Here is a 72089-nt window from a genome sequence, read left to right as displayed (position 1 = left end):
GTTCAAAAACTGAACCTACAGACATCCCAAGTTGGCCAAGAGGACACAGCAAACTGTATCCAGAATAGACGACATTCCCACATGTATGTGAAACATATAAGCATGTAATTGAATGTAGTACTTGGTCCATAATAATGGGATAGATAATATGGAATGATTTATTTGTGCCATCGAGTGTTGTTGTAATGATGTCTAGCTAAACAACTGCTATGGACAATAGTGTCTGTCCCTGTGGGCAGTGGGCCATACCTGTCAACTGTGCAGATCAGCACTGAATGGCAAGATGTAAGCCATCATAGTGTGTATTGCAAGACATATCTATTAGTGTGGCCAACAGCTGGTGGTGGAAGTAATGCCGTTATGATAGACACATGAGTTTCAGAGCCCACCACTTGTAAGGACAGTCATGTTAATGTGTAATGTAGCATGCACAAATGCCATAGGTGTATAATAGGCTTACCTGCAATCTGTCCCTATATATACCCACCTACTGTTAGGCTGTGTCCACATGTGATACCTGTCTGTGTTGTAACAAGGAAGAACAGTGCAGCTGTGCAAGAAAGAGAGTTAGAGAGAGTGGACCTGATGTTTGAATGCACCCCATATATCTATATCTATCTATCTATCTATCTATATATATATATATATATATATATATATATATATATATGTGTGTGTGTGTGTGTGTGTGTGTGTGTGTGTGTGTGTGTGTGTGTGTGTGTGTGTGTGTGTGTGTATATGTATATATATATATATATAAATATATATATATATATATATATATATATATATATATACACACACACATACAACTCATAATATATATCTACAAACACACACACACACACACACACACACACACACACACACATTTATATATATATATATATATATATATATATAGGTTCCTTATTAGAAGGCCGAAGACACATTCTTTTGAATGAGTCTTGGTTGAACTCAAAAGCCTGAAATGGCAAAATATCGAGGCAGCTTTTAAGTGAATCCTTTCCCTGGGAAAGAATTCTTTTGAATGAGTCTTGGTTGAACTCAAAAGCCTGAAATGGCAAAATATTGAGGCAGCTTTTAAGTGAATCCTTTCCCTGGAAAAGAATTTGCTTGGCCGTTTTGTTACTTTGCCATTTTCGGCACTGTAGTGTGTTCTCGGAGTTGATATATTTAAATAGGGGGGGTAATGTAATGTTTAAAGTATTTTTTCTTTTGTTGGAACAGTGATTTTTTTCCCTAGGAAAAAAATTGCTGTTCTGACAGTTCGAAATTGTAAGATTTCGCTTACATAGGGTTGATTAATCACCATTCGCTTTTTTAAGCATTCGGTGATTTAATATAGACCATATATATGTGTATGTTTACATATATACAAACACACATATTTATATAAATACATGTTTACAACTGTTGAATGATGAATGACAGTGCTGCACGATATGTGTGAGGGAACATCACACATATCAATACAAACACATATATATACATATACATACATATATATATATATATATATATATATATATATATATATATAGGGTCTATATTAGAACACTGAACCTTCTTGGTGTAAAGACAGTATTACCCAGTACCCACACCCCACAGTGGATATTGTACGCACTGAAACCCAATGATAACACTCTGACATACCCACCATCGCACATTGACCAGGACAACAATACAACCCCTTGTTTATCCCAAGAGTGCTACTACAGGGATATGCATCTAGTGCACATGCCACAGGCATAGTAGGGTGATGCATTGTCTCCTACAGTCAGCAACATCACTATCCCTAATACTGTGTGGCAAGACATATTGTATTAGGAGAATGTGACCTCAGAATACTGTGCCCTAAAAATATACACACATGCACACATACACACACTGCAAGAACTCAGTGGGTATCCCATGCCTATCAACCCATTTGTACAACAGTATTGTGCTGGTACTGCAAGCCCCAGGTAGCCCTTAGGGAGAAGAGTGTAACAAGTTACATGTAATGTCCAGTACAGCAGCAGCCACATTTAACTATGGCAATGGGGGGTGTGGTAGGTGTGAAGGGCCTCAGGGTATTTTCAACTACAGGCCTACAAACAGAAAGACACTGGTATTCTCAGTAATGCACACATACACATTTGTCAGTACTGGGGTCCATCAGTGCAGGTATTCACGGGAGTGCATCAGGCTATTGTCCATGGAGAGATGGGAAGTGCAGGGGATGTGTGTACAGTGGTATCATGCCACCTGCCATGTGCCAGCAGGCCATCTATCAACAGATACCACAGGGGTGATCCTCAGGGTAAGAGTTACATGCATCAGTCAATCATCTGGTTGCCTCATGCAGAGGGCCAGTGAGGTACTCCAGTTGACATGTATGTAACATATATTACATAACATGATCAGTGTCTTTCTTGGAGATCTGTACCCAAGCATGTTCTGTTGACTGTGGTAGTGTAGTTGAGGTATCCATGGCATCTGGTGCATACAGAGTGTGGATTCCTAGTGTAGCATTCATAACACAGCTGGGCAGACATGTCAGTGTCAGTCAAGCATAGATTGCCTGTAAGTAGCCAAGATGGATACCTGACATCTGTACAGAGGACAGACAGACATCAGCTAGCCAACTAGCTATGCATTAGGATGAATGTGTTGACAGATAGATGTCTGACATCGATAGTTATGCCATTACTACATGACAGCAGCCCTCACTGACATGTGCTATACACACAGTAGTCTACAGTTATTTTCCACATGTCAGATCAATATCCAGTAGGAAATATTTAATGAGACACAGCTCACACACTATATATATACATATATATATATATATATATATATATATATATATATATATATATGTGTATATATATAGATATATATGTATATATCTATCTATATATATATATATATATATATATATATCTATATATATATATATATATATATATATATATATATTTTTTTTTTTAATTTATTTTACATTTGTTGACCGGGATGGTCCGACTGGATACATGTCCATTTTCAGCAGAGGCCCGGGGAGAAAAGCTCCACATTGACAGTAAGTTACATACATGTTACATAGATACATGTGTAGATTCCCAGTGTAGCATTCATAACACAGCTGGGCAGACATGTCAGTGTCAGTCAAGCATAGATTGCCTGTAAGTAGCCAAGATGGATACCTGACATCTGTACAGAGGACAATCTATATATATATATATATGTATATATATATATATATATATATATATATATATATATATATATATATATATATATATATATATATATATATATATATATATATATATGTATATATATATATATATATATATATATATATATATATATATGTATATGTGTTTATATATATATATATATATATATATATATATATATATATATATATATATATATATATATATGTACACACATATATACATATATGTTTAACATATGTCCAGAACATGTAGTGGAATCATACCTCAGCAACAATGGCTGCAACCTCTTAGTGCAAGGGGATGTCATGTAAGTATTGCAGGTATAAATGTATACTGTTGCTACTGTAACAGGGGTTGTCTTAACAGAAATGTTGTGTGTGGGAAGTCACATCTGATATTGACATGTATGCCATCAGTTACTGACAGACATCCTGAGATCATCATAGTAGAGCACCACAGGTATAACAGTAATGGTCCTTTGGAATATAGCAGAGATATGACCAATAAATGTGGACAGTCTGACGCACTCTGGTCAGTCCAGAGGTATACACAGAACCTCTTAGTGCAAGATGTTTGAACCAAGCCTGACAAAGTGGATGTTAGCCATGTAAACGGGTATATCACATAAATATTGGAATACATATGCTCACACAATGTATGCATTCACACACTCCTGTCTGTCCTGACATATAATAACTGGAGGAACAGAGGTCACAAGCCCACATACTACCCACTAGTTAGTGACATACATCTGGACAGCATCCCACTGCTTTGTCAGAAATACACAACAGTTATGGTGGCCCGGCAGCAGTACATCTGACAAATATCTGGACATAACATCACACTGGGTAAGTACACTGAGCTGCTAGGGATGTCACAACACTGGCCTATATTTCATATGGGGGAATACACATGTACCTGCAAATATAGCAGGCTCTACAGGCATGTAACAGCAAGGAGTAGCAGACACCTGTGTGAAAGCGCATACCCACAACCAATCTGAACACAGCCACAGCTAGTAAGCATGCTTAATATTACAGTATATGGACTGTCTGTTCAACACCATCTTCATATGTGCCACTCACACACTAACCCTACATATACTGGGCCAATACACAGTTTATTCTGATGCCTGACTGTGGTATGGAACATGTGTCGGTTGGCCCTACAAACATGTAAGCTGATAGGGTACCATACACTGGAGCAGCATGCAACATCAGATAGAACAGCACCAAGAACAATGACATCTACCACAGTCTGTACACAGGCCAAGGTACATATTCGCAATGCACACTCTGTCGACAATCACCATAAGTACACAGACCTCACTACTGTACACACTACAACAGAATGTCCAGGTTTTGTCTTCAAATATAACCCCTACTATACATAACATGTCTAGCCTTCTGATATCTCACTGGCTTGTTATCAGGTATGATGTTAATAAATAATGGTGTACTGAACATATGCACCTCTTACTGCATGACATATGTATAAAGGTTGATGGAGTTGTGGCTGGAGGCACAAACACAGGGACAATATTGACATGTTGCTGTGATAACCTTATACATTTACTGGTGTAACAAGGTTTGTTGTGAAATGTGTCTACTGAGGGATATGAAGTCAGTAACTCTCATGGCTATCACCATGTACTGACTACAATCCTCAGACTATGCTACTGCATTTCAAAGATAGGTCATCTGTGAATAACACAACACATGTAAGACTCCAAACACTGGCCAGTTTGCAGATAGCCCTACAGTTAGGAGTTTCCTCAACCACATAACACTGCCATGACAGGTATTAAATCATGTAGACTAGCCATATCCACACAAACCCTATTAAACCAACATTACTTTGAATGTAGATGAGCAATATTTACATTCTGTACTCATGTCTGGAACACCCCCCTCCTATCTGTTGGCCTGTCTCTACAGTATATGTTGTAAGAGGTATATCCCACTACCCTCTGTGATGCTGTTTGCCAAATACCGACATGAAGTCCTGCTCACAGTGAATGAAAAGGGCCAACACTCACATGATGTTCCTTGTTATAGGAGTGTGTTTCCATACAATTGGCTATGGGAATGCTACCACAGCTGTTCCACATGCAGTCAGCTAGTGGGGGGGCTGCAATTTGTGCACAGGCCATCAGCTGATCATGGGCATCACTTACAAAACACAAACTGCAAAGCAGGTGTACTTCTCCACATCCACCAGAGAGGGAGTGAAAGAGACAGACAGAGACAAAGTAAGAAAGGAAGGAGGTAGGAGAGTAAAAGCTAAGCATGTTTGTGTCACACACTTACCAGTACAGGCTTTCAACCCCCTGCCTGATTATGTATTGCTATTACATTTCTATGCAGTTATTGCATGCACCACAGAGCTTACATGATGGAGAGCTGTCCAAAGGTATATTTGACTGTGAGTGACATCAGCAACGGTGATAAAGGAGGGATAAGGTAGGTATAGTACATGTGCCTGTCCACAAAAGCAGGTGTGAAGGATGACACAGCCACCCTCAGGGACTCAGACACATCATCACAGTTGGCAGGGTCAAGATTAAAATTCCTAACTAACTAGTTTGCTACACTACAGCATTACTCAGGAATCACATGCACCACAGAGGTTATCAGGCTGATATATGGGCAAAGGGTATGTCAAGGTGACTGACATCAGAAGGCATTCTTCAGTAGGGCAATGGGAGGTGTAATGAGTGTGAATGACTTCCAAATAATCTACACACACACACACACACACACACACACACACACACACACACACACACACACACACACACACACACAGGTTTGCCAGTACTGACATGCATGGGTTCATTGCGTCAGAGGTGTGTAGTGGTTGACTTTGGCAGAAGGCTGTACAAGGCTAGGCAAAGGGTATACCTTCGCATCAGGCCACACAACAAGTCTGAAGTGTGGCTCAGGGGACTAGTCTCTGGACTGGCCCACACAGGTGGGTATTGTATTCACCATCCACTCATCTGGGTTACTATTGTGGGTGGCCAGTGCTGTGCAATCAATGCTTGCCATGTATGTGTTCTATATTCCATAAGATGGACAGTGTCTGGGATGTGCACATATCCCACATGCATGTTCTGTGACATGTGGAAGTGTACCTGGGGTGTCTGAGGCATGTTGTGTGGACAGATTGTTATCATCTCATGTGGCATTCCTGACCTCATGTGGTGAGAACTAGCAATGGAACTCAGGTTGATCCTGCACCTAAATTGACAGCATGATACAGGTATTCACTGGTGTCAGTGGCATCTGTCCATACAGGGCATGTGTATAAGGCATGGTATTTCCTTTGTGGGTTACATTTGTTGACTCTACAGTTGTTGCAGGCATCCAGTGGGAAACATAGCAAAGGACCACTGTATGCAATTATTTGCCTATTGTAGGGATGGAACAGGGTACCATGTCCTCTGTAGTCCACTGCACTCACACCATGGTTACTATCTGTGGGCAATATGCAGGGAACTACCAACATAGTGGTTGCTGCCTAGCCAAGTGTGTTTGTGTATGAGACATGGGTGGAGACTGTTATCTGGGTAATACAAGGGTTGTCTATATTGTTCCCCAATCTGTAAAGTCACATATAGGTATATGGATTGTCTACACCAGCCTCACTGCTGTTTGACATCTATTGTCCTTGTAAGGTGGACATTGTGACATATAATTGGTCCTCCATATAAGAAATTTGCAAAACCCGCCCAATAATGAGTCCTGTTATTTTACAATTACAGCTAGCTCCACACAGGATACTGATGACAAACACACACACAGAGTCTCACAGTTGCCATGTCTGGGATTAGAACTCCTACCTAACTAGTACATCACACTATGGCATTACACAGTTATAGCACGTGCCACAGAGCTTACAGGACTACTTCATCACCAAAGGTGTATTTCAAGGTGAATGACATCAGCAGGCTTGCCAAAGTAGGGCAATGGAAATTGTAGTGACTGTGAATGGCTTCAAAAGCAATGATCCCTACACAGGCAAACAAACAAACACACACAGAATTTCACAGTTGCCATGGCTGGGATTAATACTCCTACCTAACTAGTACAATTATTCACACACCACAGAGCTTACAGGGCTCCTCCTTCCCCAAAGGTGTATTTCAAAGTGAATGACAACAGCAGGCTTGCCAAAGTAGGGCAATGGAAAGTGTAGTGACAGTAAATGGCCTCAAAAGCATTGATCCCTACACAGACAAATAAACGCACACAGAGTTTCACAGTTGCCATGTCTGGGATTAGAACTCCTACCTAACTAATACATCACACTACAGTATTATGTAGTTATAGCATGCACCAAGGAGCTTACAGGGCTTGCCAAAGTAGGGCAATGGAAAGTGTAGTGACTGTGAATGGCCTCAAAAGCATTCATCACTACACAGACAAACACACAGAGTTTCACAGTAGCCATTTTGGGGATTAGTACATCACACTACAGCATTACGCAGTTATAGCACATGCCACAGAGCTTATAGGGCTACTCCTTCTCCAAAGGTGTATTTCAAAGTGAATGACATCAGCAGGCTCGCCAAAGTGGGGCAATGGAAAGTGTAGTGACCTCGAATGGCCACAAAAGCATTGATCCTTACACAGGCAGACACACACACACACACACACACACACACACACACACACACACACACACACACACACACACACAGAGTCTCACAATTGCCAGGTCAGGGATTAGAACTCCTACCTAACTAGTACATCATACTATAGCTTATACAGTTATAGCATGTGCCATGGAGCTTATAGGGCTACTCTCTTCCCAAAGATGTATTTCAAGGTGAATGACATCAGCAGGCTTGCCAAAGTAGGGCAATAGAAAGTGTAGTGACTGTGAATGGCCTCAAAAGCATTGATCTCCACACAGACAAACACACACACAGTTTCACAGTTGCCATGTCTGGGATTAGAACTCTTACCTATCTAGTACATCACACTACAGCATTACGCAGTTATAGCACGCACCATGGAGCTTACAAGGCTACTCTGTCCCCAAAGGTGTATTTCAAAGTGAATGACAAAAGCAGGCTTGCCAAAGTAGGGCAATGGGGAGTGCAATGTGTGTGAAAGGGCCATAAACCATTCATCTGGAAGCACACACACAACACTCAAGTCATACACAGGTTTACATTTAACAGGAATGTGTATACAATTGCTAGATGAATAATGACGTGTACAGTCATGTTACACAGTTATCACAATCACCACAGACACTATAGTGCTGAGGGATACCAGAAGCAAATGTCTACAGTGATTGACATTTACACATCATGTGGTTTTAGCCAATTGGATGTGTGCTGGGTGGGACAGGCCTCATGATGGGAAGCTCTTTGTCACTGTCTGTCACTCTCTACCACACATTATGTATGTGTAAGTTTGGCCTATTACAGTGTGTTGCCCTTTGATATATGTGTGTATTCCTATCCGATGTGTGTGCAAAGCATAACTGGTGTGCAATGTGGAGTGTCTGCACAAACATCTGCGACTGTCATATGTATAGTCCACTGTTGCTGCCAGATGCAAGCTTCATTTCTGTAAGTGTGGGAGCATGCCCAGTATGACCTTTCAGTATTTTGTTGTCAGACATGGGCTTCATTTCTCTAAGTGTTTCTCTAAGTGTTGGAGCCCCATATGACCTTCTGTAATGAATGTGTGAATCCATTCCAGGTAGGTTGTATTCCAGTGCAGGCTTCTGTGTTCTACACCTACACCTAGCAACCTGTTTCTGCAGGATATCTATAGATTGGTTGGCAATATGGGGTCACAATGGGCAAAGGATAGTAGGTTACATTAAGCAATTGTGTCTGCGCTGCTTCTGCTCCATGGTTTTGGTGTTAGCAGAGATATTCAGACATATGTACTGTTTTACACTGTGATGTTTTATGTCATCAACTACTGACAGGTATACATATTTGCTTGCAGTAATTTCCTAGGAAACACAGGATGAATGAAGCCGTGTCCAGTATTGTGGTCTGCAGCCTACATATTCTTGCACAATCATGCCATTCTGGAGGGGGAGCTGCAGACACTTGCTGACAGGTCTGTGTAAATGGTTCAGCACCCTGGTACTGTAGTGGCTGAGGATCCCATGCTTGTACATCCATCGACATGACAGTATGGCCACATCCTGCTGTGGCCATATCTCAAAGCTGTACAGATTCACACAGGTTACCCAGAGGCAGGGCTCATATTTCTGGTCATTACTCCTTCATATTGTGGTTTACGAGCAGGTTTGTAGACACCCGTTCCTGTGTTTGCAGGCAGGGATAGTATGCACACACAGCTGAGTTTCAGACTTCACACACTCCATGGCATCCATGCTTCTACCCCCTCTCTGTTATTCTTTCCTCTTCTGAACATTATGCAAACGTTATCTGATAAGTATCCCTATATTTATCACTTCATCCCAGCAGTATTTAGAGGTTGGTCACAGTTTATGCACTAGGACATGGTGGACATGCTACTGGGATTTGTCAGCATGGCCTTGCATTTGGGTTCTATGGACTATTATGTTATTTGGGAATCCATGAGCTAACATACATTGGCAGTACGGGTGAGACACAGGCCTTTGACAGAGGACTTTAGGGCATTTGGTAGTGATGCAGACCATCTGTAGCAGGCCGGTGCATTGTGTCACTCCTGCAGTCCCAGGTTGCCAGCCACTATATTCCCCTGGGGTGACAGAGTAGGTGTGCAAGGTGTTAATGTCAATAGTTTATGTCCTTATTGATCCATTGGTGTGGATGCTGGGAGGGTGCTACTTACAGCTAGGGACACACCTGCATGGGACACCTGTTCAGCATGCTGCATTCTGTGGTTATTCCCATACAGAGGTGGGGGTCATATTTTACTCATTCCCAGCAGCAGGGATAAGACCTGTGAGGTACCTGTGGCTGATGGTGGGGTGAGCTGGATGCATGTGTGCTATGGAAGCGACTTGCAGCTGACTCACAGATATATGTGGAGCATTCCACTTATACTGGTGTGTGCAGGGGCATCAGCAGTTTCTCAGGACTTCATACCTGTGCCTTTTGTGGTCTGCCAGTGCTTGGCCAGACAGCATCAGTATTCCATACTACACAGCCAAATAATGTGCTGCTAACCTGTATGTACAATTCCAAAGGTGTGTCCATTTGACAGTAACATTTTATACACTCTCTGTCTAGGGTACTTCCACCTGTGTACTGTTTGTATATCTGGGCCCACATTCATGCCATGTCCATCTTTCAGATGGTGACATATATTACATCCAAACAATTAGTATGAATTACCGCTGGAATGTGTCTTGCTGGATGCATTGTGTTTGGCACTGCAGTTGTGTGAACTTGGCCCTGTCATCAACAGTACTGGCCTTTGGCCACCAGGGCACAACCCACCATGCCTACATGCTGACCACTTTAACACAATATACAACACACAACAACCTAACACACATATCCCTGCATATTGTACATGTGACACAATTTATCCTGCTACTTTTGCCAGCTCAGGTAATCTGTGCTCCACTGTTATTATACCTACACATGCATGTTACTACGTTTCTACATAGGATTGTGGGGGGGGGCATGCCTGACAACTGTACACATTTGCTATGACTGTACTGGTCTTTCACATACTCCATTTCATTCTGTATTCTGACCTATCATGCAGACTAGAGGCATATCAGTGTACTACAGTTCCTAGGTTTTATTGACCTACATTTCAGTTTCAGACGTTTTACCCTTCAGAACCAACTACTGACCTGTAGTAGTCTGTCTGTGTAGGTCTGGAGGGAGGCTGTTCTCCATAGCCATCAATCAGAGGCCTTCACACAGCCTTTCTTTGTGTTTGTCTACACCTGTCCTGCTGGCTGTGACTGTTGTTGGGTATGTGAACCTCACTGACATGCATGTGTTTGTCCTATGGACACATATTTGGCCCACCACATGTCCTACAGTGGGTTTTATCACCGTGTCTAGTACTGCCTATTATGATGACACCAGTATTTGTTAAGGATTTCATGCTGCCGATATAGGTGTCTACTATCTGCTGGCATCCCATTCAGCTATCCAGTTCTCTAACATGCTCACATCCGTACCATAGATACCAGTAGCAGAACATTCTACTCCATTCAGCAATTGATAGTGAGTGTGACTTACCTTGTGGCTGTGCCGGTACTGAGGATGGTGCTGGAAGGCTATGTCAGATGCACATAGTAAACTACTATACATGGTTAAGCACAGGTAGTGTCATGTTTGGCATCCCTTTTACTGTATGTGAGAGTCAGAGTGAGGTGTCATTACCTGGGTTCCTACCGTGTCAGTGTATGTGCTATGCATTGCCTCTTTGCCAAGGCCTGGTCATATTGGGCATGCCTCCTTCTGCCTACTGGGGCAGGCTCAAGTTGTTCCTCATCCGAGTCACTTTGTGCCTGTGCTGGCCTTGGCAATGGTGGGTGGCTGTGTGGCCCTGCCCCATGCTGTTTCTGCTGCAGCTGTTTCCGCAGGATCATATTGTGTAGCATGGCAGATACAATGACAATTTGGGTACATGTAGCTGGTGAGTACTGTAAGGCTCTACCGGTTATGTCTAGGCACTGGAACCATGACTTGAGCATCCCAAACACATGCTCTATTATGATTCTATTCTCTGCATGTGCTTCATTATGGAGTTCGGGTTCAGGTGTGTGTGCATTTCTGATGGGTGTCATCAGCCATGGCTCCAGTGCATAACCAGCAACGCCCACTAGGTGGACATATGGGATGTCCCCACTGGCAAATCTCTGGTACAGCTACATCATATGCCAGATGTGGGAGTTGTGATAGCTTCCAGGGCTGCCAGCACACACATTCATTATAATGCTCTGGGCATTGCACATGACCTGGCAGTTGATGGAGAGGAAGCCCTTGTGGTTTATGTAGACTCTACCCCACTCACCAGGTGGTGCTTTGATGTGTATGTTTGTGTAGTCAATAGCACCCACTACCTCAGGGTATTCTACTATTTGGTGGAAGAGACACATATTGCTGGTCAACACCTCACAGGTGTTGAGGAAATATATGTGCTCACTGTCATATGCTGACATGGCATCCAGGAACTGGTGGAGTACCTTGGATGCTGATGCCTGTAAAATCCCCATGATATCCCCAGTTGGCCTTTGGAAGGTACCTGTGGCTAGTATTCTTAAGCCTACACATACCTTGGTATCCACTGGGATGGATTCCCCTCTCTTGGTTCTGTGTGTGAGGCATGGCTGCCACAGCTCAACAATTTGCTGTAGGAGGTCCCTGTCCACCCTATAGTGCTCCACTATCTCCAGCTCATGTAGCCCCTGGTAGGTTACGCTGGGTCGGTACACTCTTCTCCTCACTGTAGGTTGGTCATCAGCATTCTCATCCTCACCACCCTCAGCCTCTTCCACATGTTGATTTATGAGAGCAAATGTGGTGTGGAGTTTGTGGGAAAAAACAGAGGGAAAGGTGTTTGCACAGTTTATAGTAATGTGCTGGGATGGGCTGGGTTGCTGCCCTTATAATTGGCTGATTCTGATACATTTCACCTGCCAGCTATGCTAGTTCTCCTTGATTACCTTCCTACTGCTGTTTTCCCTTCCCATTGGCTTCCTGTTTAAGCCCCGAGGTGCTCCGCACAAACACAGTGCTCAGATGTGAATGGAGCTGCTATTTCCTGGTTTACTTTTTTGTTGTTGTTTAAAATCCAGTGAGCGGCACACACACATGTTTAGGCATTGTAAAGTGTGCTTGGCAGCTTTAGACACACACTGTTCCTTAGCTCTGCTAAGCTAAGGGCAAAACCGAGCCACAGAGCTTCAATAAGCTTACAGTATGCCTGGCACACCCCTCTATGATGTCGGCTAACTCTTAGGCTTGCACCATGGTTTTCTTGCACCTACACGGCTGGGTGCAGGCTAGCCATGAGGGGAAATCTGTGATTCAGTATCATTCCCCTCATTTGCATAGAATTTTATTTATTTAGTAAGTTATTTATTTGCATTTGTTGACCAGGAGAGCCCAACTGGATGCAGGTCCATTTTCAGCTGAGGCCCAGGGAGAAAAGCTTCACATTAAATGTTGCAGACATTATACAGTTTGAGAAAAATAGCATTTAAAAAATTATAGCCATTGTACCAGCTGTAGAACATAATACAAGATTAAAACAGTTGTAAAACAGCTGTAGAATATAATACAAGTTTAAAACATAGTGACAGATGTTGAACATAGTTACAGACATAGAACATAAATCGTCAGTGGACAACTGAATCAATGTTGTTTGTGAGGTACATAGACATTAACACTTGTTGCAACAAGAAGTTCTTACTATATAGTAAGTAGCTAGGTTCATGAGTAACCAAGCTTACTATAATTGAGGTAGTTAGTGGGGTGCAGAGAGAGATAGTGGGTGATATTAGAGGGGGGGTTGCAGGGGCATATCCTGCACATTTTTAGGTGTGCTTTTAGTAAAGATTTGAAGTGGGTGCAAGATGTTACAGAGTATTTGAGGGTGTGAGGGAATTGCCTGCTAATGCCTAGTTACAAGTCTGACACTGAGCCTTCCCCCTTAGCAACCATTATTCATTGGCCTTGTTGTCTTCTGCCTGCCATTGACTATAACGGCAAAATTGTGATTTTGCAGAAAAAGCTTTTTTCAAGGTTTTACTTTTATTTTCCAACCAATCCCGTTTGTGCGCCGCTGCCCTATGCTTAAATGGCTGAAATTGGCCAAAAAAAATAAAAGTTTTTTTTTTTTCTTTTGCAACTATTGTCCATGCCAATGGCCATATATTTGGCCATTGGCATGCTTTTTACATTATATACACCCTTTATTTGGAGCTGTCATGGCTCCATTTTGAAGTATGCAGAAATGTACTCGATTACTAACCGAATACATTTCTGCAGGTTACACTAATCCTACATGGATGGCTAGCAGCTTCCTGGATCACTAATTCACATAATTTGCATGTTTTTCACCTGCAAATGGGGTAATTAGCATACAGGTGCTGTGTCCATGCAGGAATAGTGCAGGAGCACTCATGCACATCCCGGGAGCTTGTTCCTGGATCTATCGGTGGCCATATTACCTCCAGTACCTCCTGCACTATTCCTGCATGCTGTGCAGAGCTTGCTGAATCCTGAGAAAAGTGTTATGGCACACACATTAAATTCACATCCCTTGCCCAATCAGTGTGACATTCGAGCTGGTCCTGCCCTACTGAGTAGCTGTCATAATAATACAGCCCTTATGAACTTTAAATAAAATTTATAATGATGTGGTACCTCTTATTTAACCAGATTATTAAGTAGATTATTAAGTCTGTTATTTTATCCAAGACAATATACTACATGGCTGGAAATATATCAACCTTAGTCCATTTGACAATCAAAAAATATATATAAATATATACATATACACTTTGCACATAAAAAATCAATTGTAAAAATCATATTCTATTTTCATAACCTATTGTTAACAAATATTGTTTTTGTCCTTCTAGACTTCTTCAGGTCTGTGTACAAGAACCCTAAAAACTATCTATAAAAATATTATTGTATAGTTAATAAGTATTGTTATTACACATAATTTTGAATAAAGTGGAAATAAGAGAAAAATAAAACAATAATAAGAAAAATGTATTATGATGGAAATAAAATATACACTTAAATTAAAACTGATTTAAAATGATATTTAAAATCAACTGGTAGAATAAAATAAATTAAAATTAGTCATGTAAACAATGTGGCAATTTTCTAAGTTCCAGTACACTTTTAATTAAAGAGTACTAGTTTAGTCCATACATCCTAAAAGAGTTCAGCTTTAATTTTCAAATGAGTTCATGTTTCTCCAGAATATTTGGGATGTCTCCTTCAAGATCACCTATGTCTATGTGATCCAGGATCTGGAACTTAAAACCTGTGTGTCTTTTATGAAGAGAAAGGTGTTTGGCTAGTGCATTATTTTTACATCCAGAGCGGATCATTATTATTAATAACTATTATTAGTAACTATTAATTATTAAATAAGTATTATGATTATTAATAAATACTAATCATGAAATATAATGTATTTAAAGTTATATGTTTTACTTTTATGTTTCTTTATGATTTCATTTTTTACCCCTGTTATATTAGCTTAATTTTGGAGCTTATCTCCCTGGGCCTCTACTGAAAATGGACATGTATCCAGTTAGACTAGCCCGTTCAACAAATGTAAAATAAATAAATGTCTGACAGATGACATGAAATCTTATGCTTAAGTTTATTTACAGTCTTGCCCACATAGAATGCATCACATTCATTGCACTGTGCCCTGTAAATTACTTTTGTAGTATTACAGTCACCCCCTGCACTGGTCTTAATGATTTTCTCACCTTGTTGTATAAATATACAAAATGTAAAATTAGTTTCACATATTTTAGTGTTTCTCTCATATGGTCTTCTTCTTTCAGCTGCTCCCGTTAGGGGTCGCCACAGCAGATCAACTGTTTCCATTTCTTCCTGCCCTCTGCATCTTGCTCTGTCACACCAACCACCTGCATGTCCTCTCGCACCACATCCATAAACCTTATCTTAGGCCATCCTCCTTTCTGTTACCTGGCAGCTTCATCCTTAGCATCTTTTTCCCAATATACTCTGCATCCCTCCTCAGCACATGTCCAAACCAACGTAATCTTGCCTCTCTGGCTTTGTCTCCAAACCTTCCAACCTGGGCTGACCCTCTAATATACTTATTCCTAATCCTGTCCATCCTCGTCACACCCAGTGCAAATCTTAACATCTTCAACTCTGCCACGTCAAGCTCTGACTCCTGCCTTTTTGTCAATGCCACTGTCTCCAACCCATATAACATAGCTGGTCTCACTACCCTCTTGTAGACCTTCCCTTTCACTCTTACTGGTACTCGTCTGTCACAAATCACTCCTGACACTCTTCTCCACCCACTCCATCCTGCCTGTACTCTCTTCTTCACCTCTCTTCCACACTCACCATTACACTGAACTATTGATCCCAAGTACTTAAACTCATCCACCTTTGCCACCTCTCCTCCCTGCATCCTAACCATTTTTCTATCCTCCCTCTCATTCACGCACATATATTCTGTCTTAGTCCTGCTGACCTTCATTCCTCTTCTCTCTAGAGCATATCTCCACCTCTCCAGGGCCTCCTCCACCTGTTCCCTACTCTCACTACAGATCACAATGTCATCTGCAAACATCATAGTCTACGGGGACTCCTGCCTGATCTCGTCTGTCAACCTGTCCATCACCATTGCAAATAAAAAAGGGCTCAGAGATGATCCTTGATGTAATCCCACCTCGACCTTAAATGCATCTGTCACTCCCACCGCAGACCTCACCGCTGTCACACTACCCTCATTCATACCCTGTACGACTCTTACATACTTCTCTGACACTCCTGACTTCCTCATACAATACCATAACTCCGCTCTAGGCACCCTGTCATATGCTTTCTCTAAATCCACAGAGACACAATGCAACTCCTTCTGACCTTCTCTGTACTTCTCCATCAACACTCTCAGTGCAAACAATGCATCTGTAGTGCTCTTTCCTGGCATGAAACCATACTGCTGATCACTAATCATCACCTTGCTTCTTAACCTAGCTTCCTCTACTCTTTCCCATAATGTCATGCTGTAACTGATCAGTTTAATCCCTCTGTAGTTACTACAGCTCTGCACATCACCATTATTCTTAAAACTTGGTACCAAAACACTTTTTCTCCATTCCTCAGGCATCTTCTCACGTTCCAAGATTTCATTAAACAATCTAGTTAAAAACTCCACTGCCATTTCACCTAAACACCTCCATGCTTCCACAGGTATGTCATCTGGACCAACAGCCTTTCCGTTCTTCATCCTCGTCATAGCTATCCTTATTTCCTCCTTGCTAATCCACTGCACTTCATGATTTATTATCTGCACATCATCCAACCTTCTCTCCCTCTCATTCTCTTCATTCATCAACCCCTCAAAGTACTCTTTCCATCTGCTCAACACACTCTCCTCGCTTGTGAGTATGTTTCCCTCATTATCCTTTATCATCCTTACCTGCTGTACATCTTTACTAGCTCGGTCCCTCTGTCTAGCCAATCGGTACAGTATCAGTGTTTCTCTCATATGGTCTAGGTTTAAATTCAACAAAACTTCTAATGTTCCTGGCCTTCCTGTAAACAAAGGATGGGGCTTCACCTAAGATGTTAATGAGAAATGAGTTTCCTGTGACAATGGCCCAGTTTCTTCAAAAGCATTTTTGATACTGTGATAATCCAAAGTATATGTGAGGATGTAGCTATTTTTGCATTTACTATTCTCTGTGGAATTTCTTAACATTCTCCTACTGGGGAGATTGAGTGAAGGTGCTTCAGTCCTTTTCAGTTATATAATGGGTTCCAGGATGTTTTTTGACATCTGACTTTCATAGCCTCTCACTAGAAAATCATTCTCTTATTTATTCAGGTTTCTCAAAAATGGTTCCATCTCTGTGGTAATTCTAGCTAATCTATAGCCCTGGGACTTCACTACATTATACTTGTTTTTTGTAGGATGTAGACTTTTACTGTGGAGTAATAAGTTAACCCTCATTGGTTTTCTGAATAGATCAGTGCTGAGTCTGTTATTGTTGGTGTCCTTGGAAATCTGCGCATCTAAGAAAGTTGTTGAAGTATAGCTATGGGAAGAGGTAAACTTCAGTTAAGGGGTTGTTTGATTGAGGTAAATGATAAAATCTCCAAGCTGCAAGGTGTCGCCTTCCCACACAATAAAGATGTTATCCGTAAAATGTAAATAACATGTGATATGCTACATGTAGTCTGTGTTGTTTAACACAAAGTCCTCCTCCCACTTGCCCACGGCTATGTTAGCTATGCTGGGAGCTATGGCAGTCCACATTGCTATACCAGTTTTTTGTTTGCCATTGAAAGTAAAAAACAACAAGTCCAGTACAAGGTTAATGAGCTTGCTTAACGTTTGCAGTTGTGTCTGTGTACCTTGATTATGCTTCTTAAAAGACTTCATAGCTGCTGTTATACAGTAATTGTGAGGGAGCACTGTGTACAAGGATTCCACATCAATAGTTAAAAAAATACTGTCAGCTTCTACTGTCATTTTTTTATTTTCCTCAAAAAAATCCATTGAATCTCTTATGTATGACTTATTCTTTTCTGCTAAAGGTTTCTGCAAGTAATTTATCAAGGTAAATGGCTGTGGCTTAAGTAAAGGAACCTCCACTTGCTACCACCGGTATATAAGGTGGGTCTTCTCTGTTCTTGTGTGGCTTTGGTGTTCCAAAAAAGTAGGGTAAATGTGGACATGGGCTCCATAAATAACTATAAAGATTTTCAGTAATAAGTTTTTCTTCCCATAATGTGGTGAGATTAGTGTTCCATAAATCATATGCTCTTCTTATGTTATCCATTGTAAATAACTCAAAATCTGTTATCCTCCAGCATGTTCTCTATCTTTTGGTTGTAGCTAGTGATATCAGTCACAAGTATATCTCCTCCCTTGTCTGCCTTCATTACACGCCTGGATTTATCATTGCCTAGCTCAAGCAATGCTTTTCTTTCTCCCTGTGTTAAGTTATAAAGTTTTTTCTTAGGAGGTTTATTAATGAGTTTCCTAATATCCATCTCACATTTCACTTCGAAAGCAGCTAATGTTTGATGTAGTGGTGGACAATAGTTGCTAGGCCTTTTTATAGTTTCATCAATAAGCTTATTTTCAATGTCATTAATTTTGCAATGAAAGTGATAGGGGAAAGGATGTGAATTTAACATGTGTACCAGTAACACTTTGTTTTACAGCACAATAAACCACTCCCTTGCCTGATAAAAAGTATATATAAATATTTAGAAAGCTTGTGAGGAAACTATTACTCTATTTTTGTTTTACTTGGATCTCTTGTCTGTGTACTTAATAAAGGATTTTCAACTGGAAACAGACTGCCTGCATTGCTTGAATTACTTTAGAATATTTATTTTATTTTATTTATTTTACATTAGTTTACTGAGAAAGTCCGACTGGAACAAGGTCCATTTACAGTGGAGGCCTGGGTAGAAAAGCTCCATAACCTAACAATACAAATACAACAAATGACAAAAAAAAAAAAATTGTACAGAGGCATATACACAATCAGAGCTCCATGTTTTTATATCGCAACACATAATCCATGAATGACAGAAAATTTCTATACAGTGGCTTATATACAATCAAGGAGATTTTTCGTACCTTAGTTTGATTTGAGCAAGCTTGGTATATAGATAGCAAAACTTTGATTTCCCTATTGGTAGTACAAAGCATAAAAATGAAGGAATGGAATCTGGAAAATAATGCCATTCAGGAGATGTGTCATAGCGTGAGAAATAGTTTGTAGGATAGTAGTTCCTGATAGGGAGTATTTGAGTAGTACAGAATAGCTGAGGTAAGCAGTGAGGAGATGAGGTGTGGCAAGTTTGGAGGAGAGCAGAAAAGATTTTGTGTGATACAGGGACAGAGCCATGATTGCGAGAGGTGTGACTTTAGTGATGTCTTGAAAAGTGAGATGGATGGTGCAGAGGAGATACTTTTGGGGAGGTTATTCCATTCCCTAGCAATGATGTGGGAGAACAGACTTTTTCCTGCAGTGTTATTGGCTTTGGTTATGCAGAGCAAGGTTTTGTTGGATGAGCGTAGAGAGCGATTTGCAGAATATTGGTTTAGAAGTTGGTTTGGGGCTGGGGTTTTCTGAGGGTTCCTTATTATGTTGAAGGTGAGGACTAATTGGTGATAGCTAATTAGCTGAGGGAGTTCTAACCACTGTAGATGCTTCAGGGCAAGACAGTGATGACTTCTAAAAGTGGAGTTGTTAGCGAATTTTGCTATTTTATTGTAACATGACTCTAGTTTGTTTAGGTCTGTTTTCCTGATATGAATTCGGATTGGTGATGCATACATTAGGGTAGACAAGAGGTGGGTTTGGGCTAAGGAGATTCTAGCTTGGTCCGATAGGAACTGTTTGTGCTTGTATAGGGTTCCTAGTTTCTTATGTGCCTTTGTGATGGTTTGTGAGATATGGACATTAAAATTTACATTGTTATCTATTTCAACCCTGAGCAGCTTAGTGTGAGGGGAGGGGGAGATTGTGGCCCCATTTTTGGAGGTGATAGTAAAGGTAGGAGGTATGGATTTGGATTTATTGGGGGTAAAAAGGAGTAATTTGGTCTCGTTGGGGTTTAGAATGAGTTATATATCGGTAATCCATTGTTCCATGGAGCAGAAGGATTCTTGGGTAAGCTTTTGAAGAGTGGTTATGGATGAGGCTGAGCAGATTAGGGTGGAGTCATCTGTGTACTGTACAAGTGATGCATGGAGGGTTGAAGTATGTAGTTTTGTTAGTGACAATGGTGAATAATAGAAGACCCAGTACTGATCCTTGTGGAACACCTATAGTAGTTGGTAATAGAGGTGATATAAAATTTTGCCATTTAACTGATTGTTTTCTGTCAGAGAGAGAGCTTCTAAACCATAAAGAGTAGAGGGGGTGAAGGATAAGGTTGACAGAGTGTATAAGAGTAGGTTATGGGAGACCATATCAAACGCTTTTGATAGATCTAGGAATATGGCTGAGACAAATTTGTTGTTGTTTCTTAGATGGTTAATCTGATTGATAAAGGAGAGTAGAGCAGTGGTTGTGCTATGGTCTGGGCAGAAACCACTCTGTGTGGGGGAGAGGAGGTTATGTGAGGCTAAGAAGTGCCTTACCTGGGTGTGAATACATTTCTCCAGAAGCTTGGAAAGGAGAGACAAGATAGCAAATGGCCAGTAGTTTAGTAGTTCATAGGAGTTTCTTGTATAGAGCAGTTTATAAGAATTGAGACAGGGTAGGCTAGTGATTCTGCAGCTAATTTTAGAAAATTTGTGGGTAAACCATCTGCTGTGAGTGTGGTGTGTTTTAGTTTAGAGAGAAGCTTTTTAACTGTAGAGCAAGAGAACCTAAAGCTGCAGAAACCTATCAGTAACAGCAAGAGATTGACTGAGCAAGAAGGTAGCTTAGTGTAAAGATAAGGTAAGGTTCAATAATAATTAATCTGTGGTTAGCTTCCCTAGGAGGGAGTGGGAAGTTGGAACTATAGAATGGGGAGTAACTTTTAACTAAAAATTCCACCCAGCTATGGTAAGAAGGGTGGATTAGTAGAGTTTGTTCCTACCGAGTGGCCAACTTCATTAAAGCTCTCCAAGTTAGAAGCTGAATGGAGCTCAATGCAGCTGTGCTCAACTCACAAAGATGGTCACAAAGTAAGAGAAAATTGTTAAAAACAAATTCAATGGCATTCAACTAATAATTAATTTGACTGGAAGGCTTGTGTTTACATGTTGAGATTTCCCAGGGCTGATTTGAGCTTTAGCTGAAAATTGCTTCAGAACTGAAGGCGGTGGGGGGGGGGGGATCCTGAGGCTTGTGGATGGCCGAACACACTGCAAAAAGAGAAAAAAAAGAGAGTGTGATCAGAAAGTGAGCAGTACAGTTCTAGGAGAAATGCAGACAATTAGGAGACTAGAGGATATTAGTCAGAGAGTGATGGAAGGATTATCAGAAGACAGAGAGTTGGTACAAGAAATGGTACAGTAAGTAGGTACATAGGTAAATGTCTGGGAAGAGTAAAGAATCATAAAGAATAGGAAACAGTGTCTAGGCAGATCATTACAGACACATTTAACAATGTACTAAGTCTAATAGGTTAAAGTAGCACATTAGTTGGGTAAGATACTGGCTAGAATGTGTAACAAATGCTGTGTTTCTGCTTTTCAAATACCATATAAACAACTGTATGCTTCTGCTTACAAACCCAGTTAGAACTTTAGTTAGGTGAGATGCAGATTAGAGTTTGCAACCAACACTGTTTCTGCTTTTCAGATGTCAAATAAACTGTATGTTTCTCCTTACTATATGTTTCTGCTAACTAATACAATGGAACTGTAGTCAGGTAACAAATACTGTTTCAGTTTTTCAAATATTAGCTACTAAATAAACAAACTGTATGCTTCTCCTTACTGATAGCAGGTATGTTTCTGCTAACCAATACCAATTAGAACTGTAGTTAGGTAAGATATTGGCTAGAATTTGTAACAAATGCTGTGTTTCTGCTGTTTGTCTACAAAATAAACAGCAAATGTATGTTTCTGCTTATTAATACTAAATGCAACTACAGTGAAGCAGCTATAAAAAAGAATAGTCTATGAAGCCAGTCTAGCTTCCTGGCTAAGTTTAGATATGTAAGCAAGCATATACACACACTGGATTAATCACCAAGCTCTACATTTACAATGAGCAGTAAAAAAAAGCATCACAGTTTTGTCAGACTATACACTCTAAATAGCAAAAATAAATGTAGCACTAATGCAAACCAGCATAACAATCCCTGTAAATTATGACAGCAAACAGACAATGCTAAAAAGGTATATGCATATAAAAAAAAACTTACAGTGAGCACAGACAGCAGACTAAGGGAAGCTCCTTTAGGTTGGGACTATACTACATTTTAAAGATGGCTCCCAAAGGAGTGGGTATTGATATAGCCTACTATGAGAATGGCTGTGGGGAGGGAGGGTAGCAATTATCACTGAGATTGGATGGTTAGAACTGGTTGCAGAGCAACCCCAGCAGGAGGGATTCCAAATAGAAAAGAAAAAAAAAAACAATCAGGAGCCAGGAAATGTAAGTAAGACAATACACTATGTTATAGCTTTTCAGCTTACAGAAACCAAAAGTTGCTAGCAAGCTCTTTAAGGGTGAGTAAAGCTAAGGGAATTGGGGCTGAACTAAAGGTTTGTTTTGGAATAGTTTTAACCTTAGACTCTGGAGCTCACCTGTTTGTATATAGAGGGAATAAGGAACTTGTACAATTAGTAGAGTATGTTCCTATAGAAACCTATCAGTAACAGCAAGAGATTGACTGAGCAATAAGGTAGCTTAGCCTAAAGATAAGATAAGGTAAGGTAAGATTCAATAATACTTAATCTGTGGTTAGCTTCCCTAGGAGGGAGTGGGAAGTTGGAACTATAGAATGGGGAGTATGCTTTAACTAAAAAATCCTTTAACTAAAAACTAAGAATACTTAGTAATTCTGTACAATATTTCAAATTATATATTTTTTATTATTTTTCTGACTTAAGACAAGTTTAAGTTCGCTACTTCTACTACTATTGTCTGATCTGATTAATATACAGTGATTAACTAGAGATGTATGGACTGAAAATCTTCCACACAGAGAAGTTTCTTACACTGTTTTATTTATATAAATTAAAGAGCCTACAATGGCAGACACTGCACATGGAGGCTTGTTTGTTTCATCATAATCTATCATGCGTCTATATTACCTTGTTGAAAGATGACAATATCGAACGGCATAAACATTGAAAATGCCATACATCGAAACTGTTCTTGTGGGGGGTCTGTGCTCCCCACACCCCCCCCACTAATTATATATACCAACTCCGAGATCGCACTACAGTGAGGAAAGAGCAAATGTTCTCATCCCCACTGTACCATGATCCCGCAACAACACTTTCAATGTACGGCATTTATGACATTATTGCCGTTCGATATTTTCAACATGCGATAAGGTGAAGTAGACCCATCTATCATTACTTTTGTGCCAGCAGAGAAGTCAGACTTCCCTGAAGTGTTGACTAGTTTAAGACTCTTTATCAAAAATGCAGCTTTAAAGTTGCATTTTAACAAAACTGACTATTCTTTAAATGGAAATGTTTTTAAAAAAGCAAGCTTGTTTCAACCACCTACAGACACCACTTTAGAGGTGTTCTGTAGGAAATGTGAACATGATTTATTTCATTTATTTTTGGGAACATCTACACCTCACTCTGAAAAGCCTAAGGGATGTAAGTTCTATAATTTAAATAAGGAAGAGAAATCATCCCTAATGGCTTTAGAGAACAATGATAGTTTTATTATAAAGAGAGCAGATAAAGGTGGAGCTACTCTTTTGCTTGATAGTGATTATTATGTAAACTGTATTTATGAGATGTTAAATGATGTTTCTGTCTATGAGAAAATTGAGTTTGATTATATATGGGATATACAATGCACAATTTTCTTCACTATTTGTGATTGTTTAGAAAATTATTTGATTACTGAACAATTTTCACAATATTTGAATGTTGAATATCCTGTGATACCAGTCTTTCAGGGCCTTCCCAAAGTCCATAAAAATTTAGTCTCACCTCCATTCAGGCCAATACTTTCAAGGAGGAAATGGATAACAGAACTTTTTTCTGTATTTATAGATAAGCAATTACGTCCAGTACTTAACAATGTAGTCACCATGCTTAATGATACACAGCAATTTTTAAATGACCTATATGCATTTGTTCAAGACAATGATGCTGACCTGAATGACTGTTTGTTAGTTACCCTAGATGTGGAGTCATTGTTCACCTGCATTCCCAGTCTAGAAGGCATTAGTATAGTTAAGTCCTTTTTAACTTTACATAGTGATTGAGATATCAAACAGATAGATTTGATACACCTTTTTCTTGAGGTTGTACTAGAAAATAATATTTTTATGTTTCAGTAAAATTACTACTTACAAAAAGTTGACATATCTATGGGCACTTCCTGTGCCAATAGCTGCACCAACATGGTACTAGCTAGATGGGAAGAAGAGTATGTGTTTAATAGCCCATACAAAGGTTCTCTCCTGTGCTATAGGAGGTTTGTTGATGATGTGGCTCTGGTTTGGCTAGGTAACGAGTCACAGCTAGCTGACTTCATTGATTATTTAAATAATACTACTTCTTTCCTGCGTTTTACTTCACATGCATCCAGGAAAGAGGTTATATTTGTAGATGTTATTATTCATAAAGACATTATGGGGAATTTTGTTACTAGACTCGAAATTCATGCAGGAAAAACACGTTGCTTCAGCGTAGTAGTATACATCCTCCCCATGTTTACAGGAATGTCCTGAAAAGTCAAAAGGATGAGAGGCTCATGACTCAACAACACTGAAGATGGTTTTCGAACTGACCTTTCTTCTGACTTTATGGCCAGAGGGGTATAGTAATAGAGAAATAAGTGGAATGGTAGAAGAAATAAGTAAACTAAGGATTAATACAGCTTCCCCCTATTTCTCTGGAAAAATTGTAACAAGGTTTTCATCACTAGAAGAGAAAAGGAACAATTATATACCATTAGTATTGATTTATGCTAGTGATTTTAGACAGGTTAGACATGTAATAGATTCTAACTGGAACATCCTCACTACGGATGACAGGATTAAGAATATAGTAGGGGTTTCCCCTTTTTATACATATAAGAACAAGAAGTCTTTAAAAAGGCAGCTCTACCATAGGGAGTCCAAATTGTGTCAGGAAAACACCAGTTAGGCATTTACCTTTTGATACCTTTCCATGTGGTGGATGTAAATGTTTTCTTTTGGCTTTTCCAGTTAGGGGTCACCACAGAGGAACTCCGGTCCGCTAATTATTAGCAGTAGATTTGTGCAGTGCCGAGGTGCCAGCTCGACGCCCAACCTTCAATGAACGCACACCCATTTACACGTCTTTCGAATGCCACTCGACTGTGGGGAGGACATGCAGACTCCACACAGAAGGCACTCCAGCCAAGAATTGAACGGGAGAACCTCTTGCTGTGAGGCAACAATGCTAACGCTGCACCACCGCGGCTTATGGGGTGGATGTAAATATTGTTCTTTTATAAAAACGTCAAATCTATTTATACGTCCTGCTTCTAAACAAAGATTTGTTTTTAAGGTACATGCACATTGTAAAACTAGAAACATTGTCTATTTACCAACATGCATAGCATGTGAAGTTTTTATTCAGGAAAAACTAATAGAATGTTTTATGAAAGAATACGTCAGCATAAATATACTATTAGGAGAAGTCATTTAACCAATGCTGTAACTAAACATGTGCATGAGTCAGGACCTTCACATAGTTTTATGTTTAAAGTTATAGAAACTGTGTTTAAAGGACAATGTGGAGATGATTTAAAAAATTATACTGAAGAAAGGAAATTGTATTTGATTTTTTTCTGTGCTGATAGAAAACCAGGTATTAATGACAAGGTCTCTTTAAGACTGGTTTTAAAGTCAAAGGATTTGCATAAGTGATTGCTAGAAGCAAAATGATTGGTTTGTTTTTAATTGCTGTGTGTTTAAAAGTTGGTTTTGGTACATTTTTTAACTTGCCTGAAGATCTCTGTTTGAAAGCACTTACATATTTTATTAGATGTCAGTGTTTGCTAAGCCTTGGCTCTAGGATTCCTTTGTTTTTTGGCTGACTTTTTCTATTCTACATTTTGAGGAGTTCCCAGCTTTTAGCCTGTTGGAGGTATTTCTCTTCTTAAGGTTCAAATTCTGCCACTTTTTCAAATTGCTCAATGATGCTATGCATTTGATTTGTAGGTATAGATGGAATGAACTGGAACACTCACTGAGTCACTTTTTAAATCTGGTGCACTGGAGGGGAAACAATTTTGGCTGTGCATCTAAGAGATGTCCAGTTTAGCCTCATGTACTTTGATATCTATCTCCTGTATACTCCTAGTTCTAGACTGTTACACTGAAATACACACCTTATACTGGTGCTTATCAATATGATTCAGAAATATTTTCTGTCAATGAATCTCATTAATTATATTGGGTATAAAATATACTTAAGAATACTGTTCAGTCATCTGCAGTTTTCAGAAGCAGTACTTTCTAGAGGTATGTCTGTTGACAATTCTTATATAATTGATGTTGTAGTGTATATATTCACAATGCTAATGAATTGATGTGGAATGCTTATCAAATTAAAAGAAAAATCATAGGTATTGTACTAGTAACTTACTAGTACAATACCTATGATTTTTTTTTCTGTGCTGATAGAAACATTTCTACATGTTTCTTAGAAAAGGATAATTCATGACATACATGTGTGTATCAATGAAAATAGTTATGGCTTTGTACTGAACTACAATACTATTTGTCTGCTTTATAGCTGGATCATGGTCAAATGGGGCCCTAGGCAGGGTAATGGATCAGGCCCCCTCACAGCAGGATCACCCTAGCCATTCCAGTGTCCCATTACTTGGCGATTTCTCCCCAGTTGTCATAAACACTGTTAAAACCCGTTAGTGTACACACTATTTTCTTCTATACTTTTACAATGACTACAGATGTTTGGATTTAATTTAAAACTTTTATTTCAAATTTTATAGCACAAACACGGATAGTCGTTTGCTAAATAAACAATACAGTCTTACAATGAAAGCAGTCTTAGCATTAACTGTAAACGTCTCTGCCCCTGAAACTCACATTCATTGGAATGGCATTGAAAACCACATTCAAAGAAAATGCATTTGGCCAGTGGATTAAGTTTATGTCTCAGCTGTTTTCAAACCATAGGCTACTGTCATACATTTTCAGGACCAAGCATACATATGTACTTTGAGTCACCTTCCTGATTTATTAAATTATATTCCTTGTTAATGAAACACAATGTATCAACCAGTAATGACAAAATTATGCATTTCAAAATGTTTCAACCATAAAAGGCCACTCAAACATCTGTCATTACAGTCCCACCAATACCAATCATTATGGACAGTCACTCCAGAAGTAAAAGCCATCTGAATAATTCTACATTAAAGAGATCTGTAACTAATGAGGAGGCTGGTACTGGCAAACAACTTTACATTTCAATGTTTCATGTATAAATTAAGGGTGCTGCTGCCCTTGAAGAATTAACTGCATTATATCAAAAAAGTTGGTAAGCTAGTAGAATTGCAATAATGAACAGTGGGCAAAGAGAAACAAGTTCATAGTCATCTTATCCAAAGGAGTGCACCCTCCCACAACCCCCCTTAAAGTTCCCACCATATCAGCAATCCTTCCAGTTGGTATGATAGCAAAATACCAACAGCCTTCTGCACCAAAGTCAAGCATGTCACCTGCTATGCTACTAAACAAAAATGGTTACACATTTAAAATATACTTAGCATGAGCAGCAGTAAAGTTCTCTTCCACTGAAACTCACAATTCCTTGAAAATGCACTGAATCTCATAATTGCTTTAGCAGTGGATGGGAGAAAGGAAATTCACCCCAGGGATCACGTCAGTCGCCCTGCTAGACAGGGGTCCAGGAAAGTAAATAATGTGGGAAGAAATAGCCAGGGAATTGTTATGGCTAGGCTTGTATAGGCCCTAGGGCTGATAGCCTAGTACCAACCTATGAACCTATGAACCTATGAACCAGTCTGGTAGTTGGTATAGAGGATTCAGGCGCTTGTCTCCTGCAACTAAAGTACAGGGTTTGAGAACTTCACAGCTTAGGACAGTACATGGAATGAGAAGTTCACAGCTTGGGAGAATTAAATAATAATCAATGTCCTGTGGGAGTGTGACAGGAGTCTCCTGGGCAGGCTTGGAGATACAGAGTGGAGACATAGTAATTGGGAAGATAGATATAGTTAGCTGGATCTATTGGTGGCCATGAGGGGACAGCCAGAGCCTGTCATCATTGTGATATTATTCTTCATGCTGGATCACATGATAGATCTTTCAGATATCTATAGGATGCCACTGTGGATGGACCAACAATTCCTGCACTTACAGAGACTCAGGAGTTTCTGATGTCAGACCATTATCTCTATCATAATTGTCATATACCAGGTGGTGGCACTGAAGATGACTGACCTATATACAGAGGGATGCCATTTATCTACTTACCTCTCTTTTAATGTATTAGTACATACATGTCACAGATGAACATAACTTGCATGTCATGTATTCCACAACTATAAACACCAGTAAAACATATATTGCTTCAACAACATATATTGCTTCAACAGGTGATATACCAGATAAGTGTTTCCATATGTAATATCAGTCTACATATATTTCTCGGGCTGGCTTGATGCTCATATATCCTACATTATAGGTCCTTCTTATCCTGTCAGGATATGGAAATGATGACCAGGTATCCATAGGATTACATCCCTGTAGAAGTGAGTGGTGTATCTGGCTTTCAAAGTACTTTAACATGCATTTTCATATGTCCTCATGTGTAAGGTGTGCATGTACTTCTGTATCGTTGCAGTTTGTCTATGTCCTTCTTCCTCCCAGATCTCTTTTCACTGCTCTTGATATGGGATATGATGTAGTACAGAGAACCAGCACAGCGGATGACACACAAGGCTCTAAACTTGAGATTACTTTGTCCAACCCAACCTGTCAACAAAATTTTGACCTAAGCTATGTCCTCCTACAGAGAGGACAGAGAGCCCAGCCAGCCTACTGGTAGTGGTGCAACAGCTATTGATCATGATGACAACTTTGGCCAACTGTTTCCACATGAGTCTGAAAGTCCTGGCAACTCAGCTCCACAGCAGATGAGCAGACAGCAGACATCCATCAAACAGCATGTGGCAGAGATGTGTGGCAGTATCTGAGAAGGTGAATGCCTGTTGTTACAGGCATATAATTAGTCACAGCATCATCATGGCTCAGAGCTGTGTGCACTTGCTTGTGTAACTGATCATGTAACACACCACATGTAGATGTTGCACAAGAGTCAGGGGTGCAGGCATGGGGAGATAATGGCAGCATTGACTCAAAACAGAGAAAGCAGTATTAACTGCATGCTCTCTAGAGCAGCTTGTCTCTGCTGTACCTGAACAGTACTGCAATACTATCCAGGCCATACATGCCCCACATTGACATAATATGGTAACAGTTAAATAATAAAAATATTGCAAAACCTTACACAGAAGAACAGCATATTGACTAAGTAAAAAAATTCACAACTTCGGTTCATACAGTTAGTGTGAACTTTTAAACACAGAGTGCACATATTTGGCAGAGATAAGTTCACAAAAAGAACATTGTCAATAGTTAAAGAATTTACACGTTACAGTTCAGAGAGAAGATATTATACACAATACATACACACTTTGAACCAGAGGTGACTAGGTAACATAGCCTACACAAAATTATGTTTGCCTTTATCTAATAATTAGATAGAGTATGTTCAAAGAGAAGGAATTAGTTCAGCCTAGGGTATGTTCAGCCTAACATCAAATTAATTCATGTTGTAACTGCTGTTATTTAACTTATTGCTGATAAAATGTTCCTAGATTGTTTGCCACAGCTATGTTACCAGGTATACACTGTACAGCATACTTGTGTTTGCAAAGGCATGTTTTCTTGTATGCACTGCCAGTGAGTATTCTTGACAGTAAGATAACACATACATTCCACAGCTTAAAATGTATTGGTCATGTTTACAAGTGTTGTTGGGTTTAAAATTAATTTAATTTTCCATTGTACTTCTCATAAAAAACGTGTAAGTGATTTTTGCAAAAAAATAAAGAGCAAAGTGTACATGTATGATTTTTTTTTATTTCAATGTTTACTCTGTTTTTCCTGCATAACCACACCCACAACATGATGTCATGGTAGGTATTGACTAATGACTTACATACTACTGTAATGCATTATGGGTAATCAAAAGAGCTTACCTCTGTGAGTTGTAGCTTTTTCACATTGTGGTTTCATTACTGTTATCTGCATATGTTTATTGTTAGTCTAATGTACCACCTGCAAGAACTAGTTGAAAACTTGTTTTCCTAGAAAGTAAAATGCATTTAACATAGAAATGCATTGAAACTCACATTAATTTAGATAGTGAGAAATGATGGGCTGAGTATTTCATGGTGTCATGGCAGGTATTTTCAGCTCTGAGAAAAATATTCAGGATATGTCCTAACCAACAAAACAAAAATGTACAAACAATTTTGCATCAAAAATTATATCAATTGATATTATATATGGTAAGGAGGTTAAATCCATTTCCAAAGATTGTTCTTATACTTGCTTTTGAACACGACTAATAAACTTTAACATCAAATGTTTTCCCAACAAGTGCACCTATTATATGATGAAATATGTATATGGAATCCCTTTGTGATTCCAAACATTCACAAGCATTCATACCACCCTTCTAATACTAGTTTATATGTGTTATTCCTCACAGGTGGATTCACTGAAATTATGTGAAAAAGTGTACCATCACATGTTATTCGGAAGTCTTAGTGACACTCACATATACATTGCCTTTGGGGTAAAGGAGATCCTGGTCAGGATGCCATGTGTGTCGTCTGTCACTGCTGTACCCTGCATAACACATATTTTGCATGGCATTTGGTACATTTGGTACAGTGTGCAACCTGCACAGCAACTAGAGTTCTGACACACCATGCTGATGGTCACCTTAACACAAGAAATCTGGACGAAGCCAAAACTAACAAGGGGACAAAGACCCAAAATAGGGTCAGATTTTAAACATTGCTCTTAAAAAGTTTTGAACATTGCTAGAATAAGAACATTTATGCTAGCATATATTTTCTGAAGAATATGAAGTTTGAAACTCAAAGGCCTGTCATTATTTAGTGACTTCAATCCCCAGTGGTTTACCAGAAAATCAAAAAATTTATGTAGAACAGACCAAAATTATGAGACAAAAATCTGGGCCTTCAGTGAAAATCTGGATAGTTGGGAGGTATGCTGATGGTATATCAAGTGAGTTATGTGCTACCATCATGCATCACTTATGCACTCATCTTGGTGTTCTGGTGTGCTACTTTCACCCTGTCCACAACCAAAGAGCCAACTTCCCACCCACACAGTGCCATATACAAACAATACAGCCCACTTATGCAATGAGTATCATTTGGCATTTTAAGTAACAGTGACACTGACCACATGTGGGATGTACACAGATAAGTATGTCTGCAATAGTTTCTCTACATGTACTAATTTTCTACGTGTTACATTACTGTATTTCGTTACAGGAAACATCGTGCATTTCTGATATCTTCACAACATGGTATGCAACTAGTGCTGCAAGAAACAGTTTTGCTGATTGTTTGTCATGTTCCCCATCTACAGGTCACATAGGAATTGCTGTGCTGTCACATGTGTTATGACTATAAAGCCACAGATGGGTGCACATTACATGTTGAATTTTGTGCATGTGTACATATGACATGTCAAGACTCAGTGTTCAGAACCAGATGTTGCTGTGTTGCCTGAGCCAGCGGGTGTGGTTGCAGCCTTCATCGCCCACTCTCAGGTCGTTTTTCCCCTGTGTCCTCTTGACTGCCTTGTGAGGCATGTGGATGTTTCTCTTCTGAAGTCTGCATTTCTTGGGGTAGATCCCCCTCACCTATAGTTGGCAGGCCATCATGTTTAGATAAAATCATACTGTGCAGCACAGCACACATGCCGATCACTTGTGCAATGTTTTCTTGTCTGTACTGCAGTGCAGCCCCAGATGCATTCAGACATCTGAATCTTGCTTTCAGTATGCCAAACCCTTACCCATTACAAGTTATAGTGTGTGCCCCAGTAACTGCATCTTCTGCAGATGTGGTGTAGCTGTAAATGGTGGCATGAGCCAGGGCCCCAGTGACTAACAAGTCCTTTATTGGTGTAAATGGCAGAGCATTAACATGGCTGCATCACACAGTATCAGAACCCAGAACAACTATTTTATAAACAGGTATACTCATCAAGAAGTGGCGCCTCATGGATCTTATTTCCTGTTCTAAGAGTTGGCTTAAATGCAGCCTGACTCATTCCCATGCTGGATGTCTACTGATGATAGGATGGTTTTGCAGAACACCCTCCAATGTCACCTGTAGCACCTGAAAGTGCTGTAGTGCATTCACAGCATTACTCATAATTAGTACCTATTTTGCAAATTCCTCAGAGAAGTCATGCAAAATCACAAGAAAATGTGGAGAGACAATGCAGCCTCCACTGCAAGCTTGCCAAAATGTAATGATGTATTCCACCAATAACAGTTCCTCACTTTTTATTGTTGGGGAGCACAAATGTTATGATTTGAAATAAGGCACACTTATGCAGAGTCTGCAATTAACCTATATCATACTTGCATATACATTGGGCTTTGTCTTATTTTTGCACTTAGATTTCTCCTATGTTCTCTGAAGACCTTTTATGTCATGCTACACTAGGCACAACATTCTTTTGGACTCTGACTCATTGTGTCCTAAATGCACGTGTCACACTGGGAGTCTACAATGACATTTCTTTCACATTGATACTCTGTGTTGCGAGTGGTAACTATACCAAAGGCTAATATGTCAGGTAGTGATAGGCATGCAAATCAAGAAAGCATATTATTTGTTTATGAAATTCTATTTCTAGACTGAATTGCAAATGTTTAAAAAGGTGATTGGTAGAAGCTATCAAATTAATTTAGTATATTTTACATATACAAACCGTTTGCCTTATATACATCTAATTAAAAATCTTCATCTTGAATATTGTTTTGTACAACCTGCAATGTGAGGCATAGTCAAGGTATGATTAACTTTCATGAAATTAGTATTGTTTCAATGAAATTAGTATTGTTTCAGTCTTTGATGGTAGCCAAAAGGGCTCTTCACAGCACCAGCAATGTGCCCAGAATTGACCTCTCCAATTCATAATGAGTTACATGTATTCATATCTAAATACGATTTTTTTATAAGACCTGTTGCTCCTGATAGTATTGAAACCATCTGGGTATCCTTCCTCCATGTTGCTCTCATTTCTGTCTGCAGATTATTTATTACTGTGTCTCTCTGTACATGAGACACTGTAATCGCTAGGTGTAGCAGTTTCAATTATCCATGCTATTTTTGTCTTTCTTTCACAGACTACTATATCTGATTTTTTTGCATCTATTTTTTTTGAAATTTGCTAATGGGTGATCCCATGTGATATATACTTCATCATTCTCTATACTGCTTTGTGATTTATGTTTCCAGTGCTTCTCAGGTGCTTCTATGTTGTGTTTGCACAATCCCCAGTGCAACAGTCTTGCTACATTATTGTGTCTCCAAAGTGTATGTGGTCCACTATCCTGGGCTACCATTATTAGCCTTTTATCTTTTGGTCCTCAACTCACCTCGCCTTAACCATTCCTATGTCAAATCCAGATCAACATGAGGTTGTTTCAGGAGATCTCTATACTTGCCATTACATTTATAGCTTTTCCACATTTCTTTCCTTCTCATCTGATTCATCTTACATTCTTCTTTTGTTTTGTGACACATTCAGTTGCTGTCTAATTTTTGTCTACTTCTGATTTGAATTCCATTCCTGCTTGACACCAGAATGCTTCTGCTAAACTAAGTAGAGAAGTCATCTTAAACTTCCATTCCTCATGTTGTAAAACTTTTACTGTGCTTGGATCTGATGAGGTCAGCAGATATGTGTGCACTCTCATGACTGCAGATCTATATCTGTAATCACTTTCAAGGAGGCCTATGCATCCTTCAGAATGTGGAATATATCATATTGGTATTCACTGATTTTTTATATACCATTTGATAAGCATGAAGCATTTTTCTTGTTTTTCTGAGCAAATGATCCATAACTTTTGGAGCCAGTCAAGCACACCAAAACTGCAAGAACAGGAAGAGCAAATTGGTTTATAGCTTGAACGTATTCCTAGATGTCAAAGCTGTTTTCAATATTAGTTTTAGTCTTCTGATACATTCCATACTGCGTTGTATTTGCATTTGTTCATGTTTTATTGAAAATCCTTCATCAGTTTCCAAATATTTATAAACTTCTTCCTGTTCAAGTTCCTTTATATCACACTCCTGTCCCAGATTGGCATTTTCTTGGTACTGCAACTTTCCTGCTTTAAATGATACTTTTGTACATTTATCAAGATCAAATGTCATTCTTATATCATTTGAGAAAGTTTTTAACCACTTGCAGTTGAACTTTCAACTGCTCATCTGATGAACTATACAGTTTTAAGTCATCCACAAAAAGTAGATGAGAAGTCTTTAAGCAAGTTTGTTTTCTGGGAATCAAATTGTAATTAAGACCTCATCTTTTAAGTAACCGGCTTAATATGTTAAGAAGACAAAACAACAGCTGTGACAAAGAAATGCCTTGGAATACTCCCATTTTAATTGTTATCCCTGGGATGATAATTTGCCCTTTGTCATGACAAAGAGCAAAGTGGTTTGCCACTGTTTTATGGTCACTGTAATGTAATTGATCAATTTTGGCTGTATCTTATACATCTGTAAGCATTCATTTATCCATGACTGTGAGATGCTATCAAATGCTTTTTTTGTAATCTGTCTATGCCATTCTTAAATTCTTTCCTTTTTCACAATTTTCCATTATGGCTTTATTTAGAAACAAATGTTCCTTTGTCCTATATGACTTTCATTTGTTACCCTTTAGATCTCTTGCCGCAATTATGTTTTCTTCTAAACGGTTATAAACTCTGTCTGCATCAATTGCATTATATAATTTATACATCACTGGAAGTCACACTATTGTTCTATAGTTTTTTAGGATGATTTGCAGGGTAACTCTTGAGAAGAGGTATCATTTTTCATGTTGTTAACCAGGCTGATGTCTGTTCAGGATGCACATATAAGTAATTTTTACTCGGGGCTAAATCTTTCGGTAAAGATGTTAATACTTTTAGCCAGTAGTTAGATAACGCATCTTGGCCTGTGGTTTTCCAGTTAGGAGCTTTTCTTAATTGTTTCAGTTTCTCTGGAAATTACTTCATTCCATTTCATATGATGTACATTTGAACCTCTTACTGTTTCTTTTTAATTTTTCTATCAATTCAGCATCTCTACTATGTCCTACAGGGCCTTCATAAATATTTTTACAGCACATATCTATTTCTTTTTTCTATTTTTTTTTTTGTGGTGAGTCTTTTCTTTTGCTTGGTTCCCCAGTTCTCTGTGAAACATTTTTTGGGTCATCAATGAATTGCTTATTTTGCAGTTTTCCTTTATATTGATCTGCATGTCTTCTAACATTTTTGCATATGCTGGTATCTTTAGCTTGTTATTTGCAGTAGTGTATGATAGATTCTGATCTATTCTGATACTGTGCCTTGCTTTTACCATATCTATTTCTCTAAGTATTTTTGTTGATCTGTTCCCTTTCTGTATTCTTCTAACAATGACACCTCTTGTCTTAATTGCTTTACAGTTTTCTGTATTTAGTGCTTCCATGATGACATTTTATTTCTTCCCATCCTTTCCCTTATCATTATATGTTTTTTTATGTTAAGACTTTATATTTTATTAATTTAGCTACTCAATAATATGTCCTATTTACTTCTGTTATATTCAAATGAATTTCTGTTAATAGGCTTGACTGATGTGTTCATCTGATTTATTTAGACTTCTAACATTTTGGGTCGTATTTATTTTTGTAATCTATTTCTTTCATCAATCTTACTATGTATATCCATCTATATTAAATCAAGCAACTCTTCCCATAGAATATTTTCTTCTAAACTGAGAGCAAAGTGGTTTGCCACTGTTTTATTCTTTGCTGTTTCCTGTAGGCATTCTACATAAAGTTCCTGCTTCTCACTTTTGCTGTGTAACTCCATCTGAACTTTTATTCTGAATTCCTACTGAAGGCACCAGAGCATTATTTGGCAGGTCATTAGATGTTTCCCATTCTACTTGTTTCTCTATAGTTTTGGGGCTCGTTGTTCCATCATGTTGTAAAATTATGTATGTTGGAACTTTCTGCATTAAATCATTTACTTTGCAATCCATATCTTCCATTTCTGTTTCTTAACTTCTCCATTGCTCATCCTCTTTCCTACTTTCCTCCCTTTCTTTTCTTATTTTTTATATTATGAAATTGTCCATATCCAGGTGCCTTTGCCTGTATTCATCTTCAAATATTGTTGGAGTTGTTTTTTTTTTCTATTGATTAGATTTGCTTTCTCCTTTACATAAATATTGTACCATATCAAATCTTTTTTTTTCCCCATGACCATACTTTTTCTTCAGATACTTCCCATTTCACCTGCTTCTCCTTAATTGGGGATTCATTTTTCCATCATGCTTTGACATTACCAGTGTTGAACTTTGTTTACTAAATCCTTCACTTTGGAAGTATTCCATAACTTCAGTTTCTATTTATTTAATTTCCACCTTACCAGTTTCTATTTGTTTAACTTCCACCTTACTAATCACTTGTTTTATGTTTTCTCTTTGTGTTCTTATTTTATTATTATTTTTTTTTGTATTGTGAAATTTTCTATATCTGGATGCATTTGCCTATAATTCACTTCAAATGCTGCTTTTTTTTTGTATTGTTTAGTTTAGTTTTCTCCTTTGCATAAATATTGCAACATATCAGATCTCTTTTTCTTTTCCACATCCATGTTTCTTTTTTATACCATTCAAAAATCTCTAGGTTTTGTTCTTTATATGTTCACACTTCCTCTGTCATTTCTTTTTCTAGGCTGTCCAAAGTTTTAGTCTGTATAATGTTTTTCATGGATCTGTTGTATTAATGAATGTAAATTTTCATTTGAAACTTTTAACAGTTTTTCTTGTGCAAGCATTTTCTTTCCTCTGATTTCTTTCTTAATATTTCTTTTTTTTTTTTTTTATCTTTCTTAATATTTCTGAATGTCTTCTATTTGGAAATCCTGGGCTTCTTGAGTAACAGTAACAATACATATTTTTCCCTTATCCTCAATATTCCACTATGTCCTCTTTATGTATTTTTCTCTGGTCTGTCAGTTTTTGTGTTTATGTGGACTACTACTGCCTTCTAAAACAAGGGAGCCAGCCTCCTCCTGAGACTGGCCTAACCCCATGGTAGGAATGTTTCCTTACCTTGAGGATTCTGCACTGCCATTTTTTCCAGTCTCTTGGAGCACATCTGATTCACAACAGCCTACAGTAGACATCAACAGCATTGGAGCCTTGGACCCTGTTGACCTCCTTTTTTATCAGACACACCTGCTCCACTACCACCCCAACACCCACAAAGACACAGCACCACCAAGCAAAATTGGACAGGGAACAGACCTCACACATGTGGCCAAATGCAGGTCTGAACATAGTTTTTAATCCCTCAAGTACTGTTTTAACTGAGCAGGAACTGTCTTAAGCAAAGAGCATACCTTCACAAACTATGGGCATGTCTACCATAGTATATGAATTTGAATATTTTGTACAAACTTTAAACTTAAAGACTATAACTGTTAATGCTGATTTTACACACTCTACTTTTCAAAAACATAGCATGTTTATGTCATATAGTAATGAAGTGGTGACAATTTTTGAAAGAGACAGGTATGAGTTATTTTCTCAGCATATGAAAGGAACTTTTTACAATCTCATGAAGTTAGAACATATAGCACTTAGAGACTTACTTAATAATGCTGACATAGTTATAATACCTGCAGACAAGGGTGGAGGTGTAGTGGTGATGAATACTACTTTTTATATACAAGCCATGCATAAAAATGTGTCCACTGATGACTATATTAAAATTACTAAACATGAACAAATAAAACTTGCTAACCATGTTTCTAAGAGTTTGGTTAACCTTATAATGACAATACGATAAATAAGGAATTGCTTGATTATTTATTAGTTAAAAATCCTAAGGTGTCAATACTTTATGGAGTTCCACAAGTCCAACACAATTCCAGCGATGAAGCCCATCATATCAGGTAGAGGCTGGGCAACTGAACCAGATTCAAAGTAGCAAGAACCACAGCTTAGAGTTCATTTTGAACTCACAGGAACAATTTTGTGAGATACCACCAATCTTTTACAACTTTATATAGGTGGGCAGCTGACAGGAGTCTCACCAGCTGTCACTTTGTTACTGTAGATATGGACTCTTTATTCACTGTCATCCCTTCAGATATAGGGATATGTAGTGTGAAATAATTTTTATTGGAACAAACTGACAATTAGCAATCATTCATTAATACTTCATGCAACATCTTGCTTTTAGTTCTTGAGAACAATGTTTTTCTTTTCCAACGGCAACACTATCAACAAGCATGAGGAGTTGCTATGGGCACCCCCATAACCATTACATTTGCCAATATTATAATTTATATGTGGGAACAGGAACACATTTTATTAGCTAACAATCCATTTCATGAGAATGTAGTTTTTAGAAACAATTTGTGGATGACCTGCTTATTGTCTGGCAAGGGAATGAAACTACCTTTGATTTGGTTTATGATTATATATCTAATACATCTGATTTTTAAAATTGAAGAAATGCTTCTCTTCCTGGAACATTGACTTTTTAAATATTACTATCATTAAGAATTATAATGGTATTCTTAACACCTGTTTATACAAGAAACCTGTTAAATGTAACAACACTTTATATAGAAACAGTATGTATCCTCATTTCATTTTTAAGAATATAGTGAAAAAACACTTCTTGAGAATAGGTAGGCTAAACAATCAAGACAAAAATATGTTAAAACAGATGAAGGTTGCTGTTGAAGACACAACAAGCAAGACGTATAGCAGACATGTGAGGACATTAAAAAGAAAAGAAATACAGTTGCTGCACCTCTTTTCTCTAACCAAGTAGACAGGCACACAGAGCACAATACCGATACTACCTTTAAACTGAAACTTAAATGTAGTTTGACTTATAATAGGAACTCCTTAGTCATTGAAAATATAATCCATAAAGACTGGTACATACTACAGACTGTTCCATCACTCATTAATTATATTACTTTACAACCCCTGTTTTCACACAAGAAACACAGGAACTTAAAAAGTGCATTATCTTACAGACAGCAACCCAGACTGTAGTTTTGATCCAACTCAAGGAAAAAATGCACTTATAAATGTGTCAGTTGTGTATTCTGTAAGTACAGTGACAGTATTCTACACTCCTATTCAGCATCCTCACCAACCATCTTTACTCCTCCTCCCTCACCTCTTCCCTCATACAGTACACCAATGACTTTACACTTATCTCCTGTGCTGACATCTCTAAACTTCTATCGCCCAAAACTCCTTCTCATCTGTGGAAAACTGACTCACAGAGCATCAACTTATACTCAACTCCAAAAAAACTAAGCTCCTACTACTTCTCCCCAAAACTCTCCACCACCTTAAATCCACCTTTACTATTTCTTTGTTAGATAACACCCTCATCAAAGCTGGGTCTCACACTAAGTTGCTGGGTACAATAATCGATAGCCAACTCAAATTTGACATCCATATCCAATACGGTATCAAAAATAAAAACTAACCAGAAAATGGGTCTTCTCTACAGGAATAAGAAATTTCTTGCTCCCAACACCAAACCCACCCTTGCCCATGCCTCTCTCCTTCCATGTCTTTTCTATGCCTCCCCATTTCCTAACTCACCTCCAGTCAAACCTTCTCTCCAAACTAGAACAAGCTTACAATAACATAGCCAGATTCGCCAGTAACCAACCTTATAAATCCCATCATTGCCTTGCGCTGAAGCAGCTTCAATGGCTAGAATTCCCCCAGTTCTTACTATTCACTGGCTAGAATTCCCCCAGCTCTTACTATTCAATGGCTAGAATTCCCCCAGCTCTTACTATTCACTGGCTAGAATTCCCCCAGCTCTTACTATTCAATGGCTAGAATTCCCCCAGCTCTTACTATTCACTGGCTAGAATTCCCCCAGCTCTTACTATTCAATGGCTAGAATTCCCCCAGCTCTTACTATTCAATGGTTAGAATTCCCCCAGCTCTTACTATTCAATGGCTAGAATTCCCCCAGCTCTTACTATTCAATGGCTAGAATTCCCCCAGCTCTTACTATTCAATGGCTAGAATTCCCCCAGCTCTTACTATTCAATGGCTAGAATTCCCCCAGCTCTTACTATTCACTGGCTAGAATTCCCCCAGCTCTTACTATTCAATGGCTAGAATTCCCCCAGCTCTTACTATTCAATGGTTAGAACTCCCCCAGCTCTTACTATTCAATGGCTAGAATTCCCCCAGCTCTTACTATTCAATGGCTAGAATTCCCCCAGCTCTTACTATTCAATGGTTAGAATTCCCCCAGCTCTTACTATTCAATGGCTAGAATTCCCCCAGCTCTTACTATTCAATGGCTAGAATTCCCCCAGCTCTTACTATTCAATGATTAGAATTCCCCCAGCTCTTACTATTCAATGGTTAGAACTCCCCCAGCTCTTACTATTCAATGGCTAGAATTCCCCCAGCTCTTACTATTCAATGGCTGGAATTCCCCCAGCTCTTACTATTCACTGGCTAGAATTCCCCCAGCTCTTACTATTCAATGGCTAGAATTCCCCCAGCTCTTACTATTCACTGGCTAGAATTCCCCCAGCTCTTACTATTCAATGGCTAGAATTCCCCCAGCTCTTACTATTCAATGGTTAGAATTCCCCCAGCTCTTACTATTCAATGGCTAGAATTCCCCCAGCTCTTACTATTCAATGGCTAGAATTCCCCCAGCTCTTACTATTCACTGGCTAGAATTCCCCCAGCTCTTACTATTCAATGGCTAGAATTCCCCCAGCTCTTACTATTCAATGGTTAGAACTCCCCCAGCTCTTACTATTCAATGGCTAGAATTCCCCCAGCTCTTACTATTCAATGGCTAGAATTCCCCCAGCTCTTACTATTCAATGGCTAGAATTCCCCCAGCTCTTACTATTCAATGGTTAGAATTCCCCCAGCTCTTACTATTCAATGGTTAGAACTCCCCCAGCTCTTACTATTCAATGGCTAGAATTCCCCCAGCTCTTACTATTCAATGGTTAGAATTCCCCCAGCTCTTACTATTCAATGGTTAGAATTCCCCCAGCTCTTACTATTCAATGGCTAGAATTCCCCCAGCTCTTACTATTCAATGGCTAGAATTCCCCCAGCTCTTACTATTCAATGGTTAGAATTCCCCCAGCTCTTACTATTCAATGGTTAGAATTCCCCCAGCTCTTACTATTCAATGGCTGGAATTCCCCCAGCTCTTACTATTCAATGGTTAGAATTCCCCCAGCTCTTACTATTCAATGGCTAGAATTCCCCCAGCTGTTACTATTCAATGGTTAGAATTCCCCCAGCTCTTACTATTCAATGGCTGGAATTCCCCCAGCTCTTACTACTTACACAGCTGCAGCTGACACCCTGACACACTCCCCACTCAACAAACTGCTAGCCAGCCCATCACTCTCTACCTTAGTATCCACTTATATCCCAACAACTTTGTAGTTCCGACCAGCACCTTCTAGACATCTATAAACCCAACAAAACATATGGTGAACTCCCCTATAAACACTCTGTGTCCCTTGTATGGAATAGGCTACCACATCACATTCGTAGCATCACTAATTCCAGCTGCTTTGAAATTTAAGTCAAACACTACTTTCTGAACTCAAAATCCTGTCCTTGCATAAATCCTCCATAATCTGCATTTCCTTTCTTTTTCTTTTCACTGCCTGTCTACATCTAATAATTAAATGACTAATCTGCTCACTGGACAATACTACATTGTGCTACTTGGGAAAGATATGTAATTATTGCAAATACTTAAATGTACTACTTGTATTTACTTCATTTTGTTTTATTTTTATTACAGTTATTCATTTCACCTGATTACTACATATGTCATTTTTGCTTATGTTGTATTGCTGCACTGTTTTTCTCGGGTTTTGCATATTGCCTACTATGTTATCTTTTTATGTTTGTATTGCTGGAACTTTCCTCAGCGGGTCTCCACTGAAAACGGGCCATTGGCTCAGATGGACTAACCCGGTTAGCAAATGTGAAATAAATAAATAATAAATCGGAAAATTGTTATGCATTCTGTAACAGCCACAAATTTTGAAATTAGAGCCTACGGTAAGTGTAATACCAGGAACCTGGTATATCTAGCAACATGCAGTCACTGCACTTCCTATTATATAAGCAAAACAAACCAGAGGCTTAAAGAGTTATCTCTTAGAAATTAATAAAGAAGTAGTTACTAATGCCTTAAGCAAACATCAGCTAAAGAAGGGATCTAACCACAGTTTTAAATTCCTGATTTTAGAAGTTGTATATGAAAACATAAGATGTTAAAGTATTGTTCTCAAAACTGAGAGAGTGAAATGGAACTGGATTTCGACTTTTGATGCTCATATTATGCCAGAGCTTAATGGTGCTGCCCCTTTTAAACCTATACTCATAACCAAGCATGAGTCTGCGTGAATATATTTGTTGCAGCAATATATGTATCTTTCATATGTAAGCCAGCTGCCTCTTTATAAACTTTATATAGGTTCTTGATACTCCTTCTTATATTAGGGTTACGGGTTCTTGATACTCCTTCTTATATTAGGGTTACGGGTTCTTGATACTCCTTCTTATATTAGGGTTACGGGTTCTTGATACTCCTTTTTATATTAGGGTTATACATTTTTACAAGCCAACTTTCACATACTTCTAATTGCGTATAATGTTTTTAAGAGCACACTGTTCCTTTAATTTTAACTGTCAATTGATTTGTGCATGTGACTTTTCTACACTATTTGAACCATTCACTAGCCAATGTAAGTTATTTCATATGCCTGAGGAAACCCTCTGGTGAAAGTTTTATGCTTGCATACATGAAATTTACTTGTGTATATTAAAAGTGTACCTGAAATTTACTTGCAATTATTAAAAGGATTTTAAAGTACATTTACTCTACCCTGGTTTCCAGTGATTTCTTATTTCTTATTTTTTCCAGTCCTGCCCAGTGCACACACCAGGATTGGACACTTTTTTTTCCTGGGACTTATCCACCCAGCTATCTTTTTTCTTTATTTAACCTGTTTCTCTCCATGATATATGCTATATAAGATACAGCCTATATATCAGTGTTGTCTTGGTGAGATTTTGTTAAAAAAGAGCCACTCACATGAAGGTACTCTCCAAGACTTGAGGCTGAATTCAGTTTGAGCAATACTACTCTCCTTTTCTGTCTGATTTTATCATCTCTTCATTTCTTCCTGCTGTGGGACTGTGTTCATGTTTAGCAGCAGTGGCAACAGTAGACATGTCAGGTGAGTATGTTGCTACCAAAGGAAGGCATAATGACAAATAGGAGAAAGGATGTAAGCAAGGTGGTAAGGGAGTTTCATTTTAAAAAGTAGTAAGTGAACCATAGCAAATGAACTAATACTGCTCTGTAACTTATGCATCTACAAAGGTAGCAACCTGAGTTTGGAGTCTTTCATTATGCCATAATAGAAACATCATCTCCTTCAGAAGTAGGAGAGTTTCATCTTAAAGGAACTCTCTTCGTATTTCAGAACTCCCTGGATGGCAAAGCTGTGGAATGATCAGACAAATAAAGCCCCCTCAAAAGCAGCACAGTGCTTCAATCATATTGAGCTGGTTTGCCTTAGTAAACACTGGATCTGTGAAGAGCAGTGTATTTATTTGGTTCTTCCAAATGTTACCTTGACAAATGCTATCTGAATATGCAGTGTGTGAATGTGTGCGTTTGTAAATGTGTGTGTGTATGTGTGTGTGTGTGTGTGTGTGTGTGTGTGTGTGTGTGTGTGTGTGTGTGTGTGTGTGTGTGTACACCTATGCATTTCTGTATTAGTCTGGTTTATTTGATGTATTGAGAAGTCAACAGGGGATTCACATTAAGCTTTGAAGTAGGGAATGTTTGTATAGTCTTGGCAGACAGTCACTTCCCATACATAATCCAGATCTGGCACTGCTGGCATGAAGAAGAAAGTCATTGTTTAGACCCAGGGAGCTATTAGAAAATCTCTAATGCCTATAGTACTGAAATGTCAGAAAATTACTACAGTTTCAGAGCTTAGGAATCCTTGACTACAGTAACACAAGCCAGACGTTGCATTAGACTTACAAACTATCAGAAACATGTGGCATTGCTCTTCTACTTTTATCCAGGAGGGAATTCATTTCTATGTACCTACAACATATGTAAAGTCAGTGCAGAAATAATTTAGTTTAATTATTATTTTTTTCTCAAATGTGTATTACATGTAATTTTATGTTTAGAATTAGCATTCACATGATTTGATGAGCTGAAGACACTAAACATATGTAGTTTTAGGCTGACTACTTTTGCCAATGCTCTAAGAATCTAAGACTGATGTAGTGTAAAACTTTGTCACTCCTTTAATGGAAATATCCCAAGGTTTCTCACCCATGAAACCTTCTAACAAAAAATTGATGGGAAATGATTATTTCTAGAAATCCTGTATATAGCAGGTGTAGATACACACACTTTCCCACACACTCACATGCTCCTACCCACACACACACAGACAAACATATATACAGAATTGGCAACCCATACTTACATCTCAGTGCATATGGTCTCATTATTAATTTGATGACAACTTACCCTGGTAGTGTGCAGGATGCTGCTATATTGACTGAAAGGGAGCTGAGCTCCACTATCCAACAGTGTGACATCCTTGAGGAGCTCCACCTTTGTAAGTATATGTGCACAGCTATAATCTACTCTGAACCAAAAACATTTTAATGTAAAGCAATATGACTAATTGTGTATATGCTTTTTCAAACAGGTGTAAGATGAAACGATAATATTAGAAGCCCAGGACAGTGGGCTATGTACACGTTGTTTTACAAAGTCCATTGTACATGTGGAAAAAACAGATAAATGCAGCTTCTGTAAGACAAAACTGGAAACAGTCACACATCTTGTTGCTGGGTGTGATATACTAATGGCAGAGGGCCTATATACTGAAAGGCATAATAATGTGGCAAGACTGTTTCACTGGGGTTGTGCAAATATTACAGTACCAAAGCAGTCAAGAAGCTTTGGAAACATAAACTACAAAGTATTATAGAGAATGATGAAATTTATATCACATGGAATCACCCATTATCAACAGTTCAAAAAATAGATGTGAGAAAACCAGATATAATAGTCATGAAAAGAAGACAAAAGTATCATTGATCATTGAAATTGCTAGACCCAGTGCTTACAGTGTCTGATGTACAGAAAGTCACAAAGTCATAAAGTACCAAGAATTTGCAGGCAGAAATGAGGGCAATATGGAACAAAGATGCCCAGACAGTTCCAGTAGTACTAGGAGCAATGGGTATTATAAAAAAAAATTACAGTCATATCTAGACATGCAAACGATACATGTAATTCCATATGAATTCCAGAAGGAGTCATTAGTTGGCACATTGTGGGTGCTGTGAAGAGCACTTCTGGCTAACATCAAAGATTGAAACAATGCTAATTTCACAGACTTTCATCATGCTTTGACTTAGGAATGAGTTTGGTTCACACCATAGTATTAGAAACCCAAAAGACTTAGAGAAATTAGATCAAGTGACTGCAGTTATTCACTGGAACCCTAGCTTATGACGGGTTCCTATTATGCGATCGAAGACACATTCTGTCGAATGCATCTTGACTGACCGTAAAAGAACAAAAAGGCAAAATAGTGAAGTGGCTTTCAAGCAAATTCTTTCCCTGGGAAAGAATTTGCTTAGCCGCTTCTGTTACTTTGCCGTTTTCGGCACTGTAGTGTAATCTCGAAGTTGGTATATTTAAGTGGGGGGTGGGGTTGAAGCCCCCCACTTTATGTACTGTTTTAAAGGGGGGGGTTGTTGTTTTTTTTTTTTTGGAACAGCGATTTCTTTTCCCTTGGAAAAAAATCGCTGTTCTGGGGTTTCAACATTGTAAGCTTTCGCTTACATGGGGTCGATTAATTATCGTTCACTTATTTAAACATTCGATGATGTAATATAGACCTGCTTATGACACTATTCAGAGCCCTATCTACACCTGCTGAAGATGCATGTGACAGAGTGCACACCTCAACATGAAACACCATTGAGTGGGTGTTTGGCATACTGAAATCATGATTCAGATGTCTGGACACATCCAGGTGTGCAGTGCAATGCACACCAGAAAAGGCAACAAAGATGATCATTGTGCGTGCCATGTTGCACAATATCTTGACATCTAAACATGGTGGCCTGCCAGCCTCAGTTGTGGGTGACCTACCCCAAGAACCAAAATTGTCAGTCATAAGCTATCAGAGCTGTCAAAGGATGATCAGCAGGACACAAGGGTCAGAACATCTAGACATGTGCAATGCAGGCTGTGGTCTTATATGGTTGTTCAGGTGACATGACAGCATCTGGCTCAGAACATTAAGTCATGACAAGCCACACATACATGGATAAACAAGTGATGTTTGCTCAGTGGAGCCTCATGATAGCATAGCAGCAAACTACTGTAACATATCCAGTAGTTATCCATAAGGAATGTACACCTCTATGCTGTCCAGATATTTGCAGAATGTCCAGATTTGCCTCATATTTTTGGTCTGTTCCTCATAAAATTTGTGTTTTTCTGGCAAATCACTGAAGATTGGAGTAATTAAATAACAACACATATTTACATTTCAGACTTTATATCCTTCATAAAATGCATGCTATCACAAAGCATGTTAGTCTAGCAACTTTCAAAATTTATAAGAGCAATATTTAAACTCTGTCCCTGGTTTGGGACTTTTGTCCATCATTATTTTAGGCTTTGTTGGTATTTTTTGTACTAAGAGGTTTAGAGGTATGAAGCAATGTCTGACACACCATAATAAGATTTGATATGAAAGCAATTATACATATGTGTGCATATCTAAAATGAATACATGTGGATAGCTATAGACAAGTAATTGTAAATGGACTACTGTTGGCAAGGTACAATGCTAATGATAAACATACCTGTATGTGTATGGTGCAGATGTTGTACATTCAGTGAAAAGTGTCAGTGGCCAGGTATGGTGGCCCACATAACTGTAATGAGTGAGTGTACGTAGCATCTTAATGTGTGTACAAGTAGGCCTATCTCAGTATGCACAGAGGTGATATAACATAACTGATAGAAGTACACACAGGAGGTGTAGGACAAGAACAATATGCAGTATGAGCATCTCTCATAAATGTGCTACAGTGTAGGACATGAGGCTTAATGGCAGACAGCAGTTTTGAATTAACACTAGGGTAAGGTGTACCAGCAAAGCCACACATCTGACAAGAAACATACATATCTTTCAGAGCAGGACTGTCCTGAACTATAACCCTGTATTATACAGCAGTATAACACAGATGGAGAAACAACATGAATTATGCATGTACAGATGTGCAATACCTCAGTACATTGCTGACAGGTATGAAGCACTACCTGTGCGGCACTTAGCAAAGTATCAGTAAGGTCACAATATCTATGGAAGCTTATGTATAAACAGGTATAATTTAAAGGCATAAATGATTATTATTCCAAATTAAACAAACAACAAAGGTTCAAATGTAAGCTGTAACTGCAGGGAGAGTTGAGGTAAATGTTGGGGCAGTACCGCAATAAACTGCCAGACATAACACTGGTTCACCATCAGAAATATACCAGTGCATGCAATAATGACAGATGATATTGGAATGTTCCAAGAAAAAATATATGACATAGCCAATAGTGTATATGGTAAATATATGAACACATGGGTGTGTATATCAGGTATGAATGAGTAAGTGTCTATAAAAGCAAGATCCATCCATAAAACTGTCAACATAAAACAATACAAAGAACATATGGACAGATGTACAGCATGACACAACCTTTAGGCAGTCTATCATTTCAGCCATACCAGAGATGGCCAGAAGCATCAGACATGTCCTATACCACTTACCTGTACAGTATGTAGTAGCTAGCACAGCAATCATGATTGCCACACTATCAGGGTTACACCAAAACAAGACACAGAGCGGAGTAACTGTCAGTGTTACACTAATGCAGATGAGGGGACCCACATTGACAACTGACACTGCAGTCTTGGCTACCCCTACCAAATGTGGAAGCACTATGTCCACAGTGCTGTACTACTGAGCTGAATGTGGTGACATGTTGATATTGCAATACACTGTGGGCCCATGCAGTACTGCAGTTAGTATCTTGGGACTTGAATGCTGGGGATTGATGATGGTGACCAACAGCAGCTGTGCAGGCATGTTGCAGCACAGACATTGATGAACCAGGGCCATGTGTAGTTCAGACAAGAGGTGGTCTCCCTCGGCTCACCACTGGTATTCTGCTCATGTGTGTTAGGGCATGTATCACCCCAGCTGTACTTCAGCAGTGCTATTACAAAGCTTTTGACAGAGCATGCAACGTACACCACAGCATGAGCTCTCCATGTCTGCATTCCTGATCCTCATGTAGCACATGCAGCTGGTGTGCTACATGATTGGTAGCAAGTGCAAGTTCACGCTGGCTATTGTCATGATGTTGCTGGAAAAATGTATGCACCTGTAAGAGCGGCCATAAACCATCAGACACATATCCATGCATATCAGCCACCTGTACACATGAAGTCCTACAGACTTTACTAGTCCATTGTGGGGCTGAATCACCTCAACTCCCAGACCCACCTGGGGACAGTTACTCAAGGTCTTTATAATGACCAATATCTGATACATCACCATCTTGACAATGACTGGCTGAACTATCCCCCTATTGAAGGCTATACCTCAAGCCACAGGACTGACCACTACAGGACTTGACAAGTTTGACCCCATTGCAGTACCCAGTTTGTCATTGGCCATTGTACATGAATATGGTGCATCACACCCTGCCTCAGGATCAGTGATTGGGTTTGTGGTGGAGGTGGTACCTGGATGTGCTGTGTACACAGATATGTGACATATCAGACATATACAACACAGATGCATGGAGAAAAGGTTAAGTGAAAACAGAACGCCATTTCCCAAATTATACACATATGGAATGGAAATATCCACTTCCACAGAAAGTCATCACAAGGCATTGTCACTGTAAATGGGGCGTGTGTCATAATGCCATTATAATTTACAAAGGAACAGATACCACAAGTAAGTGCTATGCACTCTGACACACATAATCTTGTTTCAGGTTTGTCTACCCTCTGTAAGTAGACTAGCATGTACCTAATGGTAGTGAATGTCTGGCAGAGCTTTCAACCTCGTAGTTCAAGAAATGTTACCAAAGCCATAAATAATGAGTGGACAAAGACCCAAAAATAGGTACACATTTTAAATATTGCTCTTACAAACTTAGAAAGTTTAAAGAGAAACATATTTTGCATTAGCATTAATTTTCTGAAGGGTATGATGTATATCATTATTTTCTGACTTCAGTTCTCAATGATTTGCCAATGCTTTTGCTAGAAAACCACAGTTTTATGAGCAACAGACCAAAAAGATGAGGCAAAAATCTGGACATTCTGCAAAAATCTGGACAGTTGAGAGAGATGTGATATGTGAAGGCCCTGTGAATGTGAAAATATCATCATCATCACCTAGGATGGATGGGTAGTGTGCTTATAAGGACACATAACCACATGTTAATATACCCTATACAGAGACCCTCTCACCAGGGCTGTCCTTAGCGAGGTATCCTTCCTTAATGGTCACTGGGACCCTGCTGTGAATTACAAAGGAACAGATAAAACAAATAAGTGTGAACTATTCTCACACACATATCACCATGGTTCATGTTTACAGTACTGTCAACCCTCTGAAAGTAGGCAAACATTTAAACATTTACCTGATGATAACGGCTGTCTGATGGTATGTGCAGGCCCTGTGAATGTGAACACATTGTCATCAGACATGCTGATAACAATGTCACTTAACTACATGTTAATATACCCTATACAGAGACACTCTTAACAGTTCTTTCCTTAGCTGAAGTGTCCTTCCTTAATGGTCATTGGGACCCTGCTGTGAATTACAAAGGAACATATAAAACAAATAAGTGTGAAGCACTCTGAAGCACATCATCTTGGTTCAGGTTTAGAAATGCAGTCAACCCTCTGTAAGTAGACATACATATACCTGATGGTAGCAGATGTCTTCTGGTATGTGAAGGCCCTGTGAACATGAGCTCTGCTTACTGCTTCTTACTGCTTGCTCTTGCTGTGGGATTTGCTGGCTGGTTTCTGCTAAAATTCAAAGTCTAGTTATATTTGCATTCACAGTCTGTCGCATACAGAAACTTGCAGAATATACACTGATGAGAGAATATACTTTGCAGCATCAACTTTAGAGAGCAGTAACCAATAACTTTTTATAATAAACCAAACTGGACAAACGTTGCAGCTTAAAGTACTGTTCCAACTTTACTTCTCATATAGTACAGATGATATGAGAGATATAACATTTACCTCAGGACTTGTGTCCCTACCATACCTCTAACATAACTAGATTTAATACAGACTTTTTATACATATTTTAGTTAAACACACACCCTCTAAGTTTTGGAAAGATACTGCCTTGATGACACAAATGCTAACACATCTGTTCTTGTCCAAATGCTGATAAGTAAACTGTCTTCAAGAAAACACCTTGTGGATTAGAAAAGCACATTTTTAAACTTTCTTAGAAAAACATGTCCTGTTGTGCAGTGAAAGCAGATTACATTCTTGTCATGTCTGTAAGAAGTCAGCTTTCTTGATGTGTGTGGAATACACTCATAAGCAAGTTCCTTATTTTCTTAAGCCACAGTCATTTAGTATGGTTGCTGATCACATATTACTAAACTCTGTTTCAGCATTTAAGCAAGCTTTTTCTTTCAGCATATTTAGAACAGAATTAATTTCAGCCTTAAATTCATAATATCTAACAATTCCCTCTGTTTTTAAACATACTCAAAACATTTTATACTGATATGTATTTTTTATCACATTATATAGTCTTTTGATACAACAAATCAAAATGCAATTTTACATAGTTAATACAATTATATTAAAGTATTACTACCAAAACTGAATGTATTTAACAACTTTTTCTTTTGCAGACTATTCTGTGAAAATATTTTATCAGTTATGAGCTGTGTCTGCTTTAGTTTAACTTGATTAATTTATTCTTTTGCAATTACAGAATTTAATTTATGACTTAGAACTGTTTCATTAACTCTTTGCAACTTGTTGAATTAACTATAAGAGACAAGAACCATGTGCTACTGCAAGCATTTATAACATTGTGGTCATGTCTTTGAACTGCCCATTAACATCTTGTTAAAGTACTGAACTGGGCTTAGATAATAAATATTTGAAAGCAATTATTTTACTGGGGTAAAACCAGTGATATTACAACTTGACAAATTACTTTTAAACTTATTACAATGTATTCTGTACAGTATGTATTTTCACAGACTGTTTGCTATTCATGCATTTCAATCTATCAGCTATCCTGAACCCAATTTTTTAAAACATGGTTTTTCACACATATTTATTGCTAAACATTAATTTAATTTGTACTGAATTCTTCTGTATTTGTACATACAAAGACTATAAAGTAAATTTAGTCTAATCTTACAAATTTAATAGCATTAATATTGCCAAAAACATATTGAAATAGTGACCAATCTTGTTTAATTTTTTTACATATCTTTACTCTCTCTTGTATAGCTGTTATCAATTTTAAGCCATCTCTTGTTTTTTTAAACCATCTTTTGTATAGCTTTACAGTTTAACAGGTTGTAAATACAATTTAATACTAAACAATACAATAATAACCATTATGATAGCTATTAACTTGTAAAATATCTTATTCTGTAAAGTTTAATCCAGTTTACCAGTATGTCTAATGCACTAATACCTGTTTTTCCCTCCCCCTGAAAGAGTATTGTTAAGAAGGAACTTCTGCTCTTAGCTTTATTTCAGACCCTTTTGCAACACATACTGCTCACACAGTGTGTAAAACTGATAAAGTACCCCTGCATGTGAGCATTTTAGAAAAACTCAAGCCACTTGTCTAGCAGTCTTGTTTCTTATCTTATCTTTTCAACATTTCCTGTAACTATTCATCCAGTTTAGGAAGGTCTGAGCTCACATTTCAGTTAACCCTTTTTAGCATTTTTCCTTTAATCATATATATTTTTTAACTTTTGATTTCAGTATTTTTATTTATTTAACTGTTCTGACATTCATTTTACAAAGACTGTTTGACTAATACCATCCGTGATTTTATTTATTTTTAAAATTCAGAACTTTAACTGTTTGTTGTGGTGTTACTATACAATTATAAAAAAAAATGTAAAAAAAAATAAATAGATATTAGCTTAACAAACACATTTATATATTTACATTATTTATATTTGCTGTTGTCTGCCTGTTATTCTTGTGCGTTGTATAAAAAGAAAATACATGCATGTCAGTCTTGTGACTTTAAAGCATTATTCTTATTAACTATTTTTATTTAATTGTTATACATTAGAACTGTTTTGTTTACCTTTTGACTATGCTAAGAATGGCAGTCATATGCTCTACTTTACTGTAGTATTGATAAATATATTGCTTTAACTGAATGGAAGTTTTAAACATTTGAGAATGATTTGTCAGATCCTACCATCCTACCATGTAAGCTTAACCATTTTCAAAACACAAACATATTATAAAATATATTTCTTTTGCACAGATCAGCTGTAGTTTCCTACTCTTTCCCAATGTATGTAGGAAGTCAGTCTCTGTCAGTTCAGCTAATCTATTTTCTTCATCTTGTAACTGTTTAAGAGTCTCCTCATGGTCTGCCTGATATGTCTCAGGAGCCTATTCTGCTGAATCTGAAACTCCTATGCACTTTTGAAAAAATGTTTGTATAACTTGTCTAAACTTCCTGAACTCGTTGTGTCTCTTTTTTGGAAGTTTACTACATTTTTTTGTAACAAAATGTACAAAGGGTTCTATCAGTAACTGATTTGACTCACATGTGGTGACAGGACATAACTGTTCAACATCTGAATATAATGGAAACACTTTAGCCTTAGTTAATTCTTTATCATGAACAGCTCTGTCTTTACAGTCTATTTTTTTAGCAACATCATGTAATACTTTTTTATGACATAATACACAAAATGCAGTTTCTGTTGAATCACACAATAAACATTTGTCATATTTCACATGGTTTTCTTTGAGATACCAGTCAAATATTGTAATACATTTGCATAATGCCTTACTATCAAACTGCCCTACTAAGGTTTTACATTTACTAATATGCTGTGTATACCAGCATTGCAATTTACTATCCATACTGTCTAATAATATACAAACTGTCTAAGAATATACAAACTATGTAAGAATATACAAACTGTTTAACATCATCCACACTAAATATGTGACACAGAAAAAAGTCTTACCAGTTAGCAAGAAAACAGGTGGTCAGGCTATTGTTGCTGATGGCTAGAAATATTTCAGAGTCACTTGAGAAGCTGGTGAAGCACAACAGGCAGTGGACTGTTGGGCTAGTGGATATCCCCCTTTTCTTTAGTGAAATTATGGCACTGCGACTGGAACTTCTGTCTCACTCCGGATGTAGACGTCTAAAAAACTTTACTACTGCAAGCTGCATAAACTGGAATACTTCTGTTCAGAATTGACACATATGTACAAATGTTAGTTACTGCAATTTAACTGAAGTAACCCTCTGCAGGGCTTACCATCACTCCCCCTGTGTTTGAATGCAGAATGTAGGTTCAGATGCAGGCTAGCTTGCCATTGAAAAATTATATGGTGCTAGACACTCAGCTGCCTCGCCATTGAAAAAATATTTGGATCTCTGCTTACTGCTTTTTACTGCTTGCTCTTGCTGTTGGATTTGCTGGCTGGATTCTGCTAAAATTCAAAGTCTAGTTATATTTGCATTCACAGTCTGTCGCATACAGAAACTTGCAGAATATACACTGATGAGAGAATATACTTTGCAGCATCAACTTTAGAGAGCAGTAACCAATAACTTTTTATAATAAACCAAACTGGACAAACGTTGCAGCTTAAAGTACTGTTCCAACTTTACTTCTCATATAGTACAGATGATATGAGAGATATAACATTTACCTCAGGACTTGTGTCCCTACCATACCTCTAACATAACTAGATTTAATACAGACTTTTTATACATATTTTAGTTAAACACACACCCTCTAGGTTTTGGAAAGATACTGCCTTGATGACACAAATGCTAACACATCTGTTCTTGTCCAAATGCTGATAAGTAAACTGTCTTCAAGAAAACACCTTGTGGATTAGAAAAGCACATTTTTAAACTTTCTTAGAAAAACATGTCCTGTTGTCCAGTGAAAGCAGATTACATTCTTGTCTGTAAGAAGTCAGCTTTCTTGATGTGTGTGGAATACACTCATAAGCAAGTTCCTTATTTTTTTAAGCCACAGTCATTTAGTATGGTTGCTGATCACATATTACCAAACTCTGTTTCTGCATTTAAGCAAGCTTTTTCTTTCAGCATATTTAGAACAGAATTAATTTCAGCCTTAAATTCATAATATCTAACAGTTCATGTTTACAGTACTGTCAACCCTCTGAAAGTAGGCAAACATTTAAACATTTACCTGATGATAACGGCTGTCTGATGGTATGTGCAGGCCCTGTGAATGTGAACACATTGTCATCAGACATGCTGATAACAATGTCACTTAACCACATGTTAATATACCCTATACAGAGACACTCTTAACAGTTCTGTCCTTAGCTGAAGTGTCCTTCCTTAATGGTCATTGGGACCCTGCTGTGAATTACAAAGGAACATATAAAACAAATAAATGTGAAGCACTCTGAAGCACATCATCTTGGTTCAGGTTTAGAAATGCAGTCAACCCTCTGTAAGTAGACATACATATACCTGATGGTAGCAGATGTCTTCTGGTATGTGAAGGCCCTGTGAACATGAACATGCAATGACACTTAACTACACATCAATATGCCCTATATAGAAACATTCTTAGCAGGTCTGTGCTCAGCCAATGTTTCTTGCTGTACTGGTCATCTCAATGCTGCTGTGATATACATATGAACAGAGAATTCATGTTGACATGGAAGTTCATACAAGTATCAGACAATCCAGTCATGTAATGGAACAATATACATACCACTGTACCTTGGCACACCAGCTTCTACTCCCCCCTTGGAATACAATGGCCCTGGCAAGTGAGATCATATGACACTAGGAATAATACTGCCTCATCTGAGGAGGTACAGTTGGTACTGTGCCTATGGCATTCCAGTTCCTCTCATAGTGGTGGAGTCTGTTAGCTGCATGAAGGGCCATGTCTGAGAAGCTCCAATGACATGCTTCCTGTGATCTGTTGTGACCACTTACAGCATTCACAATGTTAGTATTGTCATGCCCCACCTGTGGCCTCCACACTATATTACCCATCCGTCCATGCAGGTTCCTTCCATGCTGCCACAGGGCCTCAAGTAAAACCTCATTCTTATTAACAGAGAAGTTGAAGGTTGTATGGATTTATGAATTTGACAAGAAAAGGAGAGTAGTATTGCTGAAACTGAATTTATCCTGAACTCTCGGTGAGTACCTTCATGTGGTGGACCATGTCTTCACAAAATCTCACCAAGGCAACACTGTTATATAGACTGTATTTTTTATATCATGCAGAAAGGTAGGTTAAAAAGTAAAAATGACAACTGGTGGCACATGTCCCATGATAAAAAAGTGCCCAATCCTGGTGTATGCACTGGTGCCAGGACTGTAAAATGATAGTGTAGAATCCTTAAGACATGGAAACATTCCTACAACAGGGACATGCTAGTCAGGAGGATGGTCCCCCTGTGATAGAAGATAGAATCAGTCCACAAAAAGCACAACAACTGACAGACCAAAAAGAACCATAAAGATGAAAGAGTGGACAACTGAGAGTAAGAAAAAATTATGCATTGTTACTATTATGCAAGAAGGCCAGAATTACCAGACAGAAGTATTCAGAAAGAATAAGGCAGAAATTAGAAGAAAGAAAACTACTTGCACATGAAAAACTGTCAAACATTTTGAATAAAAAATTAGAATTCATTAATACAACAGGCTCGTGAAAAACATTACACAGACAAAGAAAAATTGGGATGTATGAACAAAGAAGTGACAGGAAGTGTGAATATATAAAGAGCAAAACTCAAAGATTTTTTTTAAAAAGTATTAAAAAAGAAATATGGACATGGGAAAGCAAGAGATTTGATATTTGTGCAAAGCAGAAAGCCAGACTAATAAAAACAAAAAGCAGCTTCAAAGTTATTTGAAGGGAAATACAGGCAAAGGCACATAGACATGGGAAATTTCACAATACAAAAATAATAAAACAAACAGGTAATGTTGAAAAGAGGATTAGTAAGACAGAAGTTAAGCAAATAGAAATGGAAGTTATGGATTATCTCAAAGTGAAGGATTTAGTGTGGAGAAGTCAACACAATGTCCCATCGTGAAGGAATAATAGGTCCCCAGAATAAGGAGCAACAGATAGCGCAGGAGGCATCTGAAGATGATTTGCCATGTGATGATGTTCCGGAGCATTCTATAAGAGTCTTGTACAAAAATCCAGTTGAAGTTACACAGCTAGGGAAGGAGCAGGAATCTGTGGCAATTCTGACACAGGAAATGTTCCAATGTGGTCGGCCAATGGGTTTCCATATGAAGAAGCAGCAGATAAAGAAGGGAGCATCTGAAGAGGATAAGCCACAGAAATATTTTCTGGAATTTTCTATAGAATACTCACAGTTACGAAAGAGCAAAGAAGATGCTTTCAGTTCAGAATAAAATGATTTAAGGGAAGACTTACTTGATTAAATAGACATGGAAGTGCAAATGAGTGTAATGATTTCTTTGAGCTATGATGTAGGTCCTGAATTGCCTAGACATTGTAAGGCATTGTTAAGTTTAATTCTGGTGGCTACCAAACAAACAATTACTAGAAAATGGAAATCTAAATCTAAACCAATTGTATTTAAAGTAGTGAATACTGTAACACAGAAACAAGAATAAAAAGTGGGATCTTTAGAAAAGGGTAGGAGTACATTACAAAGAAATAAATGGAAACTGTGGGAACAATACATGCAGAAAAATGTTCTGGAGGAGGAATGAGGTTTAACTCATTCCCTCCAACAGCTCTTTTGAGTGTGCACCTTTAACTCCCGGTGGGTGTGGCTTGAGTCTCAAAAAAATGAAGTTATCACCTTACAGTTCTAACAAATACTCATTGACAGAGGTCAAATATCAAAATAATTGTTTGCCATCATGTATGCTTCAAGGTAAAATATTTTACCTTGTATGTAGTATGGTTTTGGTATTATTAATGCAAATAGGAAAAAGTAATATTTGATGCCTAGAGGTGCAGTAGGACATAACTGCAGAAATGCCTGGAGGTGCACTCAGCTGTAATGAGTTAAGAGAGGGCAGGAATTGAATAATTTACATAATGTTGCTTAGATTCTATGACATATAATGGGATGTGAATTATAATGCCTGTAAATGTGAACTTAATAATGTGGTTTGATTATTTTTATACAAATGTAAGTTTGTCTGTGTCACAAGTGATAATTCCGTAAAGGTGTTTAAAAAAGATTATATAGTCCTTGCTCTGAAGGAGGTATTGGCCTCCTCAAAACAGATTACATGTATAGATCTGCAATCATGGGACTTCATTCATATTCACTAACCTCACCAGCTTAAAATATAGTAAAACTTTAAAACAAGAGGAAAAAAATTCTAAGATGGCATGTTTTCTTAGTTTAACAGAAGCATTTCAGTGTAAAGCACTAATGGAAATCAATTAATTGTGTGTTAAAAATGAATGCTTTGACAAGATGAAAATATATTTTCTAATCATTATTGATTTTTATTGATGCTTTTGACTTGATGGTTGGTTTTAATGTATTGTTATTGTATATGTTTTATTATTGCATTTGTTTTGTCATAGCTATTTGCACATATTTTTAAAAAACTAGTGTTTAAATTTTAATGTAACTGAAGGGTAGGAGGGTCTGGAATGATTGCATCGCTGTTCAACAAGTCACATGACAGGTAAACCAGGCTTTTTAAATGGTGGTTTTGTAGCAGTATTTTATCTGAGGAAGTTCAAACAGTAGTTGAATGAAAGCACTAATCAATAAACTTTTGGATTTGTGTACACTTCTCCTATCTTTTACTGAAGTCGTTATTGTAGATCACTTAGTTTTGTGTCATCCGTGCTTTGTGTTTCATTTAACCTAATGGAAATCAAACCAGAAGTAGAGAAAAATCAGACAAATGAATGTGTCAAAAAATAAAGGAAAGAAAATTGGAAAGGCCATAAATATAGTGGAAAGTACAGAGATCAACTGGAACAATCTCATGTCAATCAGGATTTGATGCAGGAATGGTTAAAGAGGGGTAAATTGAAACCAAATGATTATGATGAACCAAATGTTAACAATGGCAGCCCACGATAATGGACTACATACATGTTGGCTTACAAAGTCTATTGAACATATGGGAGAAACAGGCAAATGCAAGTTCTGTAAAAAAGAATTGGAAGCAGTCATACATCTAGTTGTTGGGTGTGATACACTCATAACAGAAGGCCTGTACGCTGAAAAGCACAATAATCTGGCACTGGGGATTGGGCAAACACTACAATATAGAAGTAACTGAGAGGCATTAGAAACATGAACCACAAACCATTATAGAGAATGATGAAGTTTATATCATATGGAATCACTCATTACCAATGGTTTAAAAAATAGATATGAGAAAACCAGATAAACTAGTCCACGAAAAAAAGACAAAATGAAATTGCTGCACCCATTAATTACAGTATCTTATGTACAGATGGAAACAAGCCCATAAAATGCCAGGATTTGCAGGCCGAAATGAAAGCACCATGGAAGAAAGATACCCAGACAGTTCTGAAAGTACTAGGAGCAGCAGGTCTAACAAAAAAGAATTTACAGTTGTACTATGATTTATTACCAGTACATATAACTCCATATGAATTACTAAACAAGTCAGTTCTGGGCACATTGCAGGTGCTGAGAAGAGCACCCTTGGCTAACATCAAAGACTGAAACAAAACAAATTTCATGAATTCTAATCACACTCAAACTTATAAATGCAGTCCATTCCCATCATATATCAGAAACTGAGAAGACATGGAGAAATTAAACCAACAGAAGTTATCATGCCTGCTTCTGTTACTCATCTGCAAAAAGCATACATGTTTATATTAGGATGTAGACCTGTAGTACACTTTGATAGCTCCTCATCTGTAGAGTGAGATGCACTAATGCTAAACAAAGCATGTCCTAGCCAGTTGTGGGAAAACATATGTAAATATAATAAATGTACAGTAATATATCATGTAAATCTGTAGTAATCATACATGACGACCAACATTTGCCACATATGTACTAACACCAACAAAAGATAATCCAATATGTGCCACATTCACTATCACACAGACATATCACATCTTTGGATAGGTACAACAGTCTGAAATATGCTTTGAATTTGGGTCTATGGGAATGTCTACAGTGTAGTACAGTTAACATTCCCACTACACCTCCAGTTCATCTCTGTTACACTTACAAAGTGCACAATACACATTTATTCACCCACACAGGTTAATGTCTCTACATGATGCAGTAACAACACCAGGCATAAGGAACAGACGTAAAACAATGACAGCTTGCACAAGTTAAATGTGTCTAGCTAATGTATGTGTAATATGTGAATGTTGTATGTGTTGAACATGAAAAAAGCATCACATAAAAATCTTGCTGCATAACTAATTCGGTAAGGTGATATGTGTTTAAAGACCAGATTAGAGGGATACAGGATAACATATCTGAAGTCAATCAAATCAATTTTAGAAGCAATGGGACTATCCCAGGATATGCTGTTGTTTCCAGCATCATCTGCAAACTGCACTGCATAATTCTGCCATTATAGATGACCACATAATTCATCAGTATCCATAGACTTTACTGCATACTAACAGATAAACATGTAGTCCTGGCAGCCACAGTCATATTCTGTTAGTATCTGAAGTAGAACAGTGTAGGGATGGTATATGTCATTACACCTACGGATGGTAGAAAATCATCACATAGTATGTAGATCCCAATCAGATGCATATACTTACAGATCATCTTTATAAACCATGGGACTGGTGAAATAAAATGGTAAACACAGTAAAATAAGTCAGCCTCTGGCCATGAGGTTCTGAATGTACACATACAAGCAGCTCACCTATAGAACGCTTACCTTCTGATAGTTCATATACATGCAAGTATACCTACCAGTATGAACATTTCAGAACACACAACTTTTAAATATCATTTGTGGCATATACATAATTAATGAGTTTTATTAGCACAGAATGTTCCTGAATCAATCTGCAGTTGTTTGCGTTAAGTTCTCAGATCTTGGTACATCAACCAGTAGCTCAGCATAAGTACTCAGAGCTCAGTACAAACACCCAATAGTGGTCAATGTATGAGTAAAGGTACAGCATGTGTGTGACATTCATCAATGGACAGATGTCAGCCCTCATTGTGCCAATTTTAAACAGGATGCTGATAAAATCCCAGATCGTTCCTTTCCTATCTGCAAACTGAGCGGTACCTCGGTGAGCATTTTTTTGCATTCGAAAAGTTTATATCACCCAATTCAAAGATGTTCTGGGCGGGAGGGTGAGGCACATCTAGGCACCCAGATGGGCAGATGAAGAGGCGATGCAGCTGCTCACTGTGTTTGTCTACAGTGAGACAAGGATGCTGGCATCCATAATCAACATATAGAACCAGATTGAAGAGGAGCTTCATGGATGGACCAGGATCTTCAAGACTGGAGTGCAGGTCCGCCACTGTTACTACAACTTCCATCATAGGGATCATAACCAACTGCCAGACTGGATCTCAATGTCCACAGACAGCTACCAGATCCCTGTAGTAAATTAAACATACCCTAACACATTTCACCCTTTACTTGACAGGTATTAAATGAGGATTGTACTTGCTTTATATGTGCTTTTACAGTGTAACTTTTACATTCATTCAAAGGTATGGCTTTACAGTAAGTCATCAAGTATAAATCTAACATGCCTAACCTGCAAAGCATCCTCTCATCCACTCTGATGAACCTGTTACACAACTGCAAAACAAACAGCATTATAATTACCCAATCTAGGGACTTCTCATGTGCAATATAAATAGGATACATTGGAGAGACAGGTATATGTCTCAGAGACTACCCCTTCTCTGCAACAGGCATGTGAAGCAGAGTTCTTTCCTAAACCTAATTCAAGTTAACTTGTTCCACTGGGTGAGGAATCAGAAATTTACCCTTGATCTGGCACCTATGTCAGAGACAACCTATAAATGCTTGACCATCTGTGCCCAAGCCTATATATATCCATAGAATATGGGTCTATATTAATTTGGCGAATGCTTAATTGAGTGAATCGCTATTCATTGAACCCAATTAAGTGAAACCTCAAGTAAGTAAACAACAATTTCAGTGAAAACATTCCCAGGGAAAATAACCACTGGGCCTGCTCCCAACAGTAACAAACAACAAAATGTAAAACTCTGTTTCTCCCCCCACACACCCCCTAACTAAATATACCAACTCCAAGATCACACTACAGTGGGGAAAATGGCATATTCCTAATAACGGCTAACCATCTCTTTTTCCTGGGAAAGTTTTCCCTGAAATTGTCGTTAGTGTAATTGAGCTTTCACTCAATGGGGTTCAATGAGGAGTGATTCACTCAATTAAGCATTCGACAAACTGAAGTAGCCCCTAAAATACACCTAGGGTATCAAAATCTGTCAGATACATCTGGGAAGCATGGCTAGGCTTAAAAGCTCCCCGTGGGATTGTTATCCTAAAAATCATCTATGAGCCTATGAGCACATATCTTACTTCCTGTTACATATGTATTTTGTACACATCTCAGACTTCTCCATACCTTGCTGCCTATAATTTCAGGCTGTTTGTCTGCAGCAATTGCACTTTATACTGTTTTAGGGATACATGCATATTTGATGTTTTGATTCATACTGTCCTGTGTACATAGTGTACAGCTTTTCACAATGGCTGTGCATTATTAATTGGGTTGTGATATGACCACATTCCTTCCCTCTGAGACTTTTGCCTATTTGATACATATCTGCACATTATATGTGTAGGATGTGTATGTGTTCCTGTGTGACAGTTCCATCGGTAGCCAGTGATAATACTATGCTGTTGGGGCACTTCATCTGTCCAGAAAGAAGTGTTACTTATGTGCAACACACAGCCTGTCTTGGAACATGTGAGGCTTCCACCTGTGTGGTACCTGTACTGGAATGACATAAGTTTGTGTGACTTTAGTGTCAATATTCCTGCTTATCTGCTGATGTACATCTTCGGTGTTGTGCAGCTGCTGTGATTCTTTGCTGAGGTCCACTGTATCCTCATCAACATGGACTTCATGTACAGTAACACAACATTCTATGCCATTGTTTGGCATGTGATTGCAGCACATTGGGGATGCTCATGTTGTACACATTGCATGCATAACATATATCCTCATTGATTACCTGACCACCATCAAGGTTGTCACTGGCATGTGACATTTCCTTGGCCAAGACTTTAACATGTCTTCTGACCTGCAGTTCATTTGTTATGCTCCCTTGCCCATAATATTGCTGTTTCTCCTATTTATTGCAGAACTACTGTTTGGCTTTCTGAATAGATAGTTTCTTGATGAACGCAGGACTGGGGATTCTAATTTGACCTCTGCTTCTGTGATCCTACACTTGCTTGTGTGGATCCAATTTGCCCTACTGTTGAGTGAGTTGCATTTGTACTGCTGTCAGCCAAATGCATGGCTGCATGTTTAGATCACGGTGTGTTGCATTGAGAGTTTTTCCATTTTTGCTCCCTGTCATAAGCCTAACACTATTTCTAATAATATGTGTATGACTATCACACATTTACAAACAACACAGCACAGCTATGCACATGAGTGCATTACCTTATGTAGTTCAGCATGGTAAACCATGCTTGGGTTGCATCTCTACCCTGTTCATTCATTTTCTATGACCCCTGTTGTGCAGTCTATATGTATGTTGTCTGTGTTAGATAACCTGTCTTTTTTGTATGTTAACCGCCTTTGTGTGTCCTGTGTGTGGTATTTCTTATATGTTTCTTACCCATCCTTTCCTCCTCTTCCATTTGCCAGCACTTTACTAATCCTTCTTTTCTACAAAAAAATGAAAACATGGCCTATTCTTGCCAAAAAATATTTCACATGTCCATCTGAATCCTCCTGTGGCTTTCTTGTTCAATTATTCCTCATACGTTCCTATCTTCTGTACTCTTATAACCTCCCTCTGCTTTTCTAGCACCATATTTCCTGGGGTGTGTGCATTATGTGAGTCCACCATGCATTCAGCACACTTTTCTTGTTAGCTACAGTTAGTGCTAGCAAGGTAGCTGTGTATGCCACTTCAACCTTATTACAAGTCTTTATAAATATTTTGCAGATACTGATGGATTCCACAAATATACATACCAAAATATTTTCTTTTTTTTTGGTTTATGATGGGATCTGCAATATATTACAGATATATGAAGTAAAAAGGATGTTACCGATGGTTGTTTATTTTCTGTTAACCCATTGCTGCTATGACTTGATATACTGGAAAAAAATTACAGAAATTTTCAAAGTGCATTAGTCGTGTTCAGAAGTATCTTTGGAATTGTTTATTACACCAAAGTATGCCATTTTTAATATGAAAAGTGTGTTGTTTTGCACTGAATTTTATTGATAAGGACAGTGTGCTGATTTTTTTCTCAGAGATGAAACTCCTTGCTATATTATCATGAATGATTGAACCCACACTGCCTTACTATCTAAAGGAATGTATATGCCACTGTATTTCCATGCTAACTGCATCCATGGCAGTTTCTTACTTCTGAGAAAAATAAGATTTAAACTCTTTCTTGCAGGTGTAATGTTTCTCAATGAAAAATAATGTTTGATGATGTAATATTGAAACTACAATATATATAAGATGCTGCTCCTCTAAAGAGGTAAATCATTTTGCTTACCCAGAATGTTTTGTAGTTGTATGTAAATCACTGCCCAGTACTTACCACGTCAACATTTTGTGAGTGTGGTTATAGAGAAAATTTGAGTAAACAACTGAAGTATATCAGTCATGTTCTAAAGCAAGTATAAATAACAAATCCAGAAAAAAAGTTAAGAACTGAAAGAATAACGGCACCAACGGATATCAAAGAAAGTACTTTATTCCAAAAAGATTAAGCACTTTCATCCACTTGTATAAAAAGACCATTGGTGTCATTATTCATTCAGTTCTTAACATTTTTTTTGGATAAGTAACAAATCTTTGGAGTTGAATGTAACCTCCTTACCATGTACAATACCACACTGTACTTTTTTGATGCAAAAGTTGTGTTGTTTTCAAATTGTGTTTTGTTCCTAAGAATGGCCCACAGAACATTTTTCTCATAGCTGAAAATCCTTATTGACATCATGAAAGACTGAAGTCAAAATGCCTTACTACCTAAATTAATGTATCGACTGCATTATTTCAGTGTTAGAGGTTTTACTTCCTATAAAGGCAGGTTTTCAACTACTTCTTGCAGATGGAATAACTTGCACTGAAAATTAGTCTGATGATGTCGTAGTGAAACCACATTGCAAATAATAAGAAGAAGAAGCAGCAGCTCCTCAATAGAGGTAAGTTATTTTGACTACCACAATGCTTTGCAATTGTATGTAATTTATTGTTCATGACCTATCATGACATCATTTTCTGGGTGCTGTTATATAGAAACCCTAAGTAAACAAAAAAAAAAAAAACGTAAAAAAAAATTAAACAGCACACTATAATCTGTAATTTTTTGCAAAATGAATTGCAACTTTGTAATAAGGAGTACAACAGGAACTGAAGTTAATTGTAAAGCAAAAATACTTTCAAACATAACCCATAAACTTTAAACTAAGAAAGAAAAAAAAACAAATATCTCACTCTAAGCTTCATTGTTTGCTACTTTAACATGATAAGTATGACAGAAAATGAATTTAGATGTAAAGACGCTTCCAAAAGTGGCCAGTATGCTTTAATGTCTTTTGTTATTTGACAAATGGAAATCTCAGAGCAATTATAGGAAATAATCCTCTGTTATTAATGATATGCACTTTAACATAAGCAAAGGTTACAGGATAAACATTTTAGAGTACACTGTACTTATGCCATTCCTCCACTGACTCCATCATCAATAGTACATATAATTACAACTCTAAAGTTTATATGTGTCAGACAAGAATTTTAACCCATGATATACATAGTTCTATGTTCCCTTATACTGAATTTCTACCCACAGTTTCAACCTTAAAATAATCAACTCTTGCTTACCCAGAGGTCTTGCCATTACTTTTTGAGTAATACAGGCAGTTTCAGTCTGTCTGAAAAACAAAAACTTACCCCCAACCTTTTTATCTGGGTACATCTATCTGGTGGAAAACCTAAAAAAGTTATTGTCGTTCTCCTACTTTGGACACAATAGAAGAGTCTTTGTGTTTTCTGTTCAACCAGCTTTATTTTATACAAGCACATCACTATACAAGTTTACTGACTTTAACTTAAGCAACTTATATACAAACTAACAACTGCGATCATGCATGCTCTAACTCTGGCTGCTCTTACAAAATGGCACTAGGGAGTGCACGTGTCTGGAATTTATATGTGCACGTACAGCCTTGACATGCTACTTAAAGATACAACACACTTCACTTGCACTCTGATCTACATCCTCCCTCTTTGAGAAATAGATCATGCAACATTATGAGTCTATTTAGCATGCAGAAATCACAGGTAATTCTTTGTCATGCATTATACAATACTAAGCACATGTATATATACAATCAAGTCCACTTTGCTGTGTATTTCATGCTAGGCTTTGACATTCGTCCATATCATGTGACATAAAACTGGGGAATTAGATTTATCATCTGGAACTATCTCTGCAAAATGTTTGACCAGTGGAATGTTCAGTACATTTTCTAGAATGGAATCAGAATTTTGAACACATTCTGGTATGGGAAGAGTGTCTGATTCACTCTTAGATTTGAAGTCTGCATCACAGAAACAATGTTGTGATGATAATGATGATTCTGGTACAGGAAGGAGATGTTTATGGTTCCTCCTATATTCCACACCTTCAGAGTTTACCAGGTAGGATCTTGGCTGGGCACAGATGCCTGTAATCTGTCCAATTCAATCAAAACCTTTTGTTGTGTGGATTTATACCATCTCTCCTCCCCTCAAAGGACGAAGTAATCTGCTCAATCTGTCATAACTAGATTTCTGGCTATTATGCTTCTTAACCAATTGAGCCTTGATGGTTTTATTGTTCATAGGTTTAGGCTTCAATAAACTGGAAGTAATGGGTAGCATAGTTCTAGTTTGTCTGGAAAGTAGTCTTTGAGCGGGTAAGCCATGAATATCGTCACAGTGTATGTTTCTGAGATTAAGCAAATTCAGGAACACATTGGTATTGTCAAGCTTTCACCTTTCAAGTAATTGCTTTGTACTCTGCACTGCACATTCAGCTAGACCATTTGACTGAGGATATTCAGGACTACTAGTGACATGTACAAAGTCCCATTCTTTTGCAAATTTCTGAAATAACTGGTGTTAATAAATTGAGTACCATTGTCAGAAATAAATTTATGTGACTACCATGAACTGAGAAATGACATTTCAACTTAGTAATAACAGCTGTGGATGTTAGGTTAGGTAGTAGATCAATCTCAAACCAGTTCAAATTAACAGTCTACCAAAACCAAGTAGTGTTGACTGTTCCACTCAAATGTATCAGTTGCAACTTCTGACCAAGGTAGTTCAGAAACTGGAATTAGCTGAAGTGGTTCTCTTTGCAAATGCGGCCTAGTACTATTGCATACTGAACAAGAAGAAAGTACTTTATCAATGTCGTTTGGTAATGAAGGCCAAAATACTAATTCTCTCACTCTTCTCTTAGTGGATGCGGATCCTGGGTGACCACAATGCAAAATCTGGATATACTCTTGTTGTAAGGAAGCAGAAACAACAATTGTAGGATCTTTGAAAATAATGCCATCTTCCATCAGCATTTCATCTCTGTAAGGAAAATAGGTTTGCACTTCAGGTGGTACACTATATTGCTTCGACAGCCATCCAACATTAATGTAGTGATTGAGCTTCTGCAAAATTGAATCAGTCTGAGTGTGATCTCTCAACTCATCAAGCTTAGTGGTAGAAAAATTATGCACTGACATCACATCAAAGCCAAAATTCTTTGCGTCAAGCTGTTCTGTTTTATATCAGGGCGATCTGGATAAGGTATCAGCCAGACAGAGTAATTTGCCTTTTGTGTAGTCCATTTTAAAATTGTGCTTTTGCAATCTGAGCATTATCCATTGTAATCTTGCTGGATCAGAATGCATAGGCTGCTTGAGAATAGTAACTAGAGGTTGGTGGTCAGTTTCAATCTGAATAGCTCGACCATAAATATAATCATGAAACTTGGAACATGCAAATACTATTGCCAAAAGCTCCTTCTCAATTTAAGCATACTTCATCTCAGTTTAGGTTAGTGTTCTAGCTACATAGGCTACTGGTCTGCCCTCTTAAAATATAACTGCACCAATACCAAATTTTGAAGCATCACAGGAAAGAGTAACTGGTTTGTTCACAGCATAGTATCTTAATGTAGGTGGGGTAGCAGTTTTCTGCTTAAGGTCTTCAAATGCCTTCTAGTGCTGTTCCAACCGTGACCATGCAACATTTTTGCATGTTAGCTCTCTTAAAGGTGCTGTCAACTCACTGAAGTCTGGTATAAACTTGCTTAAATAGTTGACCATGCCTAGAATATGTTGTAGATCTTCCACATTATCTGGTGCTGACATCTCAAGAATAGCTGCTTGCTTGGTTAGATCTGGTCTCAAGCCTGCACTCATAAACAAATGACCTATGTATGTAACTTCTGTAAGTCTGAATTTGCACTTCAGAGGATTGAGCTTCAAGTTTACTTCACGTGCTCTGTCTAGAACTTTCTTGAGGTTTCTGTCATGCTCTGCTTCACCATTACTTCCAACCAATAAATCATATACTATTATAGCCCAAGGATAACCCAAAAAAAATTGCTCCATTGCATGCTGAAAAGACCTCACTTGCAGAATTTATTTGGCATCCTTAGTAATCTGTATCTGCCAAACGGAGTACCAAAAGTAGTTAGAAATGAAGATTTGCGTTCAAGCATCACTTGCCAAAATGAACTCTTTGCATCCAAGACAGAGAAAACAGTGTCATTCGGTATTAAGGCTGCAACCTGTTTGACTGTACACATTAGAGGATATGGTCTCTTTAATGCTTTGTTCAAATACATTGGGTCAATACATATTCAGATTTCGTCTGAGCCTTTTTTGTGAGCTGCTACCATGGACAACACCCATTCACTTGGGTCTGTGACTGGACAAATCACACCTTGCTGCACCATTTTATCCAGCTGAGTTTTAACTTTATCCTGCATAGCTATCGGAACTATTCTTGCTGGTCTGACTACTGGAGTGGCCTCTGGGCCTAACTTAATGGAATACACAACTGAAAGTTTGCCTAACTTGCCATTGAAAACATCAGCATGCTCTGAGAAAATGGCTTCAGAAAAATTAGAACTCGGAAATATACTTACATGATGAACTTCTTTAGCAAAAGAAAGCAGATTCATTCTTAAACTATCTTTGAGACCCAATAAAGATTGCACTGGTCTTCAGACTACATAGAACAACAAGTTGTAGCAGTTCTCACCCAAATAACATAAAAGCATCACTGAACCTTAGGTTTGAATTTCTTCTCCATAAGCAACAAGTCTCGCACTACTAACTACATTGAGTTGTTCATTAGTTCTCACTTTAGCGAATGTGTCTGCTGAAATAACATTACATTTTCCACTGTATCCCACTCCCCATAGTCTACTAGTCCTATTTCACTGTATTCCCCCTCTTTTATCTCTCAGACATTCACAGTTGCCCTCTTTCCCCTTTCTACTCCTTCTCTGCTCATAGTCAGTACCCTCCACTCTCACTGCTAACTTTAGAATTTATTGCTTCTTATTTTCCCCTACACTATCCTCTCTTTTATACCCTACCTGCTCTTCTAGCAGCTACTTACCTCCTCCACTGTCTTTCGCTAGCTATATGGTGCTCACTGATTGTCTCTGCTGAATCTTCCACTACTTGCTGTAGCCGGCTCCGTTCGCCCCGCAGGCTCACTCCGCTTCCCTACCCTACCCCCAATTCCCACACACCCCCAGTGCTATTACACTTGAACATACTCAGTCACACCCACTACTTTTATTTCCCCAATCATCTCTCACTACTACTTAACAACTACTCCCACTGCTAACTTTCTCCTTACTCTTCTCCTCCCTACTTCTAAACAAGAATTAACCACCACGCTACCTCTCTCCTCACTACTACTGCCCCCTAACATCCACTCCCACTGTTAACTCTCTTCTGAACCCTCTCCTCCCTGCTTTTATAGGACAATTTTATAAGCCCTACAAACTCTCTCTTTACTGCTACTTCCCCTTCTAGTCACCACTTATCTATTCTACCACACTATATCTCATAATCTAACTATATCTATCATTTTACATTACCCTATTACCTCAAATGACCTTCTCACAGAACACTAACTATAAAAACTATCTTCTTATTATTTCTTCATTATTTTTTCTAGCTGTTACCTACACTTTAACCATCTATGAACATTTCCCTCTAGTTAATTATGTACCTCCACGCCAACAAACACTACCTAACATACACCCTAGTTCCCTCTCCCATTGCAACATAACTTCTACCTCAGCATACCTACTCCCAAGATTTCATAGATCTCCCCATATTCTTTACTTTTCCAATAAGATAAACTTACCCAAGTACTTTAAATGCATAAAAACCTTACAAAAACATCCCACTCTGCTCCTATTAGATGGTGATATTCATCCTAATCCCGGCCCAAATCAACAATTCTACAATAACCCACAACAACATATATCCAAAAATATTTCTACCTCTATACAAGTAGCAAACTCATTAAGAATTGCTCAACTTAACATCCATAGCATTAATAACAAACTTAGTCAACTGCATGCTCTGTTACAAGTGCATGCATTTGATATCCTTTGCCTTACAGAAACTTGGCTGAAACCCTCTACTCATGACCTAGAAATAACCCCACCGGGTTACAACATCCTCAGAAATGACCGAACTTCCAAAAAGGGTGGCGGTGCAGCCATCATATATAAATCAGAACTCCTAGTCTCATCCTATAATGTGTTATTGCCCTCTGATAATAATGCAGAAACCCTCTCCATCAAACTCCACCTTAACAAATCAAAATCTATTTATATCATTTGTACGTATATTCCTCCAGGAAACAATATTAACACTTTAGAAAACATTCTTAATACCCTTTCCACCCATCTACCTCAAGAAACAATTGTACTAGGTGATTTTAACATTGACTGGACTACCTGTAGCTCCTTCAAACCTAACACCCTTATTAATCTTTATGGCTTCACACAAATAATAAACACCCCCACAAGAATTCACAAACCTAGTAATAAAGAAACCATCCTTGACTGGATCCTTATAAATAGTCATCCTGAAACCTATACACCAGGAACACTTCCTGATGACATTAGTGATCATGTACTAACCTATATAGCAAAGGAAAAAGCTCATAGTCCTAATAACAACAATTTTACATCCTATCACTCAAAAAAACACTTTCAAGCTGAGAGCTTTCAAAGAGAACTAAAGGCTTGCAGCTGGTCTCCTTTGAAAGAACTTAGTCTAGATGAAGCTGTTTCCTACTTTAATACTAAATTCTTACAAATCCTAGATCATCATGCACCTCCTTGCTCTTCCTGAATTAGAAACAAAGCAGCCCCTTGGCTCACAAAACAAACGAGAGAAAATATATTCCTTAGAAACAAAATATGGACCAAATGGAGAGCCACTAAGAGCTCTGCTGACCACCTACTCTATAAACAGCTAAGAAA

Source organism: Protopterus annectens, chromosome 2.part0 (assembly GCF_019279795.1).
Source record: "Protopterus annectens isolate FY-2018-M chromosome 2.part0, PAN1.0, whole genome shotgun sequence".
Lineage (NCBI taxonomy): Eukaryota > Metazoa > Chordata > Ceratodontiformes > Protopteridae > Protopterus > Protopterus annectens.
This window is presented reverse-complemented; position numbering follows the sequence as displayed.